Source organism: Electrona antarctica (genome assembly GCF_951216825.1).
Source record: "Electrona antarctica genome assembly, chromosome: 11".
Taxonomy (NCBI): Eukaryota; Metazoa; Chordata; class Actinopteri; order Myctophiformes; family Myctophidae; genus Electrona; species Electrona antarctica.
The window spans coordinates 15310105-15374418 of NC_136792.1; the positions used below are offsets into that span (position 1 = coordinate 15310105).

The window sequence follows — 64314 nt, forward strand, 5'->3', positions numbered from 1 at the left end:
AGCAATATAGGGGTTTCTTGTGACCCTACCATTAACATCCTATGGCAGGCAAATTGGTCAAACTTTCCTTTTGCTTTAAGTAGCATGTGACATGTCAATAGGGGTTTTCGTCATTCTGAATCCATTCCAAGCATTAGTTTTGCACAAAATACACTCCTTGGGCTACAAATAGCCATAGCCACTTGCCCAAATGTGCCCCAGCTTTTTACCTCCTCTATGATGATTTCCTGTTTTTGGCTATAGAAGTGTATATTTGTAGCCTACGTCTCAAAAATGTTATGATGAATTGAACATGGTGGACCCTATTGTAGTGTAGGCCCTAATGCTTTATGGTGTCGTCCACAGTTCACTGACAGTTTTGTATTGAGTTGTGCTTGAAATGTACTGTAATTCTCCAATCTGTTAATAAATACTTCAATCAATCAATCAATCAATATTGATTCGGATATCTGAGCTCTTTGTGCGCAAGCGTTCATTTCACTATCTCTCTCTCCCTCACACACACACACACACACACACACACACACACACACACACACACACACACACACACACACACACACACACACACACACACACACACACACACAGCTGTTTGCGCGAGACCTCGGTCGACGTGCGCAACAACAATGGGGGCGATTTTCATTTCCGGCTAAGGGGAACAACTCCAAAATAAAAGTTTTAGCCCTCCAACCTCGAACACAATTTCAATATGTTTGTCAACTAGCATACAGATCAAGTATTTTCAACTCAGCGTATGGATGTACAATTAACCAAGCATTCGACTATATGAAATAAATAATAATTCAGGGAAATCAAAGATTTGATAGAATAAATACATAAAAAAGCTCAACGGTGGAGGATGGTGAGCTCTATATGACGCTACGGTGAGTCACTTGACACGCCGCTGGATCCTCCATCATCATCCACCATCAGACAAAAAAACAACGGAGAGAGAGACGTGATGATGATGCGCGTGACTGACGAGAATACAATATGGATGATGTGCTGCTTTATGATTCCATTGGATTTGTATTGTATTTGAAAATGTGATTTCTAATCATTCTAATTTGTTATCGACGAAAATCTCAACCTGACGGTAAGGGAGAGGAGCGGAGAGGAAGAGAGAGGAGAGGAGGAGAGGAGAGGAAGAGGAGAGCCGAGAGGAGAGCCGAGGAGAGAAGAGGAAGAGAGAGGAGAGCCGAGGAGAGAAGAGGAAGAGAGAGAAGAGGAAGAGAGAGGAGAGGAATAGACAGAAGAGGAAAGAAGGACAGAGGAAAGGAAGCTACAGGAGATCAGAGGAGAGGAGAGCCGGGGCATCTTAGACTCATCATCATCCTCATTGAGTGGACAGACACTGGGGGGTCTGGATGAGCGGTCATGGGGGAAACAAAGATCATCTACCACCTTGAGGAGCAGGAGACCCCCTACCTGATCAAGGTGCCTCTCCCACCAGAGGCTGTGACCCTGGGAGACTTCAAACTGCTCCTCAACAAGCCCAGCTACAAATTCTTCTTCAAGTCCATCGATGAAGATGTGGGGTAAGAGAACAAGACATATAATTATGAATATTTACTGTTATAGCCTTGGACCCCAGCATCCATAATCTTGGGGGGCCTTTACACTAGCCAAAAATAGGACGATCTACAAGCTCACAATGTATTTGAGGCCAACTCGGGGCCATCTGGACAGTTTTAGTGTTAAGTTAATTTTAGGCTACACTTGTAATGGGCCATTCACTCAGACATAAACACACTAATAGTAGCCTAGTAGCAGCTGAGATAGTGTACCAATTAAGGACGGGCAATATAACAAAATTATAATTGATCTTCTATCGTGTTGTGATTTATTTCTTCTTTAATATGGTGAATCATGATAGCCTATTTTTTGTTGCCTAAAATTACACCACAAAGCTATGGCTGGGGTCCCTATTTTGGGCACATTATTATCAAACAGTGAGAAACAATGTTGCTCTTTATTAAGTAAGAGCAAAAAAACGTGTGTACGAGACCTCTTCCTTTGATTTTTTCAGAGATCCCCTTCTGAACATTTGCACCTTTTTGTCCTACGCACCTGTCACCAACCTTTGAGGTGTGCATCGGCCTTCTTCAAAGAGTTCTTTAAAACCTAGATTGAAATGTTAGTTTTCATTGTGATACCATGACCATCGATAACAGGGACTTAGTAACAAGGTATAGGCCTACTATGTTTGATCCATTGAGCCAAGCTGGGAACACAATCGGTTGATTGATCATTGAAGCAAAAAACAATACACGTCCCACCCCGTCAGATGGTTGGGATGCTTTTGAAGTATGCCCTGATCCAGAAAAGATTGGGAACCACCTTGGGAACCACATGTTACCACAGGCCGACTATTTTGTATCATTTACATTTAAGTTTCCATTTATTGTTATACATACTGACTGCCCTTTATGCCGGCTGGCATGTAGGGCAGCAATGATATCCACACTCCTGTCTGTTCTGTGCCAGATCTAGTCTTTATAGAACCCCAGGTGTGATGCAGGGTCTTCAGCTCTCCCTCCACTGTCCTACGCCAGGTGTTCTTGGGTCGGCCTCTTTTACATTTGCCATCTGGTGTCCAGTGGAGGGCAGTTCAGGTCGTGTTGTCCTCCTGCGCTCTACGGACTACATGCCCAATCCAATCCATTTCCACCACCTTTGCAGGAGGATGGTAGCCATGTTTTCCTTTTTACACTTAGGCTAAGAACATTGTTGTTTGTTCTTCCTGAACCATAGCAGCATAAAGCATGTCACCTACAGCGGCCATACAGCGCACAGTGGCCATATTGACCATAGCATCATAAAGCATGTCACCTACAGCGGCCATACAGCGCACAGTGGCCATATTGACCATAGCATCATAAAGCATGTCCCCTACAGCGGCCATACAGCGCACAGTGGCCATATTGACCATAGCAACATAAAGCATGTCACCTACAGCGGCCATACAGCGCACAGTGGCCATATTGACCATAGCAGCATAAAGCATGTCACCTACAGCGGCCATACAGCGCACAGTGGCCATATTGACCATAGCAACATAAAGCATGTCACCTACAGCGGCCATACAGCGCACAGTGGCCATATTGACCATAGCATCATAAAGCATGTCCCCTACAGCGGCCATACAGCGCACAGTGGCCATATTGACCATAGCATCATAAAGCATGTCACCTACAGCGGCCATACAGCGCACAGTGGCCATATTGACCATAGCATCATAAAGCATGTCCCCTACAGCGGCCATACAGCGCACAGTGGCCATATTGACCATAGCAACATAAAGCATGTCCCCTACAGCGGCCATACAGCGCACAGTGGCCATATTGACCATAGCATCATAAAGCATGTCACCTACAGCGGCCATACAGCGCACAGTGGCCATATTGACCATAGCAACATAAAGCATGTCACCTACAGCGGCCATACAGCGCACAGTGGCCATATTGACCATAGCATCATAAAGCATGTCACCTACAGCGGCCATACAGCGCACAGTGGCCATATTGACCATAGCAGGGTAGTGGTCAGAAGGTACCCTGTTTTCCCTGCACAATCTACAGTATGTGTGCATTGTGCAAGTGTCCCTGGGCCTGAGCAAGTCACTTTACCACTTAAACTTTCACCTTCATTGACCAGAGTCCCCCAGGGGTCTATACTTGGTACTCTACTTCTTCTTACCTCCACACCAAATCTCTGTTTTCACAATGAATGCGTCACAACACATTGTGAGCTGGTGTAGATCGGCTGTTTTCGCAAAATGTTTAACTTTGTATATATTATTATGACATGCCCATATGATGGGACAGTAGGGTTCATATGGTTAACTGCTCCGCGGATGCTGGTTTTAATAGCACTTAATAGCACTTCCCCACTTGCTCATACTGTGAGGACAACTTTCACATTATGTGCAAAATGCACTGTAGGCTAACAACAACTAAAGGGGACCTAATTATTATTCTAATAATTATTCCTACAGTATGCTGCCATGATGGCCAGTAGTGGTGGGTATTGCCTGCAACCTCACGATAGATATGTATCATGATACAGAGGCCACTATACGATATATATCAATATATCGATTAATACGTTGATTCCAAATAATGACCAATTTAGGACTGGGTATTGCCAACAACGATACGTCGAACCTCACGATCAAACGATTCCGATGTTTTGACAATCTTTTTATTTTCCAAAACAATTTGAAAAACCTTAGTGGATAACATTTTAAACAAAACGCAAGGGAAATAAATGTTTTGATGGATCTAATCATATAATATTGTAACTGTCAGACAGAAACTGATTGAGATGTTTGTTTTAAAGCCGCATCATACACAGCATTTCCTGCCATATCGATCGGAATACGATACGATTATTGCCAACCACAGACTGTGGTTGGTGTGTGTATGGCTGTGGCTCTCAGACTGGTTGGTGTGTATGGCTGTGGCTCTCAGACTGTGGTTGGTGTGTGTATAGCTGTGGCTCTCAGACTGGTTGGTGTGTATGGCTGTGGCTCTCAGACTGTGGTTGGTGTGTATGGCTGTGGCTCTCAGACTGTGGTTGGTGTGTACGGCTGTGGCTCTCAGACTGTGGTTGGTGTGTATGGCTGTGGCTCTCAGACTGTGGTTGGTGTGTATGGCTGTGGCTCTCAGACTGTGGTTGGTGTGTACGGCTGTGGCTCTAAGACTGTGGTTGGTGTGTATGGCTGTGGCTCTCAGACTGTGGTTGGTGTGTATGGCTGTGGCTCTCAGACTGTGGTTGGTGTGTATGGCTGTGGCTCTCAGACTGTGGTTGGTGTGTATGGCTGTGGCTCTCAGACTGGTTGGTGTGTATGGCTGTGGCTCTCAGACTGTGGTTGTTGTGTATGGCTGTGGCTCTCAGACTGTGGTTGGTGTGTATGGCTGTGGCTCTCAGACTGTGGTTGGTGTGTATGGCTGTGGCTCTCAGACTGTGGTTGGTGTCATGGTGTCTGTTGTGCCTTTCATGCACATTTTGGGGTAACATCTGTGACAGCAGGTTTACTGCTTCCCAGGGGAACTGTGGTCTATGAAGCGGTCTGTCTGTCGCAGATGCTGCTGCCCTTCTGGACTGCAGAGAGATGCTACTCCTCCACTCTCCCTCTCTTCCCCACTTTCCCCTTTTCTCCCCCTCTCTCTCTCCTTCTCCCCTCTCATCCTCCCTTTCCCCTCTCATCCTCTCTCTCTCCCCTCTCCTCCTCTCTCCCTCACTCTCCCCATTTTCTCCTCCTCTCTCCCCTCTCTCTCTCCTTCTCCCCTCTCATCCTCCCTTTCCCCTTTTCTCCCCCTCTCTCTCTCCTTCTCCCCTCTCATCCTCCCTTTCCCCTCTCATCCTCTCTCTCTCCCCTCTCCTCCTCTCTCCCTCACTCTCCCCATTTTCTCCTCCTCTCTCCCCTCTCTCTCCCTCTCTCTCCCCTCTCTTCCCTCTCTGCCCCCTCTCTCATCTCTCAAGGGTGGTTTTCCTCAGCTCTAGTCTAATTTTATCTCTCTCTCCAGTGCGTCTTTGTGATTTTGCTCTATTTCTCGTCATCGATGAGGGTTTGTGAGCACGATTGCCCTCTTTTCCCCTGCGTTCAAAGTGCAACTGATTATCGTATTAACTCAGACCTTGTTCACTAAGACTTTAGGATTGTCTGGAATTAGTGCTGCAGGATATTTTAACCACTTAGTACTTAGTTAACTAGTAGGGTCCCCCAGGGCTCTATATTTATTTTTGGTCCACTCTCAGGTGGTGCTATGCGATGCATTGTGAGAGCTTGTAGATCAGTCTACAGTCTCAGGTGGTGCTATGCGATGCATTGTGAGAGCTTGTAGATCAGTCTACAGTCTCAGGTGGTGCTATGCGATGCATTGTGAGAGCTTGTAGATCAGTCTACAGTCTCAGGTGGTGCTATGCGATGCATTGTGAGAGCTTGTAGATCAGCTATATTCGCGGAATGTTGTATTAAAGATGCAATGCTTTCAGGGCGTGTGTTGTATTATCTTCCCCTGCCCTTTAAAGACATTATAAGCTGATACAGGGACTCTCACTCCCAATTCTCTGCCATAGTCTGAAGACTCACCTCTGCAGAGACTCTACCTCACCGGCCCCCTGACACTTCACTCTCCTTGCATCCCTATTTGTTCAACCCATGTACGATTGATGGTATAGCTTAGTATGCAGATATACTGTATACAGTATCTTGGTGAATTGTTCACATGTTCTTTTGTTACTTTGATTTTTGAGTGGCGCTAGCTCCTCCTATGCCCAGCTGTGTGTGTGTGTATGTGTGTGTGTACCACGGAATGATTTGATTGGCTGAGCACGGAATGTGATGTATATGATGACGTAGTACATGTATGAACATTAATGATGATAAGAGAGCCCCTAACTTCACACGAGTGTGATTTTTAGATTTTTGATGGATTACATTGTTCTCTCTGCAACTCTATACTTGTGACTGTTCACCTTGCTGACTAGGGTTCATGCTTAGTCTGCTTATTCCATGAATATGATTAATAAAATCACACCCGTGTGAACTGAGTGGTGTAAGGTTTTATATAGCATGATCAGCTGTGGTCTGACGTAATGAAATCACACCTGGATGTGATTTCACAACTGGCTTTTTTTGTGCAGAGAAAATGAGCATGGTTGCTACGGTCATCCAGTTCACCCGGGTGTGATTTAATTACGTCAGAAGTTATTTTGAACATAGCAACCATGCTCATTTTTTTCTGCACACAAAAGCCAGTTGTAGGAGTGGTTTACACCACTCAAAAATCACACTTGTGTGAAGTGAGGGGCGCTCTTATCGTCATACATCCTCCTGCATCATCATACCGGTACATCACATGTCATGCTCAGCCAATCAAATTGTCACTATGAGGTACACACAGACGCACAAAGCTGGGCATAGGGGGGCTAGCACCCCTCAAAAACAATATTCTGGCTCCTGCCACAATACATTCCATGAACAGCTTGCTGATACAGTGGCTGGTATAGTGGCCTGAAGCTCCAGGTAGCCGCTGATGCGCTAGAGCTGCACTTAAGTTGTCCAGATGGACCCATAAAAGTCCCTAAAGCTGTCTGTTCTCAGCTGCTGCTACTTAGCACGCATGCTGTGATTACAGCTCCCATACAGCAGTAAGATCGTCTCTGTTGGGTGGAAACCTCATACAGGTACAGGTTTCATTCATTCAACCTTTATTTAAATTCTCGGAGAGACCATTGAGGGAACCCCTCATTTACAATGATGCCGAGATTACATACAAAAAAACAGTAATACAACAACAATATTAGTTACAACAAACCGTTAATACAATTATATATTCAGCAATCAGTTAAAACAGCAACATACAGGTGATGGACGGTTATTGAGTAAATTCCTAAAATGACCAATTGATGCCAGCCTTGCCAGGGTAAGTTTAAGTTCTTGTTGCAAGAGATTTCAAGAATCAGGTGCACCGATGCTGAAAGCAGCCTTTCCAAGTTCAGAGTTGGCAAAAGGGACCAGAAGGCCTAGCCAATCACTGGAGCGAGTTACAATGCGACTAAGTTTCTGATGTAACATGGATGAAATATATGATGGTAATTTCCCGACCAGGGCTTTATATATGAAGAGGTGCCAGTGATTATTGCGTCTTTCAGTCAGAGAAGACCAGCCCACATTATCATATAGGTTACAGTGATGAGTATCGTAGCTGTCTCCAGTAATAAACCTCAGAGCCGAGTGGTAAACTGAGTCCAGCGGCTTGAGTGTGGAGGCAGCTGCATGACGATAGATTATGTCTCCATAGTCCAGTACGGATAGAAATGTGGCTTCAATAATCCGTTTTCTACAGATCCTGGGAAAAAAATCTTTATTTCTATATAGGAAGGAATTCTGACGTAGTTTTTTAACCAGATTATCTATGTGGTATTTGAAATGACATTTATTGTCCAGCCATATACCAAGATACTTATATTCCGAGACTCTTTCTATTGTTGATCCATTGGTGGTGGTGATATGGAGATTGGAATAGTCTATGTTTTTTGATTTAGAGAAGACCATGAATTTTGTTTTATTGTCACTAAGTGTATGTCCAAAACGGTTACTTTTCAGGATTCAAATTCAAAAGTAGTAGTAGTTGTATATCTGTTACTTCTGATACTTGCCGAACAGCGACAATATACTGTATCTGACCCTGACAGACACATCACGCTGATTGCTGTTTTTTACGTTTTTAGCTTGATTTATTTATATTTTTAACCATTATTTCTTCTTCCCCAAATCATCATCATCATCATCATCATCATCATCATCATCATCATCATCATCATCATCATCATCTAGCCGGATTGGACCCCATCAGATTAACACCCGTTGAGTTAGGCACCAACATCCATTCAGTTAGCCATTGATTCACAGGCCCATTCTACCACTGAGCAACACAGGGAATTGAACCATCAGCAATCAGCATTGTATGGTAGCATGAGTTCAGGTTAATCTGCACTGGGATTAAACTGGATTATGATGTTTGAGGATTAGTGGCCAGAGGATGAATCAAAAAGGATTTATGTGATTTATTTAACTGCATGACAGAAAATAGCAGATCTACAAGCTCACAACACGTTCCCATGCGACCCATTGTGAGCTTGTAGATTTGCTATTTTTTTTTTTTTTTTGCATGAGAACGTTGTGTGAAGTATAAAAGGGGGCTTTAAGTGGTTAATCGATTTGTTGATGTCGAGTCACAAATAAAGTACATTTTCTGATCTTCAGTGACTATCGTTCATAAGATGTGCTCAAGTTCACTTCTTCATTGGAATGTATTCCTTATTTTTTGGTGCATTGATCTCAACCCACAGACACAGCTCATGTCAGTGAAACACAGTACAGAAAAACTAACTGTGTTTATTTGCCTTTGTGTGTGTGTGTGTGTGTGTGCGTGCGTGCGTGCGTGCGTGCGTGCGTGCGTGCGTGCGTGCGTGCGTGTGGGTGCGTGCGTGCGTGCGTGTAGGGTGGTTAAGGAAGAGATTTCTGATGACAACGCCAAGCTGCCAATTGTCAACGGACGAGTGGTCTGCTGGGTGAGTTGGTCTGAGTCTGTCTGTCTACACTCTACAACCCTGTTGTGTACAGTCTGCAGAACTCTGCACACATGGCTGTGTGTGTGTGTGTGTGTGTGTGTGTGTGTGTGTGTGTGTGTGTGTGTGTGTGTGTGTGTGTGTGTGTGTGTGTGTGTGTGTGTGTGTGTGTGTGTGTGACGTAAGGACTGATTTCTTGGTTTTATCCCCCCCCCTCTAGTTGGTTTCAGAGAGCTGTCAATCAGATGGTGGGGGATCGGACTGTCAGTCTGAAGCCCCGCCCCCAGACCATGCCCCTCCCATTCCTCCGCCCCCTCAAGAGAGAACAGGAGGAATAGGAGACTCCAGACCGCCCTCCTTCCAGTAAGTCTACTGTGTGTGTGTGTGTGTGTGTGTGTGTGTGTGTGTGTGTGTGTGTGTGTGTGTGTGTGTGTGTGTGTGTGTGTGTGCGTGTGCGTGTGTGTGTGTAAAGTTATTTTTTATATAACCTTTACTTTCTGACAACGCTGTTGATGTTTTCCAAATTATTCTCTGTGCTAGGTCCTGCAGAATTAGCTTTTGACCGATATTTCCCTGATTTTGTTTTTAATTGAATTCTTGGAATGACACTTCTAACAAACAATGGAGTATTTAACTTTGAAGGACGACTTCACCCATGTGCAACTTATCTTCATGTAATTGGTCCTCGCTAGTGCTCATGAAAAAATGGTAAAACAAAATCTATCTGTGTCTCATACGAGAGCTGTGGACACCTCAGAAACCGTCTACCAGTGACATCATCATTTGACAGATTTGTATGAACGTTAGAGCAATGGCTTTCTTTATAGCATGCTTTCCAGGAATAGAAAGCCTGCAGATTCTATTAGCTTGGATTCCCCATTGATGATGATGTCACTGGTAGACGGGTTTCTGAAGTGTCCACAGCCCCTCCTCTGAGACACAGGCCAGGTAGAAATGGTACTACTATATTATAATGAGCTTTAGTGAGGACCAATTATATGAAGATACAGTAGGTTGAAAATTGGTGAAGTCGTCATCTAACATGAGTAACTTGTCAATGGCGAGTCAATTGGGCAGCAGTGTAGCTGGCCACTAACCTGACTCCGCCAGATGGGGCAGCAGAGAGTACACTGGGTTCCCCCCTCCTGCTCCCATCTGGGAACTCTCAGGCAGACTTGATGCCCGGCCACAAAACGGCCTGGCCAATCAGCAGCAGCTTCTAGCAGCTTCTAGCAGCAGCTTCTAGCACATTACACTGCTGCCTGTAATGTGAATGCAGCGTGGTACTGTGTTAAACTGAGCTGGTAAATGTATTTATTATGGAGGATCATTCATAACAGAACCTATAAAACATGGAATCAATTGTCCAGTGTCCCAGTGTCCTGGGCATAAACGACTCCATTCTAACTACCACTGTTAATGTAGGTGCAGATTTAAGATGCATTTGCAACCTCTGTGGATTGTGTGTTTCAACACCATCGCAATCTTGCATACAAGAAGGTTCTGCTTACCGATGGAGTATACCGTCCGCCAGGCAGCCGACGCTGCCTGGCGGCCCCTCCTGTGAGCTCTACTGGTAAGACATGTGTTGGACCTGACCTTCTAGCGCTGTGTCTGTCCCACATGGACTGGTTATTGGAGGGGGTTTCGAACTTAGGACGCCTACGCTACTCCTTGTGCCCAAAGAGTGCTGACATGCTTGTTGTATACATTCCTTGTATAGAGTGTCGCAGTCCCGCCCCCTTTCATGACGACGCCAGGCCCAGGAAATAGTTTCCAATGCATTTTTCCCATAGACATTTCAAAACGTATTTATTTAAAGACCTTATCAGCGTCGTACAAAGCCAACTCTTGTCGTGACAAATCATGACAACAAACACAATATTTTGGACCAAACAAATAATTATAAAGAAGAAAAACAACACAAAAAGTGTTGTAACCTGCCGTTTTCTTCTTCTTTATAATTATTTGTTCAGCCCGAAAATGTTTGTTTGTTGTCATGATTTGTCACGACAAGAGTTGGCTTTGTCCGCGGCGTAAACGTCTTTAAATAAATACTTTCTGTCTATGAGGAAAATGAACGGGGATTTATTTTCCCCGTTCTGCGACTGCGACTCTCTATACCATGTATGCCTTGATTTTTTTGGATGTAACTTTGCTGCTCCTGAAATATTTATGTCTTTGTATGCAATTTCCTTTGTGTGGACATAAATAAATTGTTAAAGTGTGTGTGTGTGTGTGTGTGTGTGTGTGTGTGTGTGTGTGCGTGTGCGTGTGCGTGTACGTGTGCGTGTGCGTGTGCGTGCGTGTCAGTGCTAACACACGAGGAGCTCAGGAGGATTCCGAGAATGAACGGAGAGAGAGAAGAGGAGAGCAAACAGGCGGTAAGAGATTCAGAGATCACAGATGTCTGCAGGCGCCTGTTGCTACATCTGGTGACATCTAGCCTACATTCAATTAATGGAATACAACTGTCTGGGGAAAAATAAGATATTTAAATATAATAACTACATTGCAGGACCAATATACATTATGGCTCTGATCCACTCTGGTACACCTGCACTGGTTTCACGCCTGCCTCCCACACTTGATTTCTGGCTGCCCGCAACGTTTAAATACGCCTGGTCCTGCAATATATCCACTTGTACCCAAATACAAACAACAGAACAGCCCTACTGAGCCGAGCCGAGGCTCGACCCGACCTTAAAGGGACACTTCACCCTTTTTGCCAAATAATATATATCAATGACGTTTATAAGATTTAGAACACTTTCCTGGCGTTATTTTTTGTGTATTGTCTGGGTTTAGATATTTTAGATTAACGGATGGCTCTGACGTCAGTGACACTCTTCCGTATTGCTACCGGACTACATTGTCTCCTCACACTGCAGCTAGACCAGCCCCAAAACACAGCCGTCACGGACACTGCGATTTGTTCCACCTACAACCTTCGTTGACCGCACCCCCACATGCGCATTTGTTATTGTGTTTGTGTCATGTCGCCGTCGTCAGCAGAGCAGCACCAGAGAGACGCGCTATGTTGCCACGAATCCCCCCCCCCCCCCCCAACTCTAGATTTATTATAATGATATGAAGTGACTTGCCATAAACCATCCATTAACTCCCCATTCATCCAATTTGCATCTGCTTGTATTAAACAACATTAAACTCACCAACATTGCAGCTGTAGGGAAAGCTTGAATATCCACTTTCAAACTGCAAAGCTTTTGTTTCATAAAAATCCACCGAATCTTTTTCCCACTCAGCTCTGCACTTAGTTTTTCTTCTTTTTTAGTTCTATCTCACTACTAGAACTTTCTGACTCTGAGGTAGATAAGATTTTTGGCTGTCAACAGCATCCATTTGTTTTTTCAATGTTGTGGACCCGGAGCGTGGTGAAATAGTTGCTAAGATACGATACTGCATAGTGATTGGCTCTGCTGCATGCCTATGAAGAGTACTGACCAATGAGCTGAGCCTAGCGCCCTTCCAGACACCAGGTTCCAGTGTCTTGCTTTCCTGTTCCTATAGCTCAGTCGGCTGCCCCTTCTTATTACTGCATGGGAGCGAGTGACTGAGAATCACCATAACGTCATTTTTCCACGAGACAAAAATACGGGATTAAGTGCGTCCCGTATCGGTTCATTACGGGACAGGTCTTTTAGTTGCCAAATACGGTACGATCGTATCTTAGCAACTATTTCACCACGCTCCGGTCCACAACATTGAAAAAACAAATGGATGCTGTTGACAGCCAAAAATCTTATCTACCTCAGAGTCAGAAAGTTCTAGTAGTGAGATAGAACTAAAAAAGAAGAAAAACTAAGTGCAGAGCTGAGTGGGAAAAAGATTCGGTGGATTTTTATGAAACAAAAGCTTTGCAGTTTGAAAGTGGATATTCAAGCTTTCCCTACAGCTGCAATGTTGGTGAGTTTAATGTTGTTTAATACAAGCAGATGCAAATTGGATGAATGGGGAGTTAATGGATGGTTTATGGCAAGTCACGTCATATCATTATAATAAATCTAGAGTTGGGGGGGGGGGGGATTCGTGGCAACATAGCGCGTCTCTCTGGTGCTGCTCTGCTGACAACGGCGACATGACACAAACACAATAACAAATGCGCATGTGGGGGTGCGGTCAACGAAGGTTGTAGGTGGAACAAATCGCAGTGTCCGTGACGGCTGTGTTTTGGGGCTGGTCTAGCTGCAGTGTGAGGAGACAATGTAGTCCGGTAGCAATACGGAAGAGTGTCACTGACGTCAGAGCCATCCGTTAATCTAAAATATCTAAACCCAGAGAATACACAAAAAATAACGCCAGGAAAGTGTTCTAAATCTTATAAACGTCATTGATATATATTATTTGGCAAAAAGGGTGAAGTGTCCCTTTAACATTTATCACCATTTTAGACCCGAAAAATACAGAGAGGAAAATGAAAGAGATATTGCCAGTAGGCAGCACCAGTCGCTCAAATTTTAGTACAGTGAAAGAACGGACATATATAATAGTTGGTGAAATGGCAACTTCAGATGTTGTTTGTCAGTAACAATATTGAGAAATGCGTCAAAGTGTCAGACCTGCTACACTTTGATTCTGTATAGCAGCTTTGATCTTCTTTTCTGTTGTTTCTGTCGCTTCATGCTGCAACAGTCCTCCAGCCACTGGAGGGCTTATTTCTGAACAAAAACACCAGATATCATGAACACAACATCCTGTCAACCCCAAGTTCCAATCATTTGTTATAGAGAGCTTCTATAGAGCACATTGTCACTTCTGCCCATAGCCACAAATATGAAAAGGTCATACAAATGCTATTCCCCCCATCAGCTCCTTCACGTCCTGATGGCCGCAACCCATGACATACACTGAGCTCTATAAAATGGCGAGAGATCCTTTGAGAGCAGCTCAAAGAGCCCTCATTGTCCTCTCTGCTGCCCCCTTGCAGGTGCGAGGCTGAACGGAAACTCCTCTCGACCAATGGAGCAGAGGGCGGGGAAGGGGGCGGAGCTAGCGGGGTACGACAGCGCTTCAACGCTGCTGAGCAGCGAATTAGACATCAGCAGCTTCTACGAGTCAGAGGAGGATGGTGCGGGAAGCAGGTGAGACGCACGCACACACACGCACACACACACACACACACACACACACACACACACACACACACACACACACACACACACACACACACACACACACACACACACACACACACACACATACAATAGGGAAGGCCAATCTGCCATAGAGTCAAAGTACTCACTAACCCTTGAAAGCCTTGGCCACACACTACGCACGCACGCACGCACGCACGCACGCACGCACGCACGCACGCACGCACGCACGCACGCACGCACGCACACACACACACACACACACACACACACACACACACACACACACACACATACACACACGGCAACACACTCCTCTATATTGGCCACACACAGACACATGGGTGCACACACACACACACACACACACACACACACACACACACACACACACACACACACACACACACACACACACATGCACGCACAGACACTCCTCTATACAATATATAAGTGCTTTGCTCAAATCTCATGCTCTAGTTAAGCACACACACACTTCAGCTATTATCTATCAATGCAACCTTCCACAGGATTGGCTCAGAGAGGTCTTGTGACAATTTTAGCCAGCAGTACTAAAGCTGAGAAGGAGACAGTATAGGAGAGACTGACTGTAGGACAGCTGAGAGGGAGAAGGTGTAGAAGAGACAGACAGTAGGACAGCTGAGAGGGAGACGTGTAGGAGAGACAGACAGTAGGACAGCTGAGAGAGAGACAGTGTAGGAGAGACAGACAGTAGGACAGCTGAGAGAGGGACAGTGTAGGAGAGACAGACAGTAGGACAGCTGAGAGAGAGACAGTGTAGTAGAGACAGTCAATAGGACAGCTGAGAGGGAGAGTGTAGGAGAGACAGTCAATACGACAGCTGAAAGGGACACAGTGTAGTAAATCTAAAGTAATGATGCATTTGCTGATGTCATTGTCCTTCCTGTGATGTCACGGCAGGCTTAGCGAATCAGAGAAGAGTAGCTCATCCCATCTCATCAGACGGCATCGCAGACGCCGACGGAAACCAAAACCACAACGCATGGAGAGGGTATGTACGCACGCACGCACGCACGCACGCACGCACGCACGCACGCACGCACGCACGCACGCACTTTTTTGGTTTTATGACTTTTGTGTGTGTCTTCATCTTCACTATGAATGATCTGTCTTTCATTCTCCTTTCCTCTCTCTCCTTCTCTCTGTCTCTCTCGCTCTCTCTCTTTGGATGTAGTCTTCATCGTTCAGCAGTGTAACTGACTCCACAATGTCGCTCAACATCGTCACTGTCACTTTAAATATGGGTGAGTAGCACTGTGACCAGCCAATAGTGAACCTGTCTACTAATGGATGCCCGTCCATCTACAGGTGTTATAATTGAGATGATCGTATGACCATTCATTTATTAACCACTTTCAACCTGGCATCCCAAATTTTCATCATTATGTCATTGTCATTATAGGTGAACATTTTCTCTTTTCGCCAAACAATATCGAAAATAGTTGATCTATAAGCTTGTAGAGAGCTTGTATATCACAACAATTTTCGATATTTTACTGGGGCTTAAGTGGTCATTTCTCTTATTATTAAATTATATTTCTTGCCAATCCCTATGTCTGTCTGTCTGTCTGTCTGTCTGTCTGTCTGTGCGTGCGTGCGTGCGTGCTTGCGTGCGTGCGTGCGTGCGTGCGTGCGTCCATCAGAGAGGTACAACTTCCTGGGCATCAGTATAGTAGGTCAGAGTAACGACAGAGGGGACGGAGGGATCTACATCGGATCCATCATGAAAGGAGGAGCCGTAGCCTCGGACGGACGAATAGAACCAGGGGACATGCTACTGCAGGTGTGTGTGTGTGTGTGTGTGTGTGTGTGTGTGTGTGTGTGTGTGTGTGTGTGTGTGCGTGCGTGCGTTTGTGTGACGTGCATCACATCTGTATCGCAGTGGATTTCAATTTTTTTTGTCACCCCTGTAAATTACTTCTTCATCCACGACGCCCCTGATTTACATTGTTACTTTATAGCACCTTTTGTCAGTAAAGACGTAGGGAAATGAAAAATATGTTTTTTCACACTTTTAGAGTTAAGCCCAAACCACACCAAACGGTCGGATTGGGACAAAACGGTTTTGAAGGTTTGGGCTTAAGACCATATCCGTGGTCAACGGAAAGTTTCCATTTTTGTGTATTTTTATATCAAAAGTCCATAAAATCTAATTTAAAATGTCTTCCTTTGAATGAAAACGTGCTGTGTGATGATGTGTCGAGTCTTGAATGAATAAAAATGAATCATCGCTTCCCATCGCTGCGCGTCCTCCATACACAGCTGGTTTTGATTACACAGAACTACTCTGTTTTGAATCTCAAGATTCAAGATGACATCCAGACAGTGTCAACACGTTTTAAACTTAATCAGCACGCTAAAATATGTATCTGAAAACATTATAGGTTAGAAATAAGCCACAAGCTTTGCTGCCCGTCTCTCTGTGACTTTGTAAACAAACAAACTGCACGCACATGCACACGTTGTGCATGTAGCAGAGCTATGTCCCATAGCCTGAAGGGATGTGACGCCCTGATGGTTCAAAAACACACAGCTTTCAGAGTGAAACTTCAAAATAAAATGCTCCAAAAAGCCGTTGCACCTTATCTTTAATGGTAGGTAAATATGTAAATATTTCATGTGTTTCCTTTAGGAAGACAATATAAGAAAATAACTTTTATACTGTGTGTTTAACCATTTAAACCCCAGCCTTCCTATTCTGGGGACCAAAAAGCTGCTAATAATATTAGATCTACAACTTATACTTATTCTGCTGTAGTGTACTCTGAAAAAGAACGCACCAAGTACAGTTTAACTCGGGCCCGTTTTACTAAGTACTGTATAGAGGGTCTGAGACAAGTGGTTAAACTGAAGCGACATTGATACATTAAATTCCAAATATTACCGCTGGACTGACTGCGTCAATAAGGGACCCTTTGAGAAGCCCTGGTATACGTTGTTGTTACATTCTGTCTGTCTCCTCAGGTTAATGACATCAACTTTGAGAACATGAGTAATGATGATGCTGTCAGAGTGCTCAGGGAAATCGTCCACAAACCAGGGTGAGTAACAAACCCCGTTCACTGTAACCTGTTCACTGAAACCCATCTCCAGTACATTAATCGGTGTGTGTGTGTGTGTGTGTGTGTGTGTGTGTGTGTGTGTGTGTGTGTGTGTGTGTGTGTGTGTGTGTGTGTGTGTGCGCGTGTGCGCGTGTGCGTGCGTGCGTGCGTGTTGCAGTCCAGTCACGCTGACAGTGGCTAAGTGTTGGGATCCTAACCCACGAGGTTGTTTCACACTGCCCAGGAGTGAGTATATGGCATACACAAATACCATTTTTATTAGTTTTATTCAGTTATATTTATTTCGTTATTTCCATTTTTGAGCCCAATTACAGTAGCATGGCTTTGAAATGACCGACCAATTAACTTAGTTCATTAATTAGTTCGACTGCGGGATAAAAACATCGCAATCCCCATTTGCCTGCCTAGTTTTTCACTAACCTTTGAAGAACCACCCCGCCGACATCATCGTTCCGTTTCATGAAAATCCACCTTAAAATGGTGTGAACCTTTGTCGTCGTGTTGAAAAATAATCCAAACTGCCCATCAATAACGAAGAGCGTAGGACAGAGCCACCCATTGCACGCCGCCATTGCCATTGGAATGCATTGAGCCTCAATTTCCCAGAAGCCTTAGCAAGCCAGTGCGACTATTGTTGTTCCGGTGACGTCATCCGAACACGTCACCTATCACACTCTGTCCGATGGAAACCCTGTAAGTCTTAAAACGTATTAAAAGCGCGAATTAAACAATGAAAACATAAGCTGTTCTACATCAATTAATTCGTTAATGCGAGGGAAAGTGTTAAAGTTGCCTATAGGTTCGCCTGAGGAAGACTAGCTGTTGTTTGAATGTGTGTGTTTTTCTCCTGCAGCAACACTATAAGCCCGTTCAACTTCAAACTCTTTTTTTATAGATTTTTAAATCTTATGACGCAGACATAACAAAAACAAACACAGACAGCTCAGCTTAGACACGGTGCAAAACAAAGGACACAGATATACATACCTACATCGGACCATAAAATAAAAAAATACAAATACAAATTATATTTGGACACATTGTCTGGTGCTTGGGTGTCAAACTACACAGAGAAAATAAAAAATAAGACAGTAACAGTATTAATACCCACAGCAGAAGGTAAAAAGAAAATTAAAATAAAGTAAATAAACAAGGAATGATGATCCTAAGTATCCATCAAGGTTAGCGGTATCGCTTCTGTCAAGGAACCCGTAATTGAGGGCCAATAAATCGCAAATATGGGTCCCATATTTTATAGAAGGCATCTGTTGTGGAGCGTAGCAGGCAGGTTAATAATTCATAAATCTCCATGTTAACCACTTTAGACCCTTTTGATTCTGGCGACTGATTTTTTGTATTGGTGACCCAGCCGGATAGCGCCCTCTAGGGGCAATGCTGTCAGACGTTGGTGCTCTATTAAATGTGTTATGGTGTGTTATTGTGTCAGGTGAACCCGTCCGGCCCATAGATCCCGCAGCCTGGGTGTCTCACACTGTCGCCATGACAACAGGACTCCAGCCTCACTATGGTAACCAATCACTATATCCAAACACTGGGTCTGTGGTCCTAATGCATGCCAAGTGGGGCTCCTTGAAATTAAAGCGTTTGAGAACCATTGGTATAATGTATAGGGCTTGAGTGGTTGTACCAATATTCTCTCTCTCTCTCTCTCTCTCTCTCTCTCTCCCTCTCTCTCAGCTTTGCAGGAGGACTGTCAGCTGTCCATTCATAGTGACATGGCAATGGTTGCCAAAGCGATGGCCAATCCACAGTCGGGGCTGGAGGTTCGCGACAGGATGTGGTTGAAGATTACCATCCCCAACGCTTTCATTGGTCAGAATATACAACAGCAATAATAATAATAATAATAATAATAATAATAATAATAATAATAATAGTATTTATAGCTTGTAAAGTGTTGTAAAGTGGTGTGGGGACAACAATTGATTACTAAAATTATTATTATTATACATAAATAATATTTATTTATGTATATCTTCAACCGCTTATCCGTAGTCGGGTCACGGGGGCAACAGCTCCACCAGAGAGCTCCAGATTTCCCTCTCTATTTATGTATGCATGTATGTTATTGGACAGGGTATATACTGCCACCCAGTATACCGTATTTTGACGTTTGTGTTAAATAACACTATAAACTGTCTGCCATTACCCTTTTCATGTCACACACTGCAGGTCGTCCACGCACCACTAGGGGTGCGCGCACCACAGTTTGGGAAAGCCTGATCTATGGCAATGGCGTTGAGCGTTGGATTAAATAATAGGCTTTAATTGACGTACATCTACTGCAATGGCGGTATAAGTGATTAATATTTGTTTAGAGCACTTATGACAAAATCATTTGCAAGCCAAGTCTATGGACCTTAATGTTTGTTTATGGCACTAAATGACAACGTAAGACCGACGACATGTGGCCGATATAAATACATACATCTTGTAACTAATTTTGTTTCATACAAGAAACAAGCCAAGAAACTGTAACCCATGTGGTAAAAGATTCACAAGGAAGGAAGAAAAGCAAAAAAAGAAAAGGCACCATTAATGTCCATAGACTTGGCTGGCAAACGATTCACATCATAGAAGTGCTCTAACTCATCACCGTTCTGAAGGACTCTCTCTCTCTCTCTCTTTCTCTCTCTCTCTCTCTCCTGCAGGCTCAGATGTAGTGGACTGGCTGTACCGTAACGTGGAAGGTTTCACAGACCGCCGGGAGGCTCGCAGATACTCCAGTAACCTCCTTAAGGCCGGATACATCAGACACACCGTCAACAAGATCACCTTCTCTGAGCAATGCTACTACATCTTTGGAGACCTGTGTGGGAGTGAGTTATGTCGTGTCTCTCCTGTCTGTCTGTCTGTCTGTCTGTCTGTCTGTGTTTAATGCTTATTGTTCTGAAATGCTTTAATAGTTAATACATTTCTCCTCTCCTCTCCTCTCCTCTCCTCTCCTCTCCTCTCAGGCATGGGGGTTCTGTCTCTGGTAGATCCATGTGACCTTTCCAGTCGGGGAGGGGGTTGCTCTGACCAGGACACGTTGGCCTCCCTGCGCCCTCCTCACTGCCCCCCACACCCCTACAGCACCCCCCACTCCCTCCTCCAACACCTCCCACTCTGGAGAGGAGCCGAAGAGCTGAGCCACCACAGTGATGGTGAGATCTGTCTGTATGTCTGTCCGTCCGTCTGTCTGTCTGTCTGTCTACATTGCATTAGCCACATTAACCCGTAACCTCCCGATTCCGCGGCCAACATTCGGCGGAGAAAAGCCAATCTAAAAGGTCACACCACCTACTAGACCCCTGGGGGACTCCGGTCATTGAAGTATATAGGGTGTTTGTTTTCGCTTATCAGGTAACATATCTACATACTGATCGTGCATGTCTGTCTGTCTGTCTGTCTGTCTGTCTGTCTGTCTGTCTGTCTGTCTGTCTGTCTGTCTGTCTGTCTGTCTGTCTGTCTGTCTGTCTGTCTGTCTGTCTGTCTGTCTGTCTGTCTGTCTGTCCTCTCAGGGAGTCACAGCAGCGGATCAAACCGCAGTCAGAAGGAGGTGAAAGGAGGCGCAGCAGCAGCAGCAGCAGGAGTCAGTGAGTCAGAGCTCCTCCTCTCCACCTCCTCAGACAAGGCCCCGCCTCTTCCGTCCTCCTCCCCGCCCCCGGACACACCCCCGGCACAGGCTCCGCCCTCTGGGCAGGGTCAGGGTCAGGAGGGCGGAGAGGATTCCTCTCCGCCTCAGGAGGTGTCAGGCTCCAGGCAGTCCTTCCGTCTTGCCATGGGAAACCCCAGTGAGTTCTTTGTCGATGTCATGTGACACGCCCGGGACGTACCACTGATGATGTACCATGATGAGGTTGCGATGTGCTGACACTGGCTATGTTTAAAGACCCACTCCCCCAAAAAAATGTGTTTTCCCTCCTATGCCCAGCTTTGTGTGTCTGTGTGTACCCCATAGCGATGATTTCATTGGCTGAGGGCATAAAAAGTGAGGACGCCAAAAGTGATTGGCCGGAATGTGATGTATGATAATAAGAGCGGCCCTCACTTCACACGAGTGTGATGTTTTTCTGGAGGATCAAATACATGCATAACTCATAGGATACGGAATACTAAATGAAGGCAAAGATAGAGAAATGAAAATGGTCATGTAAAGCTTCCTTCGTGAACGTTTTTTGGGGTGAGAAACATAATTGACATTGGTGGATTTCCTGCGGCTTTCAACCACGCCATGTGGACTGGGACTTTAAACGGGACATGAATATGAAGTCCACATTCTGAGAGACAGGCTGACAGACACACAGAAGCACTTGGCAAAATTTGAGAAGTGACACACACAAGTCTTTTGTTTTTCGAGTTCGGTTCATTTCCATCAGGTGTCGTCATGCAGGTAATAAACGGACGAGACCAGGATACGCACGCACGAGTACACACACACACACACGCGCGCGCGCACACACACACACACACACACACACACACACACACACACACACACACACACACACACACACACACACACACACACACACACACACACACACTACAATTCTATTAGTCAAGGTGACAGCATTAATTCATTCATCAACTAAAACATTTACTGGAAATGCACCATTTCCATTCAGTATTAATAACATAATGATACTCTTCGGATGGATTCATCACTGAACAGCGCTGCAACGCATTGTGAGCTTTACTACACATTATTATTATTTACATGATTAAAAAAAAACATTTGCACAGAAACATGGTGATATCTACTGTACAACAGGCTCTACAAGCAACTACTGACATATCAGAGAGAGAGAGAGAGAGAGAGAGAGAGAGAGAGAGAGAGAGAGATGACATGGTTTGGAAAGTGAATGATAGAATGAATCACTGTATGCCGTTTTATCAGGAAACAAGCAAAGTTTTATTTATAAACATAGTTTTATTGACTAAAGGTGATTCTGTTGTCTGTCTTTTAATTTCCTCCCAGTCGGTAAAGGGAGGGGACTCACTTAATTTATTTTACCAAAATGTGTAACCCATTAAAACCAGAAAATATGTGCGACATATGTGTCATTTTACATTTTAGAGTTGGCTATGCATGAAAAAGAAAAAACACCCGCACTCTGTCTTCAAATGCAGTGAAAAACGTTAATAGGGAAACAATTGACGTCAGGCAATTGGTATGGTTGTCCCTCTCCTACGCACCTGTCGCTTGTAAGTGTGCAAAAGCCTTGCTTTTTAGAGTTGGCTATTCAAAAATAGCAGATAAACAATCTTGTAGATAGCCTATGGGGTGTTCACATAAGTCTGAGTAGATGATAAAATGACCAAAAGTCTTTTTTGAAAGTGAAATATCCCTTTAATATGAAGTCTTCAGTACATATTACACTTCATTTTAACAAAAATAATTAAAGGGATAGTTCAGATTTTTTTAACTTAAGTTGTATGAAATACTTGCCATTAATATAGTGGTTGCAACTGTATTAATTGATTGCCCGAGTCCCATGGTGGGAGTTCTGCTCTGGTTTTGGGGAAATATCAAGTAGTTCCGGTCATTTTGTGGGGGGCACTGGGGCCACGCAGTAAAAGTAAATTAATCCACAAAACTAACGTAATTTGTATTGTTGACCTATTTCTAAAATATTAGTGAAACTTTCGTTATTTTTTTACCCCTCTATCACACAGAACTATGTTTTTTGTGTCCATATCACTACGCCCAAAAAATAGTTCCATGTGATAGTGGGGTCAAAGTTGAACGAAAGTCGCGCTAATATTTTAGAAATAGGTCAACAATACAAATTACGTTCGTTTTGTGGATTAATTTACTTTTACTGCGTGGCCCCAGTGCCCCCCACAAAATGACCGGAACTACTTAATATTGACCAAAACAAGAGCAGAACTCCCACCATGGGACTCGGGCAATCAATACAGTTGCAACCACTATATTAATGGCAAGTATTTCATACAACTTAAGTTAAAAAAATCTGAACTATCCCTTTAAGTCTCTAGTCTAGTATAGGCTACTTCTAGTTCAGAAGTACAGTGTCCACAGTGTCCACTGTCCCGTATATTTTTTTGTTCATATTATTGTGTCCATTATCATGTTATACTATTGCAGTTCCGGAACATACTCATTCTGGTATATGATTCATGTGCCATAGATGATTCCTTCCTTAATTATTGTCTCCACCAGGCCGAAGGCATGGGGAGAGAGTATGTTTTGCACTCCGTCTGTCCGTCCGTCCGTCCGTCCGTCCGTGTGTGTGTGTGTGTGTGTGTCTGTCCGTCCGTCTGTCCGTCTGTGAACAGCTAATCTCCGGCACCGTTAACCCGGTCGATGTCAAATTTTGCACACACACTCCCTGGATGCCAACGATGAACCTCTGCCCCAGAATTTCCAGAACGGCCTGTTTCCATTTCCATTTCCAGGAGGCCGCTTTGTGCAAAACAAGTTTTTGGACAGTACACCTACAGATTTTGTCCAAACATCACGCAAATTGGTACACAGTCTCTCTAGAGCCATTCAACAAAACGGGTCTTTCAGATTTCTCAGACTCCATCCTGATTGGCTTCCAAAGTTCGCAGGAGTGCTCAGTTTCAAACAAAATGCTGCAAATCATGAACACATCATGTGATTTCCGTGAAATTGTGCACGCACAATCCCACTAGGCCGAGGAAGAAATGCCACGTGAACATTTTCAACTCAGCCTCATGGTGGCGCTATAACTCGTCGAAAAGTGTTTTACCTCTAACTGCACGGATCTGTGGATAACTTTGTATGCCAACTCCCTAGAGTTGCCTGGAATTTTTCACATCTGCTCTTTATAGCGCCACCAGGAGGCCGACATATGTAAAACACATTTTCTAATATTACTACTTCAGATTTTATCCAAATGTCACGAAAATCGGTACACATGTCATGTGATCAAGACGCGTTTGTTTGATTTCTCATAATCCACCTTCATTGCCTACGATTGGCTTCTAAACCTTTCAGGAGTAGCCCGCTTTGTACCCGTTTTGTACAAATTGCCACAACTACTCAACGCAGCGTCCGATTGCGGTGAAACATATGTGCATGCATATTCCCTCTAGGCTGAGGAAGAAATGCCACTTGACAGTTTTCAAATCAGCCTCATGGTGGCGCTACAACAGGCCAAGCCGAGTCTCACACACACACACACACACACACATACACACACACACACGCACGGCACACACACACACACACACACACACACACACACACACGCACACACACACACACACTCTCTCACACACACACACACACACACACACACACACACACACACACAGTCACACACACACACACACACACACACACACACACACACACACACACACACACACACACACACACACACAAAACATGATTATATTACTCATAAACATTTTGCCAAACATCACACACAGTACTCCTATCCTCCTGGTGGAGACCTGTGCGGGCACTTTTTCTAGTTTTCAAACTGTTTCAGACATATGTTTCATTCCACAACGCTTTTTACAACCTTGACCTTCCCATTTCATTTCTCAAATCTCTCTGTAAAATACCCGATTTAGAATTAGCAACCCCATACTGAAAATTAAAAACTCCGGCACAACCCAATATACAACATATCTGTTGGGGTTGAGTTGAGAGATGAAGCCTAGTGCAAGTGGAGAAGGAATGTTTCAAGAATGGAACGCCTATGGAACGTGGCCCAGATCTTAGCCAGGGCTAGTGTTGCCAGATTTTGCGAGAGAAACAAGTAAACAGCTCTTAAAAAGAAGCCCAAGTGACTATGATCTGATCATAATATATACAGTAATGCACAAGCTCACACCGTGAGTCCGTGACTCACACGCGTTGTGCTGCTATTTAAAAGAAAAAAATCGTAATCTTAGATAGTGGATCCTTGACATGAACATTTTTAAATGTTTGACAACTACTGATTTTAACAACATTAGGAAGCAAGCCCAAACTAGATAAAGTGCCCCTTGGGGCACAGGTCTCCACCAGGCCAGGTCAGGTTGTGGCCTCCTGGTGGCGCTATAATAGGCCAATGTGAAAAGTGTGCCATTTGTTCTTACGCCTTTGATGGCAATTGGATGACTTCATCGTTGGCATCTAGGGAGTGTGTGTGCAAAGTTTGGCATCGACCAGGTTAACGGTGCCGGAGATTAGCTGGTAACGGACGGACACACAGACAGACACACACACAGACACACACAGACACACGGATGGACGGACGGACGGAGTGCAAAACATACTCTCTCCCCATGCCTTCGGCCTAGTGGAGACAATAAGTAACAAGACTATCAAGCAATGTTTAACAAACCACTACAGAAAAAAGAAAAAAAAGACCAAAGTAGCTTATAACGAGCAGACTTGGCAACACTGGGGCAGGGCGTTGCGTGCAGAAGTCTACAAGAACCCATAGCCGGGAGGGACGACGACGTCACGCCATGATTGGCCTAGGCGTCCCGCGAGCCAATCAGAGTGCGCTAACGTCATTCCACGGTGACGCGTCCCTCCTGGCCATGGGAGGCTGAGCTGACAGTCGTCTAGGTCGACATCTTGATCCTGAACATCAGCGAACTGAGGTCAGTTTATAACCGCTTTATGAACTCTCTCTCTCTCTCTCTCTCTCTCTCTCTCTCTCTCTCTCTCTCTGTGTGTGTGTGTGTGTGTGTGTGTGTGTGTGTGTGTGTGTGTGTGTGTGTGTGTGTGTGTGTGTGTGTGTGTGTTGTGAGTGAACTGCAGTTCACTGCGGCACCGTCCGTCTGTCTGTCACGCGCGAGGGTTTGGAGATCTGTTCTGAACAGATCTACACAAGCTACTAACAGCTATAGATTGCTTGCGACACCGTCGTACCGCGGACTGTGGAGTATAAATGCCTGTTGTATTTATGCCATCGACGTGCGAGCCAGATGTCGCGCGTCGAAAATAGCAGGTTTGCAAACTATGCGAGCTTGTAGATCGGCTATTTACTTGTATTGTATTGTATTGTATTGTATTGTATTGTATTGTATTGGGGCCAGATAGGCTAACACTTGTTTTTAGATAGTGGTTATTGAATATTATTTCTGATGTTTGGGTGAAATAATTAAAGTCCTGTATGTGTTTTGGTAAAACAAAACATATATATAGGCCTACTTATTCAAATATGGTGTTATATATCTTGTAAAGACAGTATGTAACTTTGCCCAGTGTGTTTACAGTAAAGTTATAACACAATACATGGTTTTAACGAATAATTTCGCACACTGGCTGTAATTTGGTGTTTTCACTGTTTTGGTAGACAGGATGTTATTGGGCTAGCCTATACCAAAACAATATGTTGGTGTTTTCACCCGTTGTTTTGGTAGACACTATCTTTTTGGGCTACCAAAACCAACAACACTGTTTTTCACTGCCATCTCTATTGCCATAGCTCTATTTTTGTGTCTTATCGTCACTATAGGTCCAACATTGTCGGAAACAGCAGATCTACAATATTGTGAGCTTGCAAAGTATACAGGTATGGTTACTTGCCCGAGGGTGTCGCCAAAAAGAGCAGATCTGCAAGCTAACAACATTGTCATGTTGTATTGTACTGTGGACTGTGGAGGGATGTGTCTCATTCGGTTTCATTGTTACTCTCTCTTCAGGTCACCTGACTCATCTGCCTGACACTGATTGACAGCTGTCAATCATGAAAGGGCTGTATATCCACAACCACAGGGGGCGCTGTTGATGTCTAGGGTCTACTTCCTTGAAATAAAAACGTCTGGGTTTCCGAGGCTAGGGTCTACTACTCTACTGTGATGACACAGGGTGAGTCACTGCGTCTCAAGCCCTTCTTTCTTTTTACACATGAACTCTGGAAAACACCCGGGGAAATTTGGTCGGGGTTGGCCTTTCACACGTGTAGAACTCAACAGCAGAATGGTGCAAACTATGACAAAGAATGATCATCGACTATCTTTTTTTCACTGATGAAAAAAATGCAATAAAAACTAAGCTGTGATGACTAAACCTATGACTAATATATTGACAATTTAGTAAAAAGAAAGAAAGAAAGAAAAAACACAATATTTATCAGTGGAACCGAGTCAAACTCAACTCATACATTCCAAGTGCTTGTCAGGGTGGGGGTCCCAGTTCAAATATTATTTTGGGCGGTCACGTTCTGAAAAGGTTGAGAACCTGGTAAGGTATGATTCAAATCCCACCAGAGCTTTCTCACCTGTCCCTTTAGCCTGTCTGTATCTCAGCTTTCAGCTTTCCTACTGTCTGTCGCTCAGCTTTCCTACTGTCTGTCTCTCAGCTTTCCTACTGTCTGTATCTCAGCTTTCCTACTGTCTGTCTCTCAGCTTTCCTACTGTCTGTCTCTCAGCTTTCCTACTGTCTGTATCTCAGCTTTCCTACTGTCTGTCTCTCAGCTTTCCTACTGTCTGTATCTCAGCTTTCCTACTGTCTGTGTCTCAGCTTTCCTACTGTCTGTATCTCAGCTTTCCTACTGTCTGTATCTCAGCTTTCCTACTGTCTGTATCTCAGCTTTCCTACTGTCTGTATCTCAGCTTTCCTACTGTCTGTCTCTCAGCTTTCCTACTGTCTGTCTCTCAGCTTTCCTACTGTCTGTATCTCAGCTTTCCTACTGTCTATCTCAGCTTTCCTACTGTCTGTATCTCAGCTTTCCTACTGTCTGTATCTCAGCTTTCCTACTGTCTGTATCTCAGCTTTCCTACTGTCTGTATCTCAGCTTTCCTACTGTCTATGTCTCAGCTTTCCTACTGTCTGTATCTCAGCTTTCCTACTGTCTGTATCTCAGCTTTCCTACTGTCTGTATCTCAGCTTTCCTACTGTCTGTATCTCAGCTTTCCTACTGTCTGTATCTCAGCTTTCCTACTGTCTGTATCTCAGCTTTCCTACTGTCTGTATCTCAGCTTTCCTACTATCTGTATCTCAGTTTCCGACCTTCCTTCATCTGTTATGAACCAAATGCTGTTGCATTGACAGGCTGTTGCTAGGCAACGGTGATCAAACCCAGTGCCGGGTGGGGTGTTGCATGCAACCTTCTCTCAGCTAGAATCCATCAGTTTGACGAACCCAGCATCCATAGGGAACATCTCACAATGGGCAATTAACTGAAAATATACACAAACCGAGTCCTGACATAATAGAATAACCAACTTTATCTTGCTCATGTAGGTTAATGGAATAATCCAGAAGCTGTTTTTATTTTATTGTATTTTATTTTAATCAACGAATTGACACAAAAAATAAAAAAATCTAATATATTTTTTTTAGAGTCAACTAAATAGATGAGTCTGATTAACCACTGATTATAGTGTTGTGAGCCTATTTTCTCACAAACAAAAAAAATGGTTCATTAATTGTAATCGAGGAAAAAGTTTGAACGAATGGTGAAGTCATAATACATATGGCACAGCCCTATGTTTGAGCAGTGTTTTTCAAACTTTCTGTGTCCAAGACCAAAGGACAAGACACGGGGGCACGGTGGTGCAGTCGGTAGAGCTGTCGCCTCACAGCTAGAAGGTCCTTCGTTCGATTCCTACTGGGGACGCTGATGGGCGCTGGGGGTTCTCTCCTCCGCGTCATCAGTGCCCATACGTGGGGTTGGCAAAAAGGCCTTTCTGTGTGGAGTTTGCATGTTCTCCCCGTGTCCCCTAGGGTAGGTACCCTCACAAAAAACATGCAGTAATCCTGGTCTCTAAACTGCCCCCCCCTGACCAGCCGGGGCGCCTGATGGAGGAACTCGTTGAAATAACGTGTTCCTTCCATGTGCTACGTCCAACCGGGGAAACTCCCCTGTCCATGCATTGAAGGATACATGAGGTCAGTCCGTTGATCTCCCCAGGTTGGCAGGTCAGGGATTGTAACGCCCAGGATTACACTAGACAATTGACACTGTGGGTGAAAAAAATGGGTTACAAAAATAGTGGATACAATTATTAAAAAAAAGAAAAAAAATCACACCCGTGTTAAGTGAGTGGTGCAACTCCGTTTGGGGGTCCCCAGAACATCCAGAAAGTGGTTTAAAAAATATATATACCGTATGTAGTGTATATACTATACCTCTGTATTGTTTAAATGAACAAAGTACTGAGAGATTATTCACAACTTGTTGTTTAGTTGTACTGTATGCATGGTAATAAGATAATGCGGTTGTCCCTAAAAGATCCTGTGTCATGGCACAGCAGTGCGGCTCAACACGCCATGTGCAGGGAACCACCGATGTACTGATCTCTGACCCACCGTGTCGGGAAGCCTGCTGATCTCATGCATGACAGAAGAACATCTGCTCTGTGGTATGTCAATGTTTACATCATCTGTCATCACACTATAATATAAAACATGAATATTCCTTTAATTCCTTTAACAATAATTGTCAGTCTGCTGTTACTTGTGGAGAGCTCTTTAAAATCAGATTACATTTAAAATGATTGATATAAATTGGTCATTTGGCAGCAAAATGTAATATTTTTATATAAACATAATGAATTGTTTGTCATCATATACACATGTGAGCTGCGGTATACTGTACTGTGTTATAACATGGGTTCTTTACTTTGATTAAGTTTTTCTATTTTTCCTTTATTTGTTATTTCAGTAAAGGTGTGGAGTTGTTTAAAGTACAATCAAACCACATTCAGCTGTTCAATTTCAACCGACAGTCCTCCAGAGAGTCTACCTACCTTCCTGTCTGCTGTGCTGTTGTTTTTTTAGGTTTTGATTTTTGTAAACGTTGAATGAGAAAATCAGAACCTAAAGAAAATACAGAGCCAGACAAACACTACACTGTCCTGTTGGCATGAAGCACCCAGGTAGCGGTCCAACACCTATAGGAAAGGGTTTTACATAGTAATGTGTTTCTCCAACATTTTCATGAAAAATGATGTGTGTGTGTGTGTGTGTGTGTGTGTGTGTGTGTGTGTGTGTGTGTGTGTGTGTGTGTGTGTGTGTGTGTGTGTGTGTGTGTGTGTGTGTGTGTGTGTGTGTGTGTGTGTGTGTGTGTGTGTGTGTGTGTGCGTGCGTGCGTGCGTGCGTGCGTGCGTGCGTGCGTGCGTGCGTGCGTGCGTGCGTGCGTGCGTGCGTGTGTTGAACTTGAAAACTATGTGGCGCACAAAAAACTCTGAGTGGAAGTTAACATGTCCCAGAAGTCTTTTAAAGTGGCTCACAGATTTGGCTCAAACGAGGGATTACATTTGTTCTATTGCTATACCACAAACATGTGGTATACCAACAGTCATAAAAAACAAAGGACCCCAATGGAAACAATTAAGCCTTAGTGCTTCTTTGTGTTTAAATTCTCTTAAACGACTGTACTATCCTGTGCTTGTCTTTGCAAACTGTTTCAAACAGTATTCAATCAATGATTCAATCAAAATCTGCTGTTCCATTACCCTCTACGAATACCAACAAAGTCGCCATTTTACCAACTCGCTCCTGGCGTACACCGGCGGAACTGCTCAGCCTGGTATTCCTAAAGTAACCTAAGTAAATTATGCTTAAACGGTTAAACCTAACTTTATTCCTAACCTTAACCTTAGTAAAACCCCCTCTACAGCCTGTTACCCCCTCTACAGCCACTAGAGAGTGCTGTTGACTTGTTCACTCGTGGCAGAAGATAAGGGACAACTTCTGATATATTTACATACCACTCCATATCTCGGCAACAATATCAGTTGCTGTTTTATGAAATTCAAAAGTACAACATCATGAGTGAAGGAAGTTGCTATTATTTGTGTATAGCCAATTCGAAACTGGCCCCTGTAAAAAAGGGCTGAATTCCCCCCACTACTGTAAATGTGTTTTCCATTTTTTACTTACTTCATATGATGATTTCCTGTTTTTCATAGAAGTGTATATTTTTACGTCTTTAAGGGATCGTGACATTAAAAAATTGTTTTTATAATTTTTCTTATTTTTATTTTTTAATTTATTTTCTGAGTTTAATTGCACCCAAAAAAACCTGAACTTTTAACATTCAGTAGATGTTCTGTGGTCTGGGGTTTTCTGGCTCAAGCAAGTGCTCTGTGGACTGTGATGCAACAGTCCACAAATTATCCCATATATGACATAAGAATTTGCCAGCAGATGTCACACAAAGAAAATCCCAGACCACAGAAAATCAACTGAATGTTCAAAGTTCAGGTTGTGTGTGTAATTGAGGTCATAAAACCTAAAAGAGAAATAAATGACAATGAATGTCATGAAACCTTTACATGTTCTGATGAATTGAAAATGGTGGACCCTGTTGTAAACAAGTCCTATAGTGCTTTATCATGGTTTCGTCCACAAAGTAGCAGTATTGACTTTCGTTTGAAATGTACCCATTCTGAATCAATCAATCAATCAAAGCCTATACTGCATTGACTGTACTTAGGTATTTGCTCATACATTTATAGACCTACATGTCTTCTTTCAAACCCAGTCCCATGATTTATTGTCAATGATTTGGTAGTCTCTACTGTTCAATATTAAATTAACTGTGTATTAAAACTGTATTGATGATTTAACTTTGTCGGAGCACCACCAAAAAGGCAAAACAACAACCAACACGCACACTTATTTTGGGGTGAGCTGGGCTAGAAATTAGCTATCAAAAAGAAACAAGAATTGATTAAATCAATTTATTACCAGCTGTTATTATCTGCGGGGGTCCGCTCTAACTGCCCTGTGTCCGTTTCAGTGCAGTAGTTTAGGTAGGAACCAAAATTCTCTAAGGCAGAACTATTGTGTTCTGAGTCGTTCGTTTCTGCCCCGACATATTTGCGGTGCGCATATACATCAGCCAATGAGAAAACCAGCTGGACTAGAGGACTAGAGTAGAGGACTAGCTTGCACATCGATGATAGACTTGGCTTGCTATTGCATACTGTAGCAGCTGGTAAAAAACAGAACCTGCACAGATCAGAGAGAGAGAGAGAGAGAGAGATCAGAAAATGGACTTGTGCCATTTATTTTTGGCACATGATCCAACATACACGATGCACACTGCACACACGATCTACAAGCTGTCACAACTGAGCTGCTATTTTCGAATATGTTTTTCATAGAAGTTGGACGAACTGGAGATTGTAGTCCGGCAGCCGGGCTTGTGGGGTGGGAAATTTGGTACAGTATACAGTATAGTCTTTTTTTACTGGCCTAAAATATTGTCTATGTACATACATTCATGAATCCATTTGCTGACCTGCTGTCAGTATTGAGCAATTTGTTTTATAGGGGTTTATATATGATCCTACCATTAACATCCTATATAAGGTACAATGTCAAAATGTCATTATGCTTTAATGTCGTTATTACAATACATTTATCGAAAAATTATCAACCTATAATGCCTAATATGGAACAGGTTGTTTGGTGGTGATGTGGAGACGTAGGCCTACGTGGTGTGGTACATTGCAGATCCAGATGCGCTGCAATAGCGGAAGTTCCAAATGGCGATAGTGAGGGGGCGCTGCCGGTGAAAGTAAGAATTACGTTCAATTTAAGCATGAAGTAGATGAGGGGAGAATGGCGTTCGGTGACAGACGGGATTAAAACACTTCTTGATTGAGAACCACGGACTAATATATTGCACAAGCACCACGCAAGCCTCTTTAACATTTGGGGCAAGCACCTCATATTTTGCACTTTTGTACCTTATTGTGGGAGCCTCCGCTGTTGTACCTGCAGTGGCCACAGGGCACTGTATGAAAATGAATGTTGATAAATCGATAAAATGATTAATTAAATAAATAAATAATAATAATTATTCTAATCTAAGGCGAGATAGAGATAGATATATAGATAAGCCTATGTAGACAGACAGATATATTATATTATAGGCCTACAACATATTGACTGATGTGGGTGACTGTGGCTCAAGAGGTAGAGCAGGTCGTCCAATGATCCATGGGTAGGTGGTTCGAATCCCGGCTCCTCCTGTCTACATGTCGAAGTGCCCATAGATCCGAAGTCCTGTTAGTCCGAACATGCATTAAGGTTGGCACACATGCTTAATAAAGAACACAGTTCTAACACGTCTTACAGTAGGCTAGCCTATAGATAGTAGATAACATGTTATTTCACCATGCGCAAGTAAGTAGAAATGGCATTTAATAAAGAACATATTATTGTCTCCACCAGGCCGAAGGCATGGGGAGAGAGTATGTTTTGCACTCCGTCCGTGTGTGTGTGTGTGCGCGTGTGTGTGTGTGTGTGTGTCCGTCCGTCTGTTACCAGCTAATCTCCGGCACCGTTAACCCGGTTGATGCCAAATTTTGCACACACTCTCCCTGGATGCCAACGATGAACCTCTGCCCCAAAATCTCCAGAACGGCCTGTTATAACGCCACCAGAAGGGTGACTTTTGAAAAACATTTTTTTTATATTACTCATCCAGATTCTGTCCAAAAATCCCATAAATCGTTACACACTATCTCTATAGTCATGTGTTCAAGACGGATCTGTCCGATATTTCAGATTCCATCCTAATTAGCTAATATTGGCTTTCAAAGTTTGCAGGATTGGCCTGTTTTGAACAAAAAGCCTTGAACGGAGCGTGCAATTTACGTGAAATCTTTCACAGACTTTCCTACTAGGCTGACGAATGTATCCCACCCTTTTCACATTGGCCTGTTATAGCGCCACCAACAGGTGGATTTTTGCAAAACACATTCTCAAATCATCCAATTGCCATCGCGTAAGAAGAAATGGCACCCTTTTCACATGGGCTTATTATAGCGCCACCAGGAGGCCACAACCTGATCTGCCCTGGTGGAGACCTGTGCCCCGAGGGGCACTTTTTCTAGTTTCTAATGAAGCCGCTAACAGTGTAGTAACATCATGGAATATGACTGGATTTCCCTCACAGGAAAATGGACGTATCTATCTATAGAAGTGGGGGTCGTGTTCAATTTACAGTACAGAAGATGTTAAATTAGATATATGAAATAAAAGCATAATAAAGAACATGTTATTAGGCTTTGTTAGGTCTTATGCGATTTCTTATAAGACCACACACAGTGATGTACAACATCTTCCAGTGCGTGGGGGCCCTGTGACTTGCAGGTGACACATGAGGAATTGATGACACATGATGACCCCACCCCGCTCCCATTGTTTACATTGTGTTTAGGATCCAAGATGGGCGCAGCACCAGGAGGGGCGAGGCAGAGGGGAGCAGGGCGGGGTCGACATATGCCCTTACTGGGCTGCATTCACACATTCAAGACACCTACCTGTCTTGTGTTTTGTTTTGTGGATCAAAGAAATCACACAAGGGTCCTCTCCACTGCTGCAGAGAAAACTAGAAAAAGTGCCTTTCTGGGCACAGGTCTCCACCAGGAGGATAGGAGTGTGTGTGTGTGATGTTTGGCAAAATGTTTAGGAGCAATATAAATGTGTGTGTGTGTGTGTGTGTGTGTGTGTGTGTGTGTGTGTGTGTGTGTGTGTGTGTGTGTGTGTGTGTGTGTGTGAGAGACGCGGCTTGGCCTGTTGTAGCGCCACCATGAGGCTGATTTGAAAACTGTCAAGTGGCATTTCTTCCAAAGCCTAGTGGGAATATGCATGCACAGTTTCACCACAATCGGACGCTACGTTGAGTAGTTGTGGCGATTTGTACAAAGCGGGCTACTCCTGAAGAGTTTAGAAGCCAATCGTAGCCAATGAGGGTGGATTATGAGAAATCAAACAAACCCGTCTTGATCACATGACTATGGAGAGCATGTGTGCCGATTTGCGTGAAATTTGGATAAAGGAGTAATATTAGAAAATGTGTTTTACATGTCGGCCTCCTGGTTGCGCTATAAAGAGCAGATGTAAAAAATTCCAGTCAAAGGTTTTTCCTTGGCCTCTAGGGAGTTGGCATACAAAGTTATCCACAGATCCGTGCAGTTAGAGGTAAAAACACTTTTCGGCCAGTTATAGCGCCACCATGAGGCTGAGTTGAAAATGTTCATGTGGCATTTCTTCCTCGGCCTAGTGGGAATGTGCGTGCACAATTTCACAGAAATGACATGATGTGTTCATGATTTGCAGCATTTTGTTTGAAACTGAGCACTCCTGCGAACTTTGGAAGCCAATCTTAGCCAATCAGGATGGAGTGTGAGAAATCTGTAAGACCTGTTTCGTTGAATGGCTCTAGAGAGACTGTGTACCAATTTGCGTGATGTTTGGACAAAATCTGTAGGTGTACTGTCCAAAAACTTGTTTTGCACAAAGCAGCCTCCTGGTGGCGCTATAACAGGCCGTTCTGGAAATTTTGGGGCAGAGGTTCATCGTTGGCATCCAGGGAGTGTGTGCGCAAAATTTGGCATCGACCGGGTCAACGTGCCGGAGATTAGCTGGTCACGGACGGACGGACGGACGGACGGACGGACGGACGGACGGACGGACACACGGACGGACGGAGTGCAAAACATACTCTCTCCCCATGCCTTCGGCCTGGTGGAGACAATCAAGCCCAGTGTCATGTGTGCATTATATTGCATGGCTTTTTCTCTCAACATGGAGATGAAAGAGAAGAAAAGTGTGGGGTCCTAAGCCCAATATGTGGTGCCATTTTCCTGGCTGTCGGTGGAGGAAAATAAAAAATAAAATAAAAACATGACCTGTTAAACAAACGGCCCTTTTAAGGGCCAATTCCTCTCCTCTTGCTGTGACCTTGCCGTGGTGGAGAAGCTTGAGTGATTCAGTGATCCTGGGTCCTATACCAGTGTGGGTTCAACTGGTGTTGAACCACATTGGATTGGTCGCAGGTGAAGAGTCCAGACAAACAACAGCTAAATGTCTTTCTTTCTGTAATTATATGAGTTTTCTACAGTTACACATTGCTTGAAACCGTCCCCTGGTCAGACCCAATAGCCGTTGACGTTGTTAGTGCACGTATCACATGGGCTAAAATTAATGACATTGACCCTGGCTAGATCCTGGACAGACCATTTAGCCTACATGTCACTCCCCTACTGTATTCTCTCTCTCTCTCTCTCTCTCTCTCTCTCTCTCTCTCTCTCTCTCTCACACACACACACACACACACACTCATTCACAAACTTGTAGATCGGCTATTTTCTATTTCTTTATCGTACAGTTTAACCTTTGACGCAGCAACTTATTTTATTTTATTTTATAGATATTAAAAGGTCTCAAAGGTCCTTAAATTGACACTTTAGAAATGTGCAGGTGCCCTGTTTTTGGTCTTGTCGAGCTTGTTCTCTGTCCGTCAGTCTGCAGACAGATAGCTGACTGGATAAAAAAAAAGTTTCTCTGTCCTCTGTTGATCAATAAGACACGCTGACATCAGCATTAAACACTGCTGACTCACTGCCGGTCTCACAATAACATGTCTGTCTGTCTGTCTTTGTCTTTCTTTGTTATTTATTTATTATTTCTTGTCACCAGGTGTCCTCTGGTCAAACGGTTTTATGGAGTCAGAACAGTCTCAAAAGTCTCACAGTCACGATCACAGATTTGTAACTCACAAGTTCAGATTTGTGTTTTGCATCCACAAGTTCAGATGTGTGTTTTGTATCTGTATTTCACATCTGTGTTTTGTATATCTATATATCATCATTTAACTCCATGTTAAATCACCCAATTACCCCCCAACGGACACTAGCCCTAACCCTAACCCTAACCCTAACCCTAGTTGTCTGGTACCAGATTGGTTACCATATGGTACCAGAACCAAACAAACAAAAATTGTCCGGAACCAGTGGCGCAGTGTGTTAGGACTTTGCCACATGATCGGGAGATGGTGAGTTCAAACCCCACTCAAGTCTTTACTTTCAAGACCGATTTCAGAAGAAGAAAAACAACAAAAAAGCAGTTGAGTTGTCTGGAACCAGTGGTGCAGTGTGTTAGGACGCTGCCACATGATCGGGAGATGGTGAGTTCTAACCCCACTCAAGTCTTTACTTTCAAGACCGATTTCAGAAGAAGAAAACCAACACATTCAAAGGCATATCAATCCCATTAATCCGTTTTCTTATCAAGTTGAAGGCATCCCGGATTTTGTTGAGGGTGGGTTGGGTGTTTCACGGTTTCTCATCAACTCCATGTTAAATCACCCAATTACCCCCCAACGGACACTAGCCCTAACCCTAACCCTAGTTGTCTGGTACCAGATTGGTTACCATATGGTACCAGAACAAAACAAACAAAAAAGCAGTGTGTATTGTCTGGAACCTGTGGCGCAGTGTGTTAGGACGCTGTCACATGTTCGGGAGATGGTGAGTTCAAACCAAACGCAAGTCTTTACTTTCAAGACCGATTTCAGAAGAATAAAACCAACAAAAAAGCAGTGTGAATTGACTGGACCCAGTGGCACAGTGTGTTAGGACGCTGCCACATGTTCGGGAGATGGTGAGTTCAAACCAAACGCAAGTCTTTACTTTCAAGACCGATTTCAGAAGAATAAAACCAACAAAAAAGCAGTGTGAATTGACTGGACCCAGTGGCACAGTGTGTTAGGACGCTGCCATATGATCAGGAGATGGTGGGTTCAAACCCCACTCAAGTTCAAACAAAAAAATAAAGTTCCAGGGTGCAATCCCTCCACCGCCTTTACTGTGACACTTTGCTTTCCACACTGACATCAAGTAGCAGAGAAAAGCTGTGTTGTAGTAACCATCAGTTAGCTCAGTGTGATGAGAGGCTGTCCTTGGGAGCCACAGGTCCAGGGTTCAAATCCCACATTAGGCATAACTGTGACACTTTGCTTTGCACACTGATTTCCAGAAGGACAACTTTAAAGCAGCCCAGAAATTCACCATGATTGTGTGCCGGTAAGTGGCCCAGCGGATAAGTCAGATGATATCCGTAGTATACCTAGTAGAAGTGTGCCGGTTCAAACCCGACATACTCCTAGTAGGCGGTGATGGTTCAAATCACCGACACCTAGAGTTGGAGTGGCCCAGTGGATAAATCAGATGATATCCGTAGAGTACCTAGTAGAAGTGTGCCGGTTCAAACCCGACATAGGATGGTGCTCGTTCAAATCACCAACACCTAGAGTAGGTGTGGCCCAGAGATAAATCAGATGATATCCATAGAATACCTAGTATGGTGGTGCTGGTTCAAATCACCAACACCTAGAGTAGGCATGGCCCAGTGGATAAATCAGATAATATCTGTAGAATACCTAGTAGGAAGGTGCTGGTTCAAATCACCAACACCTAGAGTAGGAGTGGCCCAGCGGAGAAATCAGATGTTATCCGTAGAATACCTAGTAGAAGTGTGCCGGTTCAAACCCGACATAGGATGGTGCTGGTTCAAATCACCAACACCTAGAGTAGGTGTGGCCCAGAGGATAAATCAGATGATATCCATAGAATACCTAGTATGATGGTGCTGGTTCAAATCACCAACACCTAGAGTAGTTGTGGCCCAGCAGATAAATCAAATAATATCCATAGAATACCTAGTAGGAAGGTGCTGGTTCAAATCACCAACACCTAGAGTAGGCGTGGCCCAGCGGATTAATCAGATGATGGAGAGTGAGTCAGGTAGGAGGAGAGTGGGGGTCAGGTAGGAGGAGAGTAGGGTGGGCAGGTAGGAGGAGAGTAGTGGGGTCTGGTAGGAGGAGAGTAGGCAGAGTTCAGTCAGGGGGAGTGTAGGGGGGGGGGGTGGTCAAGTAGGAGAAGAGTAGGGTGGTGTCAGGCTGGGGGGTGGGGCAGGCAAGGGGAGAGTAGGTGGGGCAGGCAGAGTAGGGGGGGCAGGCAGGGGGAGAGTAGGTAGGGGAGGGGGCAGGCAGGGGGAGAGTAGGTAGGGTAGGGAGGGGGCAGGCAGGTGCAGAGCAGGCAGAGGGGGGTCTTCCTGATTTTTTTTTAATGATAACACACTGCACCACTGGTTCCAGAGAATTCAACTGCTTTTTTGTTGGTTTTCTTCTTCTGAAATCGGTCTTGAAAGTAAAGACTTGAGTGGGGTTTGAACTCACCATCTCCCGATCATGTGGCAGCGTCCTAACACACTGCACCACTGGTTCCAGACAATTCAACTGCTTTTTTGTTGGTTTTCTTCTTCTGAAATCGGTCTTGAAAGTAAAGACTTGAGTGGGGTTTGAACTCACCATCTACCGATCATGTGGCAGCGTCCTAACACACTGCGCGACTGGTTCCAGACAATTCAACTGCTTTTTTGTTTGTTTTGTTCTGGTACCATATGGTAACCAATCTGGTACCAGACAACTAGGGTTAGGGTTAGGGTTAGGGTTAGGGTTAGGGTTAGGGTTAGGGTTAGGGTTAGGGTTAGGTGATGGACAAGATGGAAGTGATGATGAATGACAAGAAAGCTTTTTCGTTTTGAAGCTTGGAATGAACAGCTTTTTTTTGCGTGCTTTTTTTCTCCTGAAAACTCAACTTTGACGCAGCTTTTAAAAGCTGGGTTTTGGCTTCGAGTTTTCACATTTTTCAATTCTGAACAAAAAAAAGGAAAAAAATAGCAAATTTCTGTTTGCTGGACTCAAACAGAATTATACTAAGGCACCACCATTTTTGTGATTTTTCGGTTAGTGTTTTCCCATTTTTCAATTCTGAAAAGAAAAGGAAAAAAATAGCAAATTTATTTTTGCTGGATTAAATTGAACACACATACTTATACTAAAGTCCCTTGACCAGTTTTTGTGATTTTTTGTTTAGCGTTTTCCCATTTTTCAATTCTGAACAAAAAAAGGAAAAAATAGAAAATTTCTATTTGCTGGACTCAAACAGAATTATACTAAGGCACCAGCATTGTTGTGATTTTTCGGTTACGTTTTCCCATTTTTCAATTCTGAACAAAAAAAGGAAAAACTAGCAAATTTCTGTTTGCTGGAATCAAATGAACAAAAATCACAAATATGTTTTTTATATGTTGGATTCAGATTCAAATGTTCCAGCATGTGTCTCCACAGTAAGCTGAATTATAAAAAGTGTGAATGGAGTTTCTAGGTGAAAGTGCTTTTTTGACGTGCCAATATCTGCCATTGAGCCCCATTGTAAATGTCTCAAATTTGAAAGCACTATATTTCTAAAACGATGAAACATTTCAAAGATTCCTTTTCAGGCAAACATGTCCACCATAAGATGAACCTAAATAGGTTTGAATGGGGTTTCTAGGTGTAAGTATGTAGGACTAGTAGCATGCCAAAGTTTGTGCTATTGCCATTGGGAATGCATTGGGCGTTTAACTTAAATAACTCAGAAACTACAAAACATTTCAAAGTAAAAAGTTCCAGCATGTGTCTCCACAGTAAGCTGAATTATAAAAAGTGTGAATGGAGTTTCTAGGTGAAAGTGCTTTTTTGACGTGCCAATATCTGCCATTGAGCCCCATTGTAAATGTCTCAAATTTGAAAGCACTATATTTCTAAAACGATGAAACATTTCAAAGATTCCTTTTCAGGCAAACATGTCCACCGTAAGATGAACCTTAATAGGTTTGAATGGGGTTTCTAGGTGTAAGTATGTAGGACTAGTAGCATGCCAAAGTTTGTGCTATTGCCATTGGGAATGCATTGGGCGTTTAACTTAAATAACTCAGAAACTACAAAACATTTCAAAGTAAAAAGTTCCAGCATGTGTCTCCACAGTAAGCTGAATTATAAAAAGTGTGAATGGAGTTTCTAGGTGAAAGTGCTTTTTTGACGTGCCAATATCTGCCATTGAGCCCCATTGTAAATGTCTCAAATTTGAAAGCACTATATTTCTAAAACGATGAAACATTTCAAAGATTCCTTTTCAGGCAAACATGTCCACCGTAAGATGAACCTAAATAGGTTTGAATGGGGTTTCTAGGTGTAAGTATGTAGGACTAGTAGCATGCCAACGTTTGTGCTATTGCCATTGGGAATGCATTGGGCGTTTAACTTAAATAACTCAGAAACTACAAAACATTTCAAAGTAAAAGGTTCCAGCATGTGTCTCCACAGTAAGCTGAATTATAAAAAGTGTGAATGGAGTTTCTAGGTGAAAGTGCTTTTTTGACGTGCCAATATCTGCCATTGAGCCCCATTGTAAATGTCTCAAATTTGAAAGCACTATATTTCTAAAACGATGAAACATTTCAAAGATTCCTTTTCAGGCAAACATGTCCACCGTAAGATGAACCTAAATAGGTTTGAATGGGGTTTCTAGGTGTAAGTATGTAGGACTAGTAGCATGCCAAAGTTTGTGCTATTGCCATTGGGAATGCATTGGGCGTTTAACTTAAATAACTCAGAAACTACAAAACATTTCAAAGTAAAAAGTTCCAGCATGTGTCTCCACAGTAAGCTGAATTATAAAAAGTGTGAATGGAGTTTCTAGGTGAAAGTGCTTTTTTGACGTGCCAATATCTGCCATTGAGCCCCATTGTAAATGTCTCAAATTTGAAAGCACTATATTTCTAAAACGATGAAACATTTCAAAGATTCCTTTTCAGGCAAACATGTCCACCGTAAGATGAACCTAAATAGGTTTGAATGGGGTTTCTAGGTGTAAGTATGTAGGACTAGTAGCATGCCAACGTTTGTGCTATTGCCATTGGGAATGCATTGGGCGTTTAACTTAAATAACTCAGAAACTACAAAACATTTCAAAGTAAAAGGTTCCAGCATGTGTCTCCACAGTAAGCTGAATTATAAAAAGTGTGAATGGAGTTTCTAGGTGAAAGTGCTTTTTTGACGTGCCAATATCTGCCATTGAGCCCCATTGTAAATGTCTCAAATTTGAAAGCACTATATTTCTAAAACGATGAAACATTTCAAAGATTCCTTTTCAGGCAAACATGTCCACCGTAAGATGAACCTAAATAGGTTTGAATGGGGTTTCTAGGTGTAAGTATGTAGGACTAGTAGCATGCCAAAGTTTGTGCTATTGCCATTGGGAATGCATTGGGCGTTTAACTTAAATAACTCAGAAACTACAAAACATTTCAAAGTAAAAAGTTCCAGCATGTGTCTCCACAGTAAGCTGAATTATAAAACGTGTGAATGGAGTTTCTAGGTGAAAGTGCTTTTTTGACGTGCCAATATCTGCCATTGAGCCCCATTGTAAATGTCTCAAATTTGAAAGCACTATATTTCTAAAACGATGAAACATTTCAAAGATTCCTTTTCAGGCAAACATGTCCACCGTAAGACGAACCTAAATAGGTTTGAATGGGGTTTCTAGGTGTAAGTATGTAGGACTAGTAGCATGCCAAAGTTTGTGCTATTGCCATTGGGAATGCATTGGGCGTTTAACTTAAATAACTCAGAAACTACAAAACATTTCAAAGTAAAAAGTTCCAGCATGTGTCTCCACAGTAAGCTGAATTATAAAAAGTGTGAATGGAGTTTCTAGGTGAAAGTGCTTTTTTGACGTGCCAATATCTGCCATTGAGCCCCATTGTAAATGTCTCAAATTTGAAAGCACTATATTTCTAAAACTAGGGAACATTTCAAAGATTCCTTTTCAGGCAAACATGTCCACCGTAAGATGAACCTAAATAGGTTTGAATGGGGTTTCTAGGTGTAAGTATGTAGGACTAGTAGCATGCCAACGTTTGTGCTATTGCCATTGGGAATGCATTGGGCGTTTAACTTAAATAACTCAGAAACTACAAAACATTTCAAAGTAAAAAGTTCCAGCATGTGTCTCCACAGTAAGCTGAATTATAAAAAGTGTGAATGGAGTTTCTAGGTGAAAGTGCTTTTTTGACGTGCCAATATCTGCCATTGAGCCCCATTGTAAATGTCTCAAATTTGAAAGCACTATATTTCTAAAACGATGAAACATTTCAAAGATTCCTTTTCAGGCAAACATGTCCACCGTAAGATGAACCTAAATAGGTTTGAATGGGGTTTCTAGGTGTAAGTATGTAGGACTAGTAGCATGCCAACGTTTGTGCTATTGCCATTGGGAATGCATTGGGCGTTTAACTTAAATAACTCAGAAACTACAAAACATTTCAAAGTAAAAGGTTCCAGCATGTGTCTCCACAGTAAGCTGAATTATAAAAAGTGTGAATGGAGTTTCTAGGTGAAAGTGCTTTTTTGACGTGCCAATATCTGCCATTGAGCCCCATTGTAAATGTCTCAAATTTGAAAGCACTATATTTCTAAAACGATGAAACATTTCAAAGATTCCTTTTCAGGCAAACATGTCCACCGTAAGATGAACCTTAATAGGTTTGAATGGGGTTTCTAGGTGTAAGTATGTAGGACTAGTAGCATGCCAAAGTTTGTGCTATTGCCATTGGGAATGCATTGGGCGTTTAACTTAAATAACTCAGAAACTACAAAACATTTCAAAGTAAAAAGTTCCAGCATGTGTCTCCACAGTAAGCTGAATTATAAAAAGTGTGAATGGAGTTTCTAGGTGAAAGTGCTTTTTTGACGTGCCAATATCTGCCATTGAGCCCCATTGTAAATGTCTCAAATTTGAAAGCACTATATTTCTAAAACGATGAAACATTTCAAAGATTCCTTTTCAGGCAAACATGTCCACCGTAAGATGAACCTAAATAGGTTTGAATGGGGTTTCTAGGTGTAAGTATGTAGGACTAGTAGCATGCCAAAGTTTGTGCTATTGCCATTGGGAATGCATTGGGCGTTTAACTTAAATAACTCAGAAACTACAAAACATTTCAAAGTAAAAAGTTCCAGCATGTGTCTCCACAGTAAGCTGAATTATAAAAAGTGTGAATGGAGTTTTTAGGTGAAAGTGCTTTTTTGACATGCCAATATCTGCCATTGAGCCCCATTGTAAATGTCTCAAATTTGAAAGCACTATATTTCTAAAACGATGAAACATTTCAAAGATTCCTTTTCAGGCAAACATGTCCACCGTAAGATGAACCTAAATAGGTTTGAATGGGGTTTCTAGGTGTAAGTATGTAGGACTAGTAGCATGCCAACGTTTGTGCTATTGCCATTGGGAATGCATTGGGCGTTTAACTTAAATAACTCAGAAACTACAAAACATTTCAAAGTAAAAGGTTCCACCATGTGTCTCCACAGTAAGCTGAATTATAAAAAGTGTGAATGGAGTTTCTAGGTGAAAGTGCTTTTTTGACGTGCCAATATCTGCCATTGAGCCCCATTGTAAATGTCTCAAATTTGAAAGCACTATATTTCTAAAACGATGAAACATTTCAAAGATTCCTTTTCAGGCAAACATGTCCACCATAAGATGAACCTTAATAGGTTTGAATGCGGTTTCTAGGTGTAAGTATGTAGGACTAGTAGCATGCCAAAGTTTGTGCTATTGCCATTGGGAATGCATTGGGCGTTTAACTTAAATAACTCAGAAACTACAAAACATTTCAAAGTAAAAAGTTCCAGCATGTGTCTCCACAGTAAGCTGAATTATAAAAAGTGTGAATGGAGTTTCTAGGTGAAAGTGCTTTTTTGACATGCCAATATCTGCCATTGAGCCCCATTGTAAATGTCTCAAATTTGAAAGCACTATATTTCTAAAACGATGAAACATTTCAAAGATTCCTTTTCAGGCAAACATGTCCACCGTAAGATGAACCTAAATAGGTTTGAATGGGGTTTCTATGTGTAAGTATGTAGGACTAGTAGCATGCCAAAGTTTGTGCTATTGCCATTGGGAATGCATTGGGCGTTTAACTTAAATAACTCAGAAACTACAAAACATTTCAAAGTAAAAAGTTCCAGCATGTGTCTCCACAGTAAGCTGAATTATAAAAAGTGTGAATGGAGTTTCTAGGTGAAAGTGCTTTTTTGACGTGCCAATATCTGCCATTGATCCCCATTGTAAATGTCTCAAATTTGAAAGCACTATATTTCTAAAACGATGAAACATTTCAAAGATTCCTTTTCAGGCAAACATGTCCACCGTAAGATGAACCTAAATAGGTTTGAATGGGGTTTCTAGGTGTAAGTATGTAGGACTAGTAGCATGCCAACGTTTGTGCTATTGCCATTGGGAATGCATTGGGCGTTTAACTTAAATAACTCAGAAACTACAAAACATTTCAAAGTAAAAGGTTCCAGCATGTGTCTCCACAGTAAGCTGAATTATAAAAAGTGTGAATGGAGTTTCTAGGTGAAAGTGCTTTTTTGACGTGCCAATATCTGCCATTGAGCCCCATTGTAAATGTCTCAAATTTGAAAGCACTATATTTCTAAAACGATGAAACATTTCAAAGATTCCTTTTCAGGCAAACATGTCCACCGTAAGATGAACCTTAATAGGTTTGAATGGGGTTTCTAGGTGTAAGTATGTAGGACTAGTAGCATGCCAAAGTTTGTGCTATTGCCATTGGGAATGCATTGGGCGTTTAACTTAAATAACTCAGAAACTACAAAACATTTCAAAGTAAAAAGTTCCAGCATGTGTCTCCACAGTAAGCTGAATTATAAAAAGTGTGAATGGAGTTTCTAGGTGAAAGTGCTTTTTTGACGTGCCAATATCTGCCATTGAGCCCCATTGTAAATGTCTCAAATTTGAAAGCACTATATTTCTAAAACGATGAAACATTTCAAAGATTCCTTTTCAGGCAAACATGTCCACCGTAAGATGAACCTTAATAGGTTTGAATGGGGTTTCTAGGTGTAAGTATGTAGGACTAGTAGCATGCCAAAGTTTGTGCTATTGCCATTGGGAATGCATTGGGCGTTTAACTTAAATAACTCAGAAACTACAAAACATTTCAAAGTAAAAAGTTCCAGCATGTGTCTCCACAGTAAGCTGAATTATAAAAAGTGTGAATGGAGTTTCTAGGTGAAAGTGCTTTTTTGACGTGCCAATATCTGCCATTGAGCCCCATTGTAAATGTCTCAAATTTGAAAGCACTATATTTCTAAAACGATGAAACATTTCAAAGATTCCTTTTCAGGCAAACATGTCCACCGTAAGATGAACCTAAATAGGTTTGAATGGGGTTTCTAGGTGTAAGTATGTAGGACTAGTAGCATGCCAAAGTTTGTGCTATTGCCATTGGGAATGCATTGGGCGTTTAACTTAAATAACTCAGAAACTACAAAACATTTCAAAGTAAAAAGTTCCAGCATGTGTCTCCACAGTAAGCTGAATTATAAAAAGTGTGAATGGAGTTTCTAGGTGAAAGTGCTTTTTTGACGTGCCAATATCTGCCATTGAGCCCCATTGTAAATGTCTCAAATTTGAAAGCACTATATTTCTAAAACGATGAAACATTTCAAAGATTCCTTTTCAGGCAAACATGTCCACCGTAAGATGAACCTAAATAGGTTTGAATGGGGTTTCTAGGTGTAAGTATGTAGGACTAGTAGCATGCCAAAGTTTGTGCTATTGCCATTGGGAATGCATTGGGCGTTTAACTTAAATAACTCAGAAACTACAAAACATTTCAAAGTAAAAAGTTCCAGCATGTGTCTCCACAGTAAGCTGAATTATAAAAAGTGTGAATGGAGTTTCTAGGTGAAAGTGCCTTTTTGACGTGCCAATATCTGCCATTGAGCCCCATTGTAAATGTCTCAAATTTGAAAGCACTATATTTCTAAAACGATGAAACATTTCAAAGATTCCTTTTCAGGCAAACATGTCCACCGTAAGATGAACCTAAATAGGTTTGAATGGGGTTTCTAGGTGTAAGTATGTAGGACTAGTAGCATGCCAAAGTTTGTGCTATTGCCATTGGGAATGCATTGGGCGTTTAACTTAAATAACTCAGAAACTACAAAACATTTCAAAGTAAAAAGTTCCAGCATGTGTCTCCACAGTAAGCTGAATTATAAAAAGTGTGAATGGAGTTTCTAGGTGAAAGTGCTTTTTTGACGTGCCACTATCTGCCATTGAGCCCCATTGTAAATGTCTCAAATTTGAAAGCACTATATTTCTAAAACGATGAAACATTTCAAAGATTCCTTTTCAGGCAAACATGTCCACCGTAAGATGAACCTAAATAGGTTTGAATGGGGTTTCTAGGTGTAAGTATGTAGGACTAGTAGCATGCCAAAGTTTGTGCTATTGCCATTGGGAATGCATTGGGCGTTTAACTTAAATAACTCAGAAACTACAAAACATTTCAAAGTAAAAAGTTCCAGCATGTGTCTCCACAGTAAGCTGAATTATAAAACGTGTGAATGGAGTTTCTAGGTGAAAGTGCTTTTTTGACGTGCCAATATCTGCCATTGAGCCCCATTGTAAATGTCTCAAATTTGAAAGCACTATATTTCAAAAACGATGAAACATTTCAAAGATTCCTTTTCAGGCAAACATGTCCACCGTAAGATGAACCTAAATAGGTTTGAATGGGGTTTCTAGGTGTAAGTATGTAGGACTAGTAGCATGCCAAAGTTTGTGCTATTGCCATTGGGAATGCATTGGGCGTTTAACTTAAATAACTCAGAAACTACAAAACATTTCAAAGTAAAAAGTTCCAGCATGTGTCTCCACAGTAAGCTGAATTATAAAAAGTGTGAATGGAGTTTCTAGGTGAAAGTGCCTTTTTGACGTGCCAATATCTGCCATTGAGCCCCATTGTAAATGTCTCAAATTTGAAAGCACTATATTTCTAAAACGATGAAACATTTCAAAGATTCCTATTCAGGCAAACATGTCCACCGTAAGATGAACCTAAATAGGTTTGAATGGGGTTTCTAGGTGTAAGTATGTAGGACTAGTAGCATGCCAAAGTTTGTGCTATTGCCATTGGGAATGCATTGGGCGTTTAACTTAAATAACTCAGAAACTACAAAACATTTCAAAGTAAAAAGTTCCAGCATGTGTCTCCACAGTAAGCTGAATTATAAAAAGTGTGAATGGAGTTTCTAGGTGAAAGTGCTTTTTTGACGTGCCACTATCTGCCATTGAGCCCCATTGTAAATGTCTCAAATTTGAAAGCACTATATTTCTAAAACGATGAAACATTTCAAAGATTCCTTTTCAGGCAAACATGTCCACCGTAAGATGAACCTAAATAGGTTTGAATGGGGTTTCTAGGTGTAAGTATGTAGGACTAGTAGCATGCCAAAGTTTGTGCTATTGCCATTGGGAATGCATTGGGCGTTTAACTTAAATAACTCAGAAACTACAAAACATTTCAAAGTAAAAAGTTCCAGCATGTGTCTCCACAGTAAGCTGAATTATAAAACGTGTGAATGGAGTTTCTAGGTGAAAGTGCTTTTTTGACGTGCCAATATCTGCCATTGAGCCCCATTGTAAATGTCTCAAATTTGAAAGCACTATATTTCTAAAACGATGAAACATTTCAAAGATTCCTTTTCAGGCAAACATGTCCACCGTAAGACGAACCTAAATAGGTTTGAATGGGGTTTCTAGGTGTAAGTATGTAGGACTAGTAGCATGCCAAAGTTTGTGCTATTGCCATTGGGAATGCATTGGGCGTTTAACTTAAATAACTCAGAAACTACAAAACATTTCAAAGTAAAAAGTTCCAGCATGTGTCTCCACAGTAAGCTGAATTATAAAACGTGTGAATGGAGTTTCTAGGTGAAAGTGATTTTTTGACGTGCCACTATCTGCCATTATACATTTCTCAAATTTAAAGCACTATATTTCTAAAACTATGAAACATTTCAAAGATTCCTTTTCAGGCAAACATGTCCACCGTAAGATGAACCTAAATAGGTTTGAATTGGGATTCTAGGTGTAAGTATGTAGGACTAGTAGCATGCCAAAGTTATATATTTTTTCGGACGGCATACTATAGCATGTCGTTTTTCGTGATTTTGGAGGATTTGAAAAAAAGATGAAAATCATGAAAAAACGACATACTATGTATTGTACTGTACTTCACTGTACTGTACTGTACTGTACTCCACTGTGCTGTACTCCTCTGTTCTGCTCTCTTCTCTTCTGTACTGTACTGTACTGTACTGTACCGTGCTGAACTGTGCCATACTGTACTATACGGTACTGTACAATACTGTACTGTACAATACTGTCCCATACTGTACTGTTCCATACTGTACTGTGCTGTGCCTTACCATACTGTACAGTACAGTAATGTAATGTAATGTAATGTAATGTAATGTAATGTACTGTACTGTACTGTACTGTAGCATACTGTGCTGTACCGTGCTGCTGTGCCCTGTGTATGTGTGTGCGCACATGCGTGTGTGTATTACAAGTCCATGGGCTATATATAGTCCATGGTCTCGGAATGATTTTCGTCTTTTTTTCAAATCCTCAAAAATTATGAAAAAACGGCATGCTATAGTATGCCGTCTCTCTCTCTCTTTCTCTGCGTCACTCTGTCTGCGTCACTCTCTCTGCGTCACTGTCTCTGCGTCACTCTCTCTGCGTCACTCTCTCTGCGTCACTGTCTCTGCGTCACTGTCTCTGCGTCACTCTCTCTGCGTCACTGTCTCTGCGTCACTGTCTCTGCGTCACTGTCTCTGCGTCACTGTCTCTGCGTCACTCTCTCTGCGTCACTCTCTCTGCGTCACTGTCTCTGCGTCACTCTCTCTGCGTCACTGTCTCTGCGTCACTGTCTCTGCGTCACTCTCTCTGCATCACTGTGTCTGCGTCACTGTTTCTGCGTCACTGTCTCTGCGTCACTCTCTCTGCGTCACTGTCTCTGCATCACTCTCTCTGCGTCACTGTCCCTGACTGTCTCTGACTTTGAACTTTCAAAGTCGACTTTGAAATTTAAAAGTCGACTATTTCAAAGACTTTGAAATAGTCGACTTTTAAATTGAAATCTATCCACATGTCTACCCACATGTCCCCTTAGGGCCTAAGGGGACATGTGGGTAGATTTTCTTTTAGGTGGTAAAAAAAAGAAAGGGGTGTGAAAAAAGAAATTTTGTCAGGGTGGGTATATTTTTTATGGAGACTTTTTTTTTAATATAGTAATGAAATATAGTGAAATAGTGAAATAGTGAAATAGTGAAATAGTGAAATAGGGTAATAGGGTAATAGGGTAATAGGGTAATAAGGTAATAGTGTAATAAGGTAATAGTGTAATAAGGTAATAAGGTAATAGTGTAATAAGGTAATAGTGTAATAAGGTAATAAGGTAATAGTGTAATAAGGTAATAAGGTAATAGTGTAATAAGGTAATAGTGTAATAAGGTAATCGTGTAATAAGGTAATAGTGTAATAACAATTGAACCAAATTGCAATTCAGAAGAAAAACTAAATGAAAAATTAGTACATTTCTGTTTGCTGGATTCAAATTGGACTACCATATAAGGTTGACCAGTTTTTGTGATTTTTCGTTTAGCGTTTTCCCATTTTTCAATTCTGAACAAAAAAAGGAAAAATTGGAAAATGTCTATTTGCTGGACTCAAACAGAATTATACTAAGGCACCACCATTTTTGTGATTTTTCGGTTACGTTTTCCCATTTTTCAATTCTGAACAAAAAAAAGGAAATAAATAGCAAATTTCTGTTTGCTGGACTCAAACAGAATTATACTAAGGCACCACCATTTTTGTGATTTTTCGGTTAGTGTTTTCCCATTTTTCAATTCTGAACAAAAAAAGGAAAGAAATAGCACATTTCTTTTTTCTTGATTAAATTGAACAAACATACTTATACTAAGGTCCCTTGACCAGTTTTTGTGATTTTTCGGTTACGTTTTCCCATTTTTCAATTCTGAACAAAAAAAGGAAAAACTAGCAAATTTCTGTTTGCTGGAATCAAATTAAACAAACAAAAATCACAAATATGTTGGATTCAGATTAAAATAAGGCAATTATACTAAGGTCCCCTGACCCGGTCGACATACTATTATAGTATGTAGTTTTTCATGATTTTGTAGGATTTAAAAGAAAATCATGAAAAAATGACATGCTACAGTAACCCTATAGTATATTTTCTTCCTTAATATAATTCAAAAAGTGAAACTTTCTTATTCTAGATTAATTGCGCATAAAGTCAAATATTTAAAACCTTTTTTTGTTTTAATCTTGATGATTATGGCATACAGTTCATGACAATCGAAAAATCCTATCTCAAAATATTAGAATATTTTACGAGACCACTAAAAAAATGTTTTTTTAATCCAGAAATGTCAACCATCTGAAAAGTATAATGTATGGTCAATACTTGGGCTGGGATACTTTTGAACACATTATTTCATCAATGGGGTGTGGCATTGAGGTGATCAGCCTGTGGCACTGTTGAGGTGTTATGGAAGCCCAGGTTTGCTTTGATAACAGCCGTAAATTCATTTTTATTGTCTTATGTTTCACACCTTCCTCTTGACAATACAACCTAGATTCTCAGTGGGGTTCAGGTCAGGCCAGTTGGCTGGTCAGTTAAGCACAGTAATGCCATGGTCAATACACCAGTTTTGGCACTGCGGGCAGGTGCCAAATCCAGCTGGAAAGGAAAATCAGCATCTCCATAAAACCTGTCAACATACGGAAGCACAAAGTGCTCTAAAATATCCTGATAAATGGCTGTGTTGACTCTGGACTTGATACAACACAGTGGACCAGCAGATGACATGCAGCCAGATAGCTGGCCTGACCCAAAAAATATTGTTTTTGTTTTTTATAATGAATAAATACATGAATAATGTGATGCGGCGTCACGTGCGTGCATGCAGGCCCACCCACTCCTGGCTAGGCCCACCCAAAACTTCAGTTCTGGCTTTACCACTGATGACATGGCATCCCAAATCATTACTGACAATGAAAACGTCACACTGAAGTCAACACAGCCATCTATCAGGATATTTTAGAACACTTTGTGCTTCCGTATGTTGACAGGCTTTATGAAGATGCTGATTTTCTTTTCCTGCTGGATTTGGCACCTGGATTTGCCAACACTTCTAGTAACTGGTGTACTGATGCTTAACTGACTAACCAACTGGCCTGATCTGAAACCCAGACTCTATGGTTCTATTGTCAAGAGGAAGGTATATGAAAAGACTCAACAATACAAATGAATTCACGGCTGTTATCAAAGCAAATCTGGGCTTCCATAACACCTCAAGGCTGATCACCTCCATGCCACGCCCCATTGATGGAATAATTTGTTCAAAAGTAGCCCAGACCAGTATTGACTGCATATATTAATATACTTTATATACAGATGGTCGACATTTCTGGATTAAAACATATTTTTTTGTAGCTGTATCGTAAAATATTCTGTGTGTTTGTGTGTGTGTGTGTGTGTGTGTGTGTGTGTGTGTGTGTGTGTGTGTGTGTGTGTGTGTGTGTGTGTGTGTGTGTGTGTACAGTGGTTCTATGGCTAACAGCCCTTCCCCTATCCACAAGGTGGGATGAGTGCAGCACAGCATTATGGTAATTGTAGTAATCCAGCAGTGAGACGACCAGTGTCAGTGACATCACAGACACTTTGAAATACTAAAAGATCTAAAAAGTTTAAAAACACATATTACCCACATAAAAACCCCAGGCAAGTGTCCCAAACATCATTAAAATAAGATCTTGTTGCAAAAGGGGTGAAGTGACATATAGTATACACATCTGTCTTTGGTGTATATACACTCTTTATTTTTGCCTACAGCATTTTTTTCTCTTTTTTTGATGGACCACCAGTTTGTTAATGTGTTAGGCCACATACCCCCAAAATTCCTCAGAGTTACATACTAGTAAGAGTCCATAGTTCCTAACTATCAATCATTTAGCTGAGGAACCCCTGTACACTGAGTTACAGACTGCTAAGGGTCCATTTGGTGCTCAGCTGGCATTTAGCTGGTGACCCCCTGGACCCTCCTCAAGGACCCGTAGGGGTCCCCGGCCTCCACTTTGAGAACCTGTGGCCTAAATAAGTATGGTCACCTCATCACCATGGTCTGTCTCTGAGATCAACGTGTGATTGAATGTGTATGAACATTGAACAAGATGTGAACGTGTTTGATTGATTGATTGATTGAAAAATGTATTAACAGTTTGCAGAATTACAGTACATTTCAAGCACAAACTCAATACAAAGGCTGTTAACTGTGAGTGGACGACCCAATTAAGCATTACACTTGTTTCCAATAGGGTCCACAATGTTCAATTCATCAAAAACATTTAGAGACGTACAAATAGACACTTCTATATAGACAAAGGACAGAACAGGAATTCATCATAAAGGAGGTAAAAAGGGAAAAGAAACATATACAGTGAGGGAAAAAAAGGGGTGGGCGGTGGGGGGGATTCACGTTCAGCTCCGTTCATTTGTTTGTTTTCCTTGGAGGAGCTGCGTTGAGTCCCCAAGTCGGCTCCGTGGCCGTACCTTGAGTTGGCTGTGTGGCCGTGACCATCTCTTGTGTTGTCCTTGTGTTGGGTCCCCAAGTCGGCTCCGTGGCCGTACCTTGAGTTGGCTGTGTGGCCGTGACCATCTCTTGTGTTGTCCTTGTGTTGGGTCCCCAAGTCGGCTCAGTGGCCGTACCACTGTCATTATCTGGTAGTGCACAGCATGCAATATATGTCTTTATTGAGACAGATGGCGTCTGATTACAGGGCTTCACATATAACTGCTGTTTACACAGGAACTCTTTAAGTAACAAAGGTGTCTTCCGCTGTCTCACACTTATGCTTGATTTATATGCTCCATCGGACTTCACACAGCCATTACACGGAAACAGCGGAAAAACAAAACATGCTGCAAAACTGCTGCAACAACTGAACATTTGTTTGAAGATTGTTGGTCAAGCACTTCAGAGAATCTAAATGTGATAACAATAAGATTGCAGGCAAGGAATGTCACTTCAAACACTAGTCATGATTTGAAAGGGGAATATAAGTCGTTGCCTTCAAAAAGGAGATATAATGTTCCAGAAGTCCTTTGTTCATCAGTCGATTTCGAGGCTAGATTTAGAACATGGCCAAGGGCCAGTAGAACAATGAAGGACATCTCTGCTCTTGTACTTCATGTTTTATGTTGTGCTCAAAGTAATATTGTATTGTATCATAATGGTATTACGTGACAACCAGGAATAGTCTGGTGACCACCGGTGAGACGGGTGGCAGCCGGAATGTAGACGGCACTCGGGAGCAGTATGGGTTGGCGCCCCAGCCTGTGTCTTCAGTGAGGAAGAACCCAACAAACCCACGGCGAGGCCTTTAGGAGGGCCATTCAAGCCGCAAGCGGCACCACCATGGGCTAGGTGGAGCCTGCAGAACCATTGCGGCTAGAGAATCCACCACTCCTGAATGAAGTGCCTGGTGTTGGGAGTCTGGTGCAACGCACAGGTGCTGGGCCCATGCTGAGAGCAGGAGTGGACCTGGTGAGACGTAGGAGGGGCCCGGACAGGAGTCAACCCACAGAGCCTATAGTCCTTCCACGCGCCAGATTGATGTGATCCTCCTGCATACCCAGTCCCGGCAGAGTAGTTCAGGAGGAACAGATTGTGTGACCCCGGTTTTTCCCTAATGGGACTGATCGAGGGAAGCTACTGGGACGTAAGTCGGGACTTGATCACCCCCGGCTGGGTCACCTGCGTGAGGGGTTTGATGTTGGGAGACCTGAAACCCGATGACCTTAAGGGACACATCACTGAGGATACGTCCCAGGTGCATCCATGCGATGTATTTTAGTTTTTTATCATAATAATTATATCTCCAAGGGACAGACCACATGGAAACTAATTTACCCTGTTAGCGAATGTATATACAGTAACTGGATATTTACACAGAGGGAAGACAAGATTTGTTATGTTTAATTGAGAAAATTAAAAATAATTCAATTATTTAATTTAAATTATTCTAAAATGTGAAACAGTACTTTGTGATGGTGAAGAAAATGGGGGGTGGGGTGGGGTAAGGTAAGGCCATATCAAGACGCAACAAAAGAAAAGACTGAAATAAATAATTAAATGATGATGTCACATTGAGACAGACAGACAGACCTCTCCACATCTCTCCAGACAGAATATCCAGACACACAGACCTACATACTGTACATCCAGAGTGACAGACTGACACAAATAGCCTCTTATTTGGGTCACACATGCAGGGTTAGTGTGGCATGGGGCTGCTTCTTCGGTATGCAGACACAGCATTGACGTGGTTTTGTTTACTTTTTGATCTTTTTTGTTATTCTTGACAGTAGCCTATTGCAAATGAGGGCAAACCTCAATGCTCTTTTAGAGAATAAAGGTTTCAATGAATCAATCAATCAATTACTCAGACACCACCGTTACTATTGCTCGCGCACAAATACAAACACTTTTATGGAGCTTCTTAATTGACACATCCACAGCATTTGAAGCTGTCTATTATGTCGCCACCCATGAAGAGCCCATTCTGTTGTTGTCCACCCCTTGATCGGTCTGAATGGGGCCCTTCAATCAAATAACACACAATTGACTGTATGCTCCTTTGAATATACATACGCACATAAAAAAACACATTTTGAACGGTTCATAGAGTAGGGGCCCACCCTCTTGCAAGGGGGTGTCATATTTATCACAGATATAGAGAAGCGTGTGGTCCACCAACATCGTCCTAAACGTACTCTGACATGAATCGACCTGATTGTGGATGACAGCAAGTCTGTCTGCAGGGACGAGGTCAGAAAACGGACGAGCTCAGACACAATGGCGTCATAAGAACAACCTCGTTCTAACGTCAACAAGGCTAAGGAACTGATCGTTGGACAAAAGGAGGCCAAGAACAGAGAACGGCCCCATCTATGACCCTGTAACCAACGCTACTACCGTCGTACAACCGAGGCTACTAAGAAGAGGCCCAGTGACGACCCACCACCTCGGCCACATGCTATAGCATCATGGAGGAGCAGATTGAGTGTTCCTGTGCTGTACTGTAAATCCTGTTCGGATGCAGGTTCGGTTTTTATTAGCTCTATAGTGCCTAGAGACTATAGTCTACCGATGTAAATTAGCATTCTTGCGAAACTTACTGTCAAAACGATTTTAAATGCATCACAGTGTTATGGGTGGCGTGAGACATGTGGAGGGAGTTTACACATCAGTGTGAGAACACGTTTATTGTAATTGAACTGCAAATACAAGCAGAGGTCTCGTTTTTCTACATACTGTAGTATGTCGTGTTTCATGATTTTCAACGACATACTATAGTATTACGATAAACAAACAAATATGAAAATCGTGAAAAACAACATAGGCCTATATATAGTATGTTGTTTTTCATGATTAGTAGCCTACATCTTCCATTAGAACAATTAACTTTCTACCACAGCACATGTGAAGGTCACACTGTTTGATGTCAGGACACATGTTCTGTCTGCTTTCAGCCTGGTCTTTGGTTTAGCTGTTTTTTAGGATAGGGAAATGTAAAAGACCTGTGTAACTATTGAGCCTCAGTATTACTCCATTCTCCAAGCTGCTTGAATTGGGAATGATGTTCATATACTATAGGCCTTCTACTAGCGTTCAAACACCATGGCCCTCCTGGACCTTCCGTCTGAATGAGGACAGGTGGTTTCAGGCCGGGGGTGCTTGGGTGGTGCAGAGGTAAAGTACCTTCCCACCACTGCAGAGCCTGTGGGTTCGGATGAACCACGGTGGATTTGACCGTCTACAGCAGGGGTGGGCAACTTTGACGATGGAGAGGGCCACTATATTTCCACACTCACTCCCTAGGGCCATATATTACTGTCGTAGCAAAAATAGCCGATCTACAAGCTCAAAACGCGTCGCGCTGCGACGCGTTTTGAGCTTATAGATCGGCTATTTTTGCTATATTCGAATTGAAATCATGAATTTTTGCTATTTTTTAATTGGAATCCTGAGAATTAACATTTTTATGTCATTTCAAATGCCTTTAATCATACTTGTGTTGAGCATTGAGCTACCAATTTAGACACAGCGGGTCATGTTTTGCATGTCGTAGAATTGTAAACAGCTGAAACCAATAATATATCAGTATCCTGACATTAACCTGAGGGCCACATTAAGTGAAGGTGGGGGCCGCATTTGGCCCCCGGGCCGCCAGTTGCCCAGCCCTGGTCTACAGGGACGGATTAACCCCCACAAGGGCCCCTGGGCCGGTCATTTTCTGGGGGCCCCCATAGCGCTCGTGCATGCGTGCAAACTTGTTTTTTGTGTTTTTATCATCATGTTTTTGACCTAAATTTAACAAAATCAACAGCCAATGAAGGGCCTCAAACCCAGGACCGCGCGGTCCAATTTCCCCGAAGGGCCCCTGCGAGCCAAGGGCCCCTGGGCCACGGCCCCACCGGCCCAATGGCTAATTTGTCCCTGACCGTCTATACTAGCACAATTAGCCCGTGTTCGGGGCAGTGTTGTTTTTGGCAGCAAATTTCTATTTTAGTTTAGTCATGGTCTTTGGAATGAAACTTCATCTACTAAATCTACAGTTATAATAATACTAAAATGTATTTTGGCGGGCCTTGATGCCGTCGTAATGACTGATTTTACACTTCCTGAAAATAGCCGATCAGCTATTTTCAGCATGCAACCAAGTGTAAAATGACTTTGGATCTCTTGTCCACTAGTCCCTTCCTAACATTTTAGTCTAGTTTTTATACGAAATTGTCAGTATATTTAGTCTTAGTTTTAGTCATCATATAGCTTAGTTTTTATTTAGTTTCTATTTAGTTTTCGTCAGTGGAAAAAGGTAGTCGACGAACATTTTTCGTCTTAGTTTTAGTCGACGAAAACAACACTGGTTCAGGGGAGGGACGCCAAGTGGTGAAGGTGATATTTGTTAGCTGCACGTCCTTGGGCGGCATGGCCGTCAGCTGCTGTTGGGTTGTTTGTTTGTTTTTATGTTTCTTATTTCTTTTACTATGTATATACATTTGTTTTCTTTATTCATTCATAATGCCAGTCTACATAATTATACAGTTTTTGTTATGAAAAAAAAAGAAGAAACTATTCAGCGCATTGCAACGTTTAGTTCCAAAGTTAAGGTGGTAAATAACCACAGACCACAAAGGGGCGGAGTGCCACAACACAACATTGAATGAGGAAGCTGCACATTTCATCATTTTGTAAAATACATTAAATGTGTCTGTCTTCTACAGATAAAAGGTATTTTAGAGTATTAGAACAACAGCAGAGCAATCAACTAGAAACTGTCTTTCTTGAAAGATGATCATCTTTCTCACTAAATGGTCTTTATAGCTGGATTAATTAAACCATTCAAATAGACCTCCACGTTAGATGTTACCGTTCATTCATGTCAATAAAAACATCCAGAGGCGTTTTTGTGCAGTGTTGTTGGTCTTCAATCAACATGTTTATTATCAGGTAGTAAAATGTGTACAGTCGTATAATGGGTGACACTATGAATTACACACATGAAATGTCATACATTTTAAGTGGTTAAACTCCTGAAAGCTCAGAAACAAACCTGATGTTTGACAGGAAAAATAAAAACCTTTGTTCGATCTACAATTCCAAAGGATAATTTATACTTAATTGTGTGCCTGTAACAGATCTACAAGCTCACAAGTTGTAACGGTGCAATACATTGTGATCTTGTATAGGTTTGCAATTTTCGGTGCGTGACATCGAAAATCTATCTATCTATCTATCTATCTATCTATCTATCTATCTATCTATCTATCTATCTATCTATCTATCTATCTATCTATCTATCTATCTATCTATCGTAACTGGTTTCTTGTTGTTTCCCCACTCTCTGGTAGTTCCTTGTTCCCAATGGATACACTGGTACTGAATTTAAAAAAAGAAGTGATCATAAAGTCTTACAATTATGATTTTATGTGGCCACACCCACCACTTCATTAATTATGCGTGGTTTGCCTGGTGGGTGGTGATTAGTGGTGATCCGCCTGAACTGAAGCCGCACCCACAGCTGTTGTTGTAGCCTATGATAAAGGGGAGGGGTTAGGGGAGGGGATGGTATTGTGACGTCACTATATCACTGTCATTTCGATTGGGCCTTTTGAGAAACCATAAATACACAGGGAAGACATATTTGAATATTATAACCACACCCATGGGGGTCTATTACAGTAATGTTAACTCCATAGACACATACAAAACAGAAAAAATTAAAAAAGAATCACAGCTCTTGATTCTATATTACCAGTAATACGCCTTAAAGGCGATAAAGCGACCGCTAGGGCAGAGACACTCACACAGGAATAATGTCAAGAACACATTTTTCCACCCCATCAAAGGACCCCACTTTGAACCACTGGCATAGATGGTACCGGAAACTAGAGTTTGAGGATCAGGACAGCCAATAATAATGATGCCTCCTGTCCTGTCCTCACCACATGTCATGTAGCACGGCGATCGGCCGTTCCCCGTAGCAAGCCCCTAAGACTGTGTCCGTTCCAAATGTCCTTCCGCAAGACGACACTCAACCCGTGACTCACCCGTTGTCAGAACGAAAGAAGTGGAGCATAGCGTCAATGTGTCCGCGCAGCGGAAACAGACTCAAAAGCTCACAGCGGCCCACATTCTCAAACAAGCTCTTGTGAGCTTGTTTGTACATCGGCCATTTTTAACGACGTAAGTGGCCGCTCACACACGTGGGCATGCGACAACGTGTCGCAATTGCAGGGAGAGGCAGTGTTACGCAGCCATTCCAATTAATCTCCTATGGGAGTCACGTGACTATCAAGTGTCCACAGGAAATGAACAGGAAATCAATAGAAATGGCTGCGTTCCTTCGCCTCCCCGTGCAAAGTGTGTTAACTGCACTCGGAAGCCATTTCACTTGTAGTTTTCTTTTAGTGAGCCAACAGTCCAATGCTATAGTCAAATAAACAACAAGTACTCTGTTGGCATTGCCTGCAAAATCGCCAGACATCATGAAATTAATTTCGCTCCTATGCCACTAAAATGTGAAACGCCCTACCAACAGCAAGTAAGAAAACAGTAAGAAAAGTGAATCCCTAGACTCCTTCAAAACCGCTCTCAAAAAGCACCTATGGACAGCTGCAATTCGAAACTGGCCCCTGTAAAAAAAAAGTCCCCCCCCCCCCCATAATGTTTTTCCCCTTTTTACTTTCTTTAACTGTATGATTTCCTGTTTTGAAAATGGAGGTCCCTGATGTAAACAAGTCTTAGTGCTTTTCCTGGTTTCATCCTCGTAGCAGTTCTTGTATTGACTTGTGCTTTCGTTTGAAATGTACCCATTCTACATACTGTGAATACAATTTCAATCAATCAATGAATCAATCAATCAATCAATCAATCAATCAATCAATGAGAAATGGCTGCGTCTGAAGTCTCGGCTTGCGTTTCAAATGCGTTGGCTGAAGGAAAGGCATGTGTGAATCCAGCCTAATTCCAGCTGAAATGCTCTAGCTATAGTAAGGCTATTATACACAACTGTTGTATGCACACATGGTCATCTGTGTGGCCGGCTTCAGCTGTCGTGCGTGTGCAGATCCGGTTTCAGCTGTTTTGTGTGTCGTGCGGATCCGGTTTCAGCCGGATGGCCCAGGAGTTGGCCGAGACGAGGTTTCCGCGGCGATGGACGCGGCAGGTGTACACGCCCTCGTTGAAGTGGTTGGCGAGGACGCGCAAGTCTCTGTCCTTCAGTATGATGTGACCCGGGACTGAAACCAGCAACCTCTCTCCATCTTTATACCAACTGCACGCACGCACGCACGCACGCACGCACGCACGCACGCACGCACGCACGCACGCACGCACGCACACACACACACACACACACACACACACACACACACGATGAGGTGAGCTATTGTCTATTGTCTGACGCTCTCCACTTAACAGATTTGCTGGATCTAAACAATGCGTTTTAAGTTTTATTAAAGTGACAGAAAGAACTGTGCTTAAACTTATATCAAGATAATCACAGCGATCAAAACAATAAAGCAAAATGAATAAAGCAAATAAAGCACCTGTGACCAAATTATCCACATACCAGTGATAGTGCATTGACCAAATATATATAAACAACCAACATAAGCAAAACATAAACATCATAATAACAATCAACCCATTCATGGTTTCAAATTCATATCTCCTACAACATTGGTTCTCAAACCGGGGTCCGGGGACCCCCTGGCACCCCCTCAAGGACCCTTGGGGGTCCCCGGACCCCCAAGGGTTAGTTATAGTGGTCCACGGTCCAATGCTGGGGACTCCAGCTATTTTCAAAAAGAATTTACATTATTTGAAAAACATATTTCAGAGGGGGTCGATGCACGGCCAAATACATATTAATTTAGGGGTCCTCCGCGACATAAAAAAGTTTGAGAACCAGTACCCTGCTACGGAACAGCATTGCTCAGTGGGTCCTGACCTGACTTTGGGCGGGACGCGAGGGTTCTTGGTTCCACAGCGGAAGCCCACCACCTTCCCCCGAGGGACCAGCTTCACCTTCACGTTGTCCGGAGGAGGGCTCGGCGTGGCCACCGCGTCCAGGGGTTCTGACATGGAAGTGCACATCATCACAAGACAGGAGATAAGTGTCACGCCACAGACAGATGGAACATTTCACCCCATCTGGCTTGTATTGTGTGTCCCAGCCTTCAAATCAACTCGAACCTTTAAAAAGAAGAATCACACCTGTGTGAACTGAGCTGCTCAACAACAACCGATGGCTGGATGTAGTTATAGTGCTCAGTGTGAATGGCCCTTTGGGCTGCTCAACAGTGCCACTTTAGGTCACCCAGCGGTATTGCAGCTGTTCATACCCCAAACAGACAGACAGACAGACAGACAGACAGACAGACAGACAGACAGACAGACAGACAGACAGACAGCATGCCCCCCCTCAGATATCAGATATGGATAATAATCAGATATGGGAGAAGACCTTAAGAGGCGGCTGTTCATAGAGTCAGTACTGCTGTATGGGGCTGAGACATGGACCCTCACAGTACAACAGGAAAAGCCCTGGATGGAGTCTACACAAGAATGCTACGAATGGCACTAGGTGTCACATGGACGGACCACATCAGAAATGTGGACCTCTATGGGGACCTACCACGGGTCACGGACAATGTCAGAGAGAGAAGGATGAGGCTGGCAGGAACTTTAGGCAAGTAAATTGACCCTATGGGAGCCAACCCAGGGCAAAACCAGGAGGGGAAAGAAGCGTACCACCTATATAGACGTGCTGCGGTGCGACAGCTTGGCTGACAACACTGCAGAGCTCAAGAATCTGATGTTGGATAGGAAATTGTGGAGGGCAGCGATCCAGGAATCCCGAGTTGGTGTTGGCTAGACCTCACTCTCGCAGCAACAACTTCACACAAGTGTGATTCTTTTAGCCTATAGTTCCATTCACATCCAGCAGCAACTTCGACATCTAAACATCAGAGCTCTAGCTGGAGTGTGACAGCAGGAGTTCAGCTAGGTACAGAGGAGCCAGCCCGTTTAGAGCTTGAAAAACGATTGTGAAACGGACAAGGAGCCAGTGGAATGAGGCCAAGACTTGAGTGATGCGCTCACATTTGTTTTTTACCAGTGAGGAAGCGAGCAGCTGCATTTTGAAGGAGCTGCAGTCGCCTGAGCGACGACTGGACAATGGCCACACATACAGAGAGTTTACAGTAATCAGGCCTTGAGGAAATGAGGGCATGAATGACCCTCTCTAGGTCTTTCTGGGATTTGATAGGTCATAATCTTGGCTGAAAGACAAAGCAAAGCTGGTTTTGACTACAGAGCCAAACTGTTTATCAAATGTGAAGATTCTTCATAGGGGAGAAGATCTCGGAGCTTAGAATGCATAGTATCAACAGGAAAAACTGCTAAATCCTGTCCAGAAATGGTTATCTCACACCTGCTTTTGATAGAAGTGGTTCTACACAAACACTGGCATAAATAAAGAGCCCAGATTTGTTGGATGGCTAGTCCAATAAAAAATGGAATTAGATGGACATGCACAGCCGATGTCAGTGTCCCCATAGCAACGTCCCAGAACAGATTTCACACAGCAGACCAACAATATGATCCCCTGCATCACATCCATGCAGCAGCAAAAATACACAGACAGACAGACAGACAGACAGACAGACAGACAGACAGACAGACAGACAGACAGACAGACAGACAGACAGACAGACAGACAGACAGACAGTGTAGCAGTAATCCTAGTAGTAGTGGTAGTAGTAGTAGTATTCTAACCGTAACAGAGGTCACATCGTTGAGGACAGTTCTTCTTCATGAAACTCTTTCTGCGTTCACAGAATCCCAGCCGAGCCCACGGCTCACACACCCGCTTCTTATCCAGACAGCCTGGACGACACACACACACACACACACACACACACACACACACACACACACACACACACACACACACACACACACACACACACACACACACACATATTTTTAGATAGCCACAGTAACAAATGTAGCTTGTTACCACCTGGAACCCCCCTCAAGGACCCCTGATTTATACTAGTCGTTGTGACCACCTGTAACCCCCTCAAGGACCCCTGATTTATACTAGTCGTTGTGACCACCTGTAACCCCCTCAAGGACCCCTGATTTATACTAGTCGTTGTGACCACCTGTAACCCCCTCAAGGACCCCTGATTTATACTAGTCGTTGTGACCACCTGGAACCCCCTCAAGGACCCCTGATTTATACTAGTCGTTCTTTAACGTGACAAGGACAGCAGTTTAATGTAATTATTCTAATCTAATCTAAAAGGGATAGAAGTAGTAGACAAACAAGACTAAACAACTCATAGTCACATATTTACTCTCCATCAGATATCTCTTCCTCCCTCATTTAGTCATCCTCTGAAATAATGGCAACCACGTACACCTTTTGGACTTGGCATTTTACCTAAAATTCAGGTTTTTCATTCACCTTTGAATGTTTTTGTAGATGAATCTGATTTTAGATTGACACTTATAGATGCTTCTTTTCTTTCTGCAACCATACAGTTAAAACGGTCTCCCTGTTTTGGGCATGTCATTACAGGCGCAATTTTAAAATAATTACTTTTTTTTTCAAAATATGCATTGAGATGTGTGATGCGTTGAGAGCTTGTCGATTGGCTCAGCTATTTAAAGAATATATATTTTTGCCACCCTCTATTTTTTTATTTTTATGATGGCGCCTGTGATCATGAGCTCCCTCCCAGTCCCAGACTGAATGTACCAGAAAGTAAGAAGATGCAGTAGGCATCTGGGGGCCAGCTTATGTTCCCCCAGTGTTCTGGGAAGAGTCAATATGACATTACATCCTGTCCAAAACTCATCAATTATGACGCATAA

The 64314-nt window shown here is 42.6% G+C and overlaps 2 protein-coding genes across 3 annotated transcripts in view; one reads left to right on the forward strand and one right to left on the reverse strand.

Annotated features, from left to right (window-relative positions):
- Window positions 1-11461: 11461 nt before the first annotated feature.
- On the forward strand, window positions 11462-22248 carry LOC306931947 (segment polarity protein dishevelled homolog DVL-3-like). Its single transcript, XM_079513651.1, has 12 exons — window positions 11462-11468; window positions 14033-14186; window positions 15141-15231; window positions 15415-15484; window positions 15884-16023; window positions 17205-17281; window positions 17460-17527; window positions 18750-18830; window positions 19001-19135; window positions 19975-20142; window positions 20281-20469; window positions 20827-22248. Exons 2-12 carry the CDS (start codon window positions 14065-14067, stop codon window positions 21123-21125), a joined length of 1440 nt encoding a protein of 479 aa, XP_079369777.1. The 5' UTR covers window positions 11462-11468; window positions 14033-14064; the 3' UTR covers window positions 21126-22248.
- Window positions 22249-60278: 38030 nt separating this feature from the next.
- mmp23bb (matrix metallopeptidase 23bb) overlaps window positions 60279-64314 on the reverse strand; it is a 14350-nt gene continuing 10314 nt past the window's right edge. For both annotated transcript variants that reach the window (XM_079514431.1, XM_079514432.1), the window contains exons 6-8: window positions 63208-63318; window positions 61379-61505; window positions 60279-60700 (exon numbers count right to left, since the gene is read on the reverse strand). In XM_079514431.1, the coding sequence (XP_079370557.1) occupies window positions 60502-60700; window positions 61379-61505; window positions 63208-63318 (437 nt within the window). In that variant the 3' untranslated portion in view covers window positions 60279-60501. The remainder of the gene's footprint in view (window positions 60701-61378; window positions 61506-63207; window positions 63319-64314) is intronic.

Coding starts and splice junctions, on each gene's coding strand:
- LOC306931947 (XM_079513651.1), top strand. CDS start 14,065: ATGGAGCAGAGGGCGGGGAAGGGGGCGGAGCTAGCGGGGTACGACAGC. Junction 16,024..17,204: donor CAGGGGACATGCTACTGCAG/GTGTGTGTGTGT, acceptor CTGTCTCCTCAG/GTTAATGACATCAACTTTGA. Junction 18,831..19,000: donor AGGACTCCAGCCTCACTATG/GTAACCAATCAC, acceptor CCTCTCTCTCAG/CTTTGCAGGAGGACTGTCAG.